At 39.5% G+C, this 72,089-nt stretch overlaps 4 protein-coding genes across 4 annotated transcripts; 3 read left to right on the top strand and 1 right to left on the bottom strand.

The window, feature by feature from the left end:
- The first annotated feature begins 29,664 nt into the window (after positions 1-29,664).
- Positions 29,665-31,035, top strand: LOC118646667. The gene has a single exon (XM_036290119.1). The coding sequence runs from the start codon at positions 29,665-29,667 to the stop codon at positions 31,033-31,035; it is 1,371 nt and encodes a 456-aa protein (XP_036146012.1).
- A 4-nt stretch (positions 31,036-31,039) lies between these two features.
- On the top strand, positions 31,040-32,877 carry LOC118646666. Its single transcript, XM_036290118.1, has 2 exons — positions 31,040-31,088; positions 31,163-32,877. Exons 1-2 carry the CDS (start codon positions 31,040-31,042, stop codon positions 32,875-32,877), a joined length of 1,764 nt encoding a protein of 587 aa, XP_036146011.1.
- A 1,107-nt stretch (positions 32,878-33,984) lies between these two features.
- Positions 33,985-34,944, top strand: LOC118646665. Its single transcript, XM_036290117.1, has one exon. The coding sequence runs from the start codon at positions 33,985-33,987 to the stop codon at positions 34,942-34,944; it is 960 nt and encodes a 319-aa protein (XP_036146010.1).
- A 16,868-nt stretch (positions 34,945-51,812) lies between these two features.
- Positions 51,813-52,367, bottom strand: LOC105828322 (vicilin-like seed storage protein At2g18540). Its single transcript, XM_012666591.1, has one exon. It carries the CDS (start codon positions 52,365-52,367, stop codon positions 51,813-51,815), a length of 555 nt encoding a protein of 184 aa, XP_012522045.1.
- Positions 52,368-72,089: the final 19,722 nt, after the last annotated feature.

Genomic DNA, 72,089 nt, shown 5'->3' with positions numbered 1-72,089 from the left:
ACACAGTCTCGATTGCACACCATCCCGATTGGACACGGACTCGATTGGACATAGATCCGATTGCACATGACCCGTTTGCACACGGACATGATTGCACACGGACCCGATTGCACACGATACGATTCCGCATCGCAGAATAATGCAAAAACAACCTAGATAGCATAAAATTTAGCATAAATTTATATATATATATTTTACGAATTTGTTTTTAAAAGTTATATAATTGTTTTTCATAAATTATTTAGAAATAATACAAAAATTATTATTAACAATATATAAAATATATTTTTAAAATGTATTAAAATAAAAAATATTTATGATATATAAACTCAAAATATTTTTTATATTTTTGGATTATAATAGCATAAATATTTATTTTTAATATTTTTATAAATATTTATCATAATTTTTTTATACTTGGCAAACTCAGACATAAAAATACGTACAAAATAATTATTATACATATTATACATATTTATTATACATATTATACATATTATACATATTATACATATCTTATACATATTTTATAGTCGCAAATTCATGTGGTGCAAAAAATGCTTTGTGCACGCACACACACACACACACACACACACACACACACACACACACACACACACACACGGAGAGGTGCAAGGGGGACTTCGCCCTCCTTACGCACCCACCCCGTCCAAGTCGCTAACCCATGTACTATCTGCAATGCGGAATCGTACCGTGTGCAAACGGGTCGGTGCGCAATCGAGTCCGTGTGCAATCGGGTCGGTGTGCAATCGGGTCGGTGCGCAATCGGGTCTGTGTGCAATCGGGTCCGTGTGCAATCGAGTCCGTGTGCAATCGGATCCGTGTCTAATCGAGTCCGTGCCCAATCGAGTCCGTGTCCAATCACGACTGTGTCCAATCGGGAAATACTACTGTGTCTAATCGCTTATGTGCGCAATCGGGACAGTCTCAACCGTATTATATTAAACATATCAATGAGTTGTAACAGTCGCTTAACGGTCTGCATCAGATCTTAGTGATGGATAAAATTCTTTTTATTGAACTTAATTTTCTTAACTTTATTTTAAACTGCGCGCCGATAAGATTCGTCAGACTTAAGACACAGTAACTAAGCTAAATTTCGATGCTCAAGAGCATCTTAAAATCCTCTCTTCTTACCTTTCCCGAAAAACTGTAAATTAGTTTATTGCGAAAAAACTGATATTTGCCTGGAAAAGAAAAAAACCGATTTTTTTCGAAAGGGTATTTCATCCCCTCAAAGTGGAAGTTAACAGAAATAAAAAATAGTTCCCTTTTAAAAACAAACTGGTCTACTTGCACATAATTTATCAGAATTTTCTGAATTTCCGGGTTCGATAACTTCCCACACGACACGTAACATTGCTGAAATATTCTAACGTTTAGAAATAGTATAGAAATATTTGCTTAACATTTTAATTGTAACTTTACATCCGAAATATTTCAGAAATGTATTTGCTTTGTGTTTTTATAAAATTGCAAATGCAATATTTCTGAAATCTTTTAGAAACATAGAAAAATTTGCTTTCATATTTAAATGTTTCTGTAATATTACAAAAGAAAAGTAGCAAATATAATCTTTCAGAAGTATATTTCTAAGACATTATGAAAATAACATATTTACATTGCCCAAATAATATGTCCTTAAAATATTAAACGCAATATTGTATTTAAAATATTTCTAATAAGTTTTTGAAAAATTGCATAAGTAATAAAAAATTAAATTACACCTAAAATAGTTACCATAAAAAAATTTTATTGTATTTAATATTTTTGCTTTTAAATAATATTTTTATAAGATGTTCTATACTTTTGTGAAAATATTACATGCGTATCTTTGGCAGATATTAGTGATTTGTTTCGAACATATAATTGCAACGCGTATTTCAACTTAAAACTTAATTTTTTATGTGTACCAATCATATAATATAATTTTAACTATTTTCATCATAAGAACAGTCTAAAACAGATATTTTTATAAATTACTCCATATTATTTTGCATACGTAAAAATCATTAAAATACTAAATTCATATTTATTGTTTAACTAGACATATTGAATCTTTCTGACATCTATTGAACTGATCTTTAACAAATATGTATCCGTAAATTTAAAGTACTCATTATGGATCATCACGAAATGTTAGTCCGCGTACGATCTTGGAGGTCAAGCAACGTCAACAGCGGCTAACAATTGGATGGGTGATCGGTTTTTCCGATTGTAAAAATTAAGCTATAATAGATGTAACTATGGTTTGGGTGGTCGCGATATGTGTAATGCACCATTGCGGTGGAAGATTTATGCAATATGTGGGTATAAGCTAGACGAGACATGTACCCGAAATGTTTTCTAAAACATTTCTGTAACATTTTACATTGTTATATTTCAGAAATATTATCGAAATATTGCAAAAATCTTTCAGCAATATTGTATTTTAAATGATCACGGACATTGAAACATTGCAGAAATGTTGCAGAAACGGGCATGAAATATTTTTGTGATATTGCTGTAGAAGTGTAATATTTCATATAAAATGTTTCAGAAATATTATATGCCGAGTGGGTTACAAGAGAACCCACTCGGCATGTAATATTTCTAAAACATTTTATATGAAATATTACACTTCTACAGCTATATCACAGAAATATTTCATGACCGTTTCTACAACATTTCTGCAATATTTCGGTAATATTTCTAAAACATATCCATGTAAAATATTACAAAAACATTTTAGAAAATATTTTGGATACATGTCTACATTATACCCACATTGCACAAATCTTCCACCACAATGGTGCATTACAAACATCACAACCTAACCACCTGAACCATACTCCAATAAAACAATTACGTGACATTAATGTGGAATCCACATGATTTACATGGGTTACGTAGATGCAGGTTTTTCCACAAGTTATCCACGTGGATGCAATGTTTTTTTGCATCGCTGAATTCTTTGATCTTCGAAATATGGTATCTATTAGATTTTTTGTGAATATATCTATTAAGAAATATTCATAGGGAATTTACATGAATATTTTGAAAAATACCGCGCGCTCGTCCGTCAGTTAGTGCATGGCGCCATCGACAGGCGGTGTAAATCTCTCGTGAGTAAGGTGCACCCGACGCGCTATATAAAGACCACTCGCGCGCAACACGATTACAACAAACAATAATTAGCTGTCCAATGTGGAAAAGGACCGCTACATAATAATTTTATGATTTACTCATTTTAATTGAATGAACAATTCACTACAAGAAAAATGAAACCTTTACTCCAGTCCAATAAAGAGATCATTTAACAAGCGAAAAGTTAATTTTTATAAGAAGTGAGATATCACTCCATTTCAAGTAGCCGTATTTTCACTATCATTTAGAGTGAAATCCCATTCTTTTGGAGTGACGTTTTACTTCAAAAATTGAGAGAGTACGTATATACGAGAATGTTTCTAAAATGCGTAAAATTTTTACGTAGCTTCTACATCGAATCTATAATCGCATCCATGTAGATTCTAGTACGGTTTTTGAGCGGATGTCCATTCGAATATTCACGATTTTACGATGCCGATCCACATAGCATTAACATGGATATCACGTACTGTTTTATTGGGGTAATAGCTTAATTTATACAAAACAAAAAAACGTTATTCATACAATTGTTAGTCGCCGTTAACGTTGCTTGACCTCAAAGATGGTACGCGGACTAACATTTCGTGATGATTTATGAATACTTTATATTTACGGATACATATTTGTTCTAGATCAATTCAATAAATGTAAGAATGATAAAACATGTATATTTAACTAATATGTTTATAAATAAATATAAATTTACAGTTTTTTACTGATTTTCACGTATGCGAAATAATATAAAGAATAATTTATAAAAATATCTGTTTTTGCTCTTTTCTCGTAATGAAGCTAGTTAAAATTATATTACATGATTAAGATAATATTTCATAAAAAATTAAGTTTTAAGTTGAAAAACGCGTTACAATTATTTTTGAAACAAATCACTAATATCTGTTGAACATACATATGTAATATTTTGACAAAAATATAGAACATCTTATAAAAATATTATTTAAAAACAAAAATATCAAGTACAATAAAATTTTCTTATGCTATTTTAAGTGTAATTTAATTTTTTATTATGTATGCAATCTTCAGAAACTTATTAAAAATATTTTAAATTTAATGTTACGTTTAATATTTTATAGAAATATTACTTGTGCATTTATAGAAATATTATTTGTGCATTGTAAATATGATGTTACTTTTATAATGTCTTAGAAATACTTCTGAAATATTATATTTGTCACTTTTCTTTTAAAATATTACGGAAACATTCGAATATGAAAGCAAATTTTTCCATGTTTCTAAATCATTTCAGAAATATTGCATTTACAATTTTATAAAAACACGAAGCAGATACATTTCTAAAATATGTTGGATGTAAAGTACAATCAAAATGTTAATGAAATATTTCTATACTATTTCCGAACGTTACAATATTTCTGCAATGTTACATCCCGTGTGGAAAGTTTTTCAAAAAGTGTTTATTCAAAACACACACACAGATTCAGATACACGCAAAATAAAAAAAAAGAGAATTTGCAAATTAATTGCTTTAGCAACGCCAAGTTTTTGAAGTAAAATATTTATTAAATTGGAATTCGACCAAACAAAGCAAATTTAAAGAATATCGTATTTAAAAATAGTGTTTCGCATTCGTGAGATTTTATCGTGAATTCTGCTTTGCAAAAAACTCGGATTGGATCATGGTCACTACTTTTCAGTGCGATATTGAGAATAGAATCATGAAATCTTGTATACCTTTGAATGCAATAACAATTAGCAGAGTAAGTGAATCTTTTTTAATGCGAGCGTTTGCATTCATTTGAATGCCTTTTATTGCAAATGAATGCGAAAAATGTTTAAAGTCAAGTGAATTCTTTTGAATGCGAGAATTAATATTTGAAATGAATTGAATCCTTATTCAAGCAGAATTCAAAAGATATTCAATTCAGAATATCTTCTAAATTCTGTTGAATTCTGCTTTTTGCAAAATGTCAATATTTTTTAATTCTTTTCAATTCGACGTTTTGTGCAAGGTTTGCGCATTTTCTTCAAACCGTTACTTTGGTAGAGAAAAAAATCTAATACTCTCATTTTGTAGTCAAATCTAAATTGTTTTGTACAAAAAAACATTTTTAAGGGCGTTTTTTGTGCGCGTTTTAATAACATGTTAAATAAAAATTTTATGATAAATTAAAGTTTTATCCTTCATTTGTAAAATATGTATAAAATATTTACATAATATTAAAAAATAAATAATATGTAAATATTTATCATAAATGTCGTATGCGAATAAATATAATTTGCCCACGTTCGAAATGGCCACACGTAAATTTGACCACGTTCGAGATGGCCACGTTCGAAATGGCTACGTTCCAAATGGCCACGTTTGGAATGGCCACGGGAAACATTGCACGGAGTTCAATTTGCCCACGTTCGAAACGGCCACGTCTGAAACGGCCACGTCCGAAATGGTCACGTTCGGAATGGCCACGTTCGGAACGGCCACGTTCGGAACGGCCACGTTCGGAACGGCCACGTTCGAAACGGCCACGTTCGGAATGGCCACGTTCGAAATAGCCACGTTTGAAACGACTACGTTCGTAATGGCCAAGTTCGAAATGGCCACGTTCGGAACGGCCACGTTTGAAATGGCCACGTATGTTTTACTTGAGCATGCGGAGCGGTCATATCCTCATGCTTCTTAGTCACAAGCGCATGCTCTGCACAAGCCATGCAAGAAATGCCTAAATATCAATTCAAAAACCCAGCGAGAAAAGATAATGAATTGAACACCAATTCGACATCGAATCGACATCGAAAAGATGATTTCGATGTTGAATCGATGTCGATTCGATATACTATTTCTCACTGGGCCCAGCGAGAAACGATAATGAATTCGATATCAATTCGACTTCGAATCAATGTACTATTTCTCACTTTAGGTATGTAAATATTTGCATACGTATTTTAACGAGCATCTTGTTTTGCGTGGAAAGTCGCAAATCCATGTGGTGCAGAGAATGTTTTGTACACATAGACCTAGTTTACACCGAGCACTTGGTACGCGTATCAAATAGTAAATAACTAGTGAATGTGTTTAATCATTGGCTGATCAGCTTACCCAGCTAGCAAAATGACGCAAACTTTGCGCGAAGTTTGCCGCAAACTCGAGCAAACCTTTGCAACAAAATTACGACAAGGTGTGTCCGCATTAAGCTTAGCTTTTGCTGGCAAGGCTTGTTGTAAATAGTATGACGCATATTTTATGCAAATAACAGGGTAAAATTTACTAGTAAAGCATAACAACAAATTTGCAGCAAGAACAAGGCAAACCTTGCTGTACACAATATGATAGCAAATTTGTGGCAAGAATAGAGCAAACCTTGCTGAACATAGCATGATAGCAAATTTGTGGCAAAAACAAGGCAAACCTTGTTATGCACAATATGATAGCAAATTTGTGGCAAGAACAGGACAAATATTTTCGAAATTTAGATCAACAAAAATGATTATTAGACTGAAATATTAGACTGATTAGTCCAATATTAAATGTGAATGGTGCAATCGTACTTGGTTCTCTGTTCTCGACGAGCCCCTTTTATTAATCCAGTAGGTAAATCTTTTTCACGAGAAATGCGCCATCTCGAGATAGATAGTAAAGTCAGAAATAAAGTTTAAAACCCGATAATGCAACCCTATTATTTACATAAAATGTGCGTCATACTATTTGCGACAAGCCTTGCCAACAAAAACTAAGCTGTTTACGGACACACCTTGTCGCAATTTTGTTGCGAAAGTATGCTCGGCAAGTTTTATTTTGTTCTTGCTACTAATTTGCCGTTATTCTGTGCTTAACAAGATTTCCTGTTTCTGCCATAAATTTATTGTCATGTCGTGTAGCAAGGTTTGCTCTGTTATTTGCTTAAATTTTGCATTTTATTGTGTCGGAACAAATCTTGTAATTTCTATACGTAATATTTATGTACAAGTCTTTCTCTGTTATTTGCAGCATCGTGTGATGAAAACTTTTGCCGTAAATTTGCTCAAAACTTTTAGAAAACAAAGCAACAGACAATTACTTGTCATAAAATTGTTGTCAAAATTGAAACAATCCTTGCTGTAAAGCTTTCACGATATGTGATTTTAACAGGCCTGGCTAGCTGGGTTAAATTCACTACTTGATACGCGTACCAAGTGCTCGGTGTAAACTAGGTCGTACACACACACGCACATTCACACGGGGGGGCAAGGGGGACCTTTGGCCCTTCTCCCGCACTCACCCCGTCCAAGTCGCTAATCCATGTGCATTGTGTTGGAAATCAAGTAAAATATACGTGACCATTTCGAACGTAGCCGTTCCGAACGTGGCCGTTCCGAACGTGGCCATTCCGAACGTTGCCATTTCGGACGTGGCCGTTTCGGACGTGGTCGTTTTGAACGTGGGCAAATTGAACCCCGTGCAATATTTCCCGTGGCCATTTCAAATCTGGCCGTTTCGAACGTGGCCATTTCGAACGTGGTCAAATTTACGCGTGGCCATTTCAAACGTGGCCATTTCGGACGCTCCCGTCGTATGCTCTGAGTAAGTTATCTAACAATATACATAACGGATGATTATGCTTTTAATTACTCCCTCTCGCAGATGTATCACTTCAGGCGGCAATAGTTCTGGGTTGTAAGGAGTGATACAACGAGCACGCCACACCGCCCTAACATCTATCCGTGGCGATGATTTCTCCATCAATGCTAATCTTTTGTCATCGTAGTTGTCTTCCTATGTATTTAAAATTTCGTTAAAAAATAAAATTTTAAAAATTTTACGTTTTTTTTACATCTATCAACTTTTGAAGTACACAATAAAAAATAGAGATAGAGTCACTGTAGCAATCAATAAAGAAATAAAAACAACTTGATATAATTACAGCCTTGGATAAAATATATTTTAATTTAATCTGATTGAAAATTAAAAAAATATTAATTAATTTGTAATTTACTTTTTTGTTACACGTGTGTTGAAAGTACGGAAGCATTCTTTTCATTTCACTTTATCATGTAAAAAGTCGTTGATTGCTCAGTTTTCTTGCACAAACAACTTATTATTGCACCATTTTTATCCTTTCAATAGATGAACATGGATCTTGCAGAAATATTTTCTACACAACTATTTCTGCACGATTACTTTTTCACACCTTTGCCCTTTGTTACCACACTCGCGTATCATCATATGCATGTCATCTCACGGCACGCATGTGGTAATAGCGGGAGCACAGGGTAGAATCCCTTTCTAGAGAAATGAAGACCTCTGATTGGTTAACTCTCTGCGCTATGCACTATGCATTATGCAAATGTCTGTGCAGTGATCCTAAGAGAAGAAATACAGACTTTTGCATAACGCGTAGTGCATGACGCATAAGAGAATCAATCAATCAGAATTGCCTATTTCCCTCCTCGAGATAGAAGTAAAGGCTTTACCCCAATAAAATAGTTACGTGACATCCATGTGGAATCTGCATGATTTACGTGGATTACGTGGATGCAAGTTTTCCACAAGTTATCTACAAGTTATCTACGTGGATGCAATGTTCTTTTTTCATCACTGCATCGAATTCTTTCATCCTTCGAAATATTTATTAGATTTTCCGTGGACATATATTCTGTTAAGAAATATTTATAGGGAATTTATATAGATATTTCAAGGAACGCCGTCCGCTCGTCCGCCAGTCAGTACATGGCGCCGTCGACAAGCGGCGTAACTCTCTCGAGAGTAAGGTGCAGCCAACGCGCTACATAAAAATCACCCACAGCACGATTAAGACAATAATTAAGCAATAATTAGCCCGATGTGGAAGAGCATCGCCACATAGACCTAGTTTACACCGAGCACTTGGTACGCGTATCAAGTACTATATCCATATCAAATTGTTTGATTTGCTTGGTATCGCTCGCAGATTACTTTAGTGCGCTTTGGTCTGATACTCCTCAATCGCGAGTATCAGACCAAGTTAATACGCATATCAAAAGATGTCAGCGCGCTATAAACGCCTAATTTGATTCAAATTGGATCAAGTGTATACTGCCGCTGCTGGCTGTTATTAGATTGAGATTAAAAGTTAGAATTTTTAGTTAGAATAGAAGTTTTTATATCAATAGTGAAAATGTCATGTAAAAAGTGATGGAACGGTGTAAACAAGGACATATCAAATGTTTAGTCCGCACTAACTTGATGCGCGTACCAACCGATTTAATTGTGTAAACTAGACCATAATACTTTTACGATTTACTCATTTTAATTGAGTAAATGATTCCCTAAAAGAAAAGAAACCTTCACTCCAGTCGAACAAAGAAATCACTTATCGAGCGAAAATTTCATTCTTATAAGAAGTGAGATGTCACTCCATTTCGAGTGATCGTATTTTCACTATCGCTTCCGACATAGAAATGAAACCTCCAATGGACGTCCTTTGGACATCCACTACAGAGTCATAAAAAATCCACAGTTCCGCATTGCATACGTCCATTGGACCTCCATTGGACGTTGTCAAGGATGTTTATTGAATGTTGTGTGGCTCGTTAGTGGGGGCCTCATGGAGCCTCGATGGATGTCTGATGGATGTTTGGTGGATCATTATATATATAAAAAAAAGCATTCTTAACAAATTTCAAAAGTGCCTTTATTCAAGAATATTTTATATTTAAAATACTCTTTTATTGGCTATAAGTATTTCTTGATTAAAAATATATTATTATATTTCTTACAAATATTTCTTTAAACTGCAACGTAGCTTTCCCTCGGGAACGCCAGGTCCGAGGGGGCTACGCTCAATTAAACGGGAATCTCTATATATGCGGTAACGAGTAACGCTCTTCCAGTTAGATGCGATAGTTTATTAGAACGGTAGTCTCAATATTTCTCAAGAGTGCTCTCGATACGGTATCTTCAGCTTGCATACGGTATCCCCCCCACTCGCTCGAGACTTGTTCTCGGAGCGAGGACGGTAACTCTTAGACGGTATCCCCCAAATATCGGGCGAGATTGCTCTCGTCACGATAGCGGTATCTTGTATACGGTATCCCCCAATATCGATCGAGGTTGCCCTCGATACGATAGCGGTAGCTTGCAAGAACGGTAACTTCCCAATACGCTAAATTGTTGGGCGCCAGGCGCGACTTCTCGCGCCACACAATAATCGACTATGATACGGTAACCAACTGGAAAGCGTTACAAGTGCCGGTAGCTCTTTCTCTCGAGACGATAGAGTGGCGTGGTTCTTTTGAGACGGAAGGCGTGGAGATGTCGGATCGAGGCAGGTCGTATAAAGATTCGGTACTCACTTATTAAACAATCAAAGAATATTTTATATTTCTTTACTGAGTGAAAACGGTAACAATGCTGCAAGGAGCTTACTCAATGCGTCTGCACACGATTAATTCATGGATTTTACTGTGATAGAGACGGGGACGAATTTTGGACACAAAAATGTGGAAAAGACAGAGTTGATAATACGCGGCGGGAGGCCGGCGAGGCTCTCCGCTCGCACAAAGACAAAATCAATAATGGCGGAAACAAGTCGCGGTAACAATGATTCTAATCCTATGACTGTCGGCTCCGGCGTAGTCCGAGAGGGACGTACTCGCGGTATCAATTCTTCGGGGCCGGTCGGTCCGAGCCCTCGTGCGGCCACAAAACTCTACTCTTTACTTCGAGTTACGTTACACAACAAATATCACTAACTGTATCGGATTCGGATCGCCGCAATCACCAGCGGAAACGGTATCCGGTATCCGGTCCCGCACGAGGGTTGACCGCCTTTTCCGAATCTTACTTAATCGATGGCTGTCGAGTGCTGGCCTTACAATAATGAACGGAGTCCTGGTCCCTGAAGTCTTCGGTAACGATTTCGGTATCTGGGGCTCGTCCTCTGCCAAGTACGCACAGTCACGGCTTGTCGAACAGTGAGGAGCCCCGGTCCCGCGCCGGCCGGCTCGAGCCGCCGCGCATGCGCGTGCTTCGATTTTCGGTCGATCCGCACGCCTCGATCCCATGCTGCGCCGCATCGCCTATCCACTTGCCTCGTGGTCCGTGCGTGACGACTTCCGCCGGGGAGAGTGTTATGGCTCTGCCATTTTCGGTTGGCCCGGCTGGCCATGCCGTGGCCGAACCGATCTGCGTGGAGGGCCGTTTACAATTTGACGGTAACTCCCCCGGTCCGCAGCCCGGTGGCGTGCCATCGGCGTGTTTCCTCTCAAGAATCCTTCCGGTTGCTATGCGGTATCATTTTTGCCACGGTATCCTCAGGGCGGCGGTATCCAGGCGGCTCAGGGCGGTAATAATCAGCCGGGCTCGGTGCACGGCTCGGCGGGGAAACTCTGCGCGGGGCACCTCTCCTACTGTCGACTGCTCGCGATACTTTTTCCCCCGATGGCTGCTCCTCCTCCGTTCGTGGTACAATAAGATTAAGCCTTCACTCGGCGCCTTAGTCCTAAATACTCTAAACAATATGACCCGGTAACGCGGAAACTAAAAAAAAGAAAGAAACAAAAGTAAAACCAAGTCGCGTCCCCCTCGGCTCGGCGAGGAGGAGCCCCAACTCGACCCCCTCGGTCGGGCTTACGCCCTTGTGACGAACGCGACCCGACGCGTCACGTCACAAAACATATTATTTTTCTTAAATAAAAGTTTTGATTTTGTCTTTTTCATGTTTATCAATCTTTTTTACAGGTATAGTTTTACTGATATAGTTCATCAGTCTTGTACTATATGTCGATGGCGAAATCTTATTTTTTTTGCGCTCCGGACAAGCCCCTTTTATTCACAAAAAACACACGCCACGTAGTGGTGGGTAGTGAAAGTTTCACAGAGCCTCGGTGGATGATTGACAGACGTTTTATGAATCATTAGTAGAGAAGGGCGATTCCACAAAACGTCCGTCAGTCGTCTATCGAGGGAGAGTTGCCGTTTAGTCTGTGTCCGTTTGTTACTGTGTTCGTTTCACTCAGCCTGCTATGTCCGTTTATTACTGTGCGCATCTGGAACTCACTCTCCATTGAGGCTCCGTGAAGCCTCTACTAATGAACCGCGAAACGCCCGTCAGTCGTCCATTGAGGCTCCGTGAAGCCTCTATTAATTATCGGCAACCTATAATGGATATCTTTTAAGATGTTTGAGAGAGATCTATCATAGAGGTAAGATGGATCATCTATCTGACTGCCACCATGGAAGTGAATATTTCATAGAAACTTAGGATATCTTTAATGGACGTTTTTATCTACTTTTCATCATGGAAGTGAACATCCAGTAGTCATGGAAATTTACTGGATCTCTAATGAACGTCCATCTGACTTCCACCATGGAAGTAAACATCCACTGGATCCATGGAAATTTAATGAATCTCTAATGGACGTCTATTTGACTTCCACCATGGACATGGATGTCCCATGGATCTATGTAGGTTTAGTGGACATCCATTGGATACCAATTTCTATGTAGGTTAGTGTGAAATTTTATTCTTTTGGAGTGACATTTTGTTCCAAGTAATTTAGAGAGTACGTATATATATTATGGGGATGTTTCTGAAATTTGTAAAATTCTACGTCGAATCTATAATCGCATCCATATAGATTCCAGTACCGTTTTTGAGCGGATGTCCACCGAAATATCCACGTAGATTTCACGATGCTGATCCACGTAGCATTAACGTGGATATCACGTTCTGTTTTATTAGGGTAATTGGATTATTTTTTTAAGCGTTATGCATTATGTGTTAGGTGAAACATTGTTGTGTTTGTCGAAAAGATGTCGAATTCTGGCTGCGTTTGGGTATACGTGTCATAATGTGTGTACATTATACACAGTGTATAATGTACACACATTATGACACGCATACCCAAACGCAGCCAGAATTCGACATCTTTTCGACATTTATTTCTCACTGAGTCAATGCTTTACCCTTTGGATGCGTTCAGATATTCACTGCCAATATTGAAAATCTATAATATAAATTTTCAATATTGGCAGTGAATATCTGAACGCATCCAAAAGGTAAAGCATTGACTCAGTGAGAAATGAAAGTCGAAAGATGTCGAATTTTGGCTGCGTTCAAAAACGTCACCCGAGTGCTCTCATTCTATCCTTGTCTCACATTCAACGAACAATGATAATATGATATCCGAGAGCACTCAGGTAATGTTTTCGAACGCAGTTCTATTCAATTGGCTTGTTCTTTTTTGTTACACTGCTGCACTAGTGCAGGATAGAGTAATTCACTCGTTGTTTTTACCACATAGTGAAAATATCCCAAAATCATCCCAAATGTCCACGTATATCCACTAACTAATAAATAGCATAAAAAGTGTTAAAATTGTTGTATACATGTCCAAGATGTCTTGTGGAGTATTCCAGGATGTCCTGATGAGGAACTTTGTAGGATGTACTCAGGATATCCCTGGGATATTCAACAAGACATCTTGAACATGTGTACGATGATCTTAGAACTTCTTATGCTATTCGAAGTTGGTGGATGTACAGTGGATATTTATGGAAGATATTACTCTTTATACAGTATTTTATATATCGCACAGTACGCTTTATCCAAAGAATGTTCTAAAAACGTCCTTAGGAATACAGGCGTCTTCTCAATGTCCTATGGACGTCTTTAGGAGATTTCTGCTGTATAAGTAACATTCTGAAATTACTTCAAGTGTTTCACCATAATTAATGAAGTCAAATATACACAAAATAGTTATAAAACGTTTACAATAACGCAACTAAATTTTCTGAAAATGTTCCAGAACATCCTGGACATATTCAGGATTATCCTGAGGATGTCTTGTGCTGTCTAAGTATATACACATAAAAACATGCTGATGCGCATGTCACAAAAGATGCTTGTAAAGATGACTGCTCAATTATATATCACATCCGCTCCCAGTAAATCGTACCTCGACTACTGATATGCTCTCTTTTGTTATTCTTTACTCTTTGGCTAAAACCAAATGGTTCCTCGTGTTATTCTTTACTCTTTGGTGCAATACGTGCGGATCGGCTTTTTTTACTTGTAAGAGTGAACGCACTCGCCTACGCGGCTCACTTTCAACTCATGTGTTCACTCTTCGCATTTATAGGAAATAACCAATCTTTCGCATTTGTTACACAATGTATTATTATAGTCTTAATATTTTAACATACTTTTTAAACAATTATTTATTAGTGATTGTTCAACAGTGACTCTATTACCCACACAGCGAAGGATATCTGCGGGATATATTGAAATTATCGCGGATATACGAAATATATCTTAATATACCGAGAAAACGTCAGTGAACCTAGCATCTCCACCACTAAAAAAAATTCGGAAATACCGCATAATTTTTTATTAATTATTTGCTAATGTAGGATCTGCAAGAGATTAAGACCTAAAGTGGGGGTGCTAAGTTTACGTGACAGTAGAACCCCCAATAATAAAAAAAAGAATGAACAAAAAAACAAGTATACCAAAATTTTCTGCTTTAAGAAACTGTAAAGAAATATCAAAAATATTGAACGGTTATCAAAGTACCGGAGTACTCTGAACCATCATATTGCAATGATATAAAAGAAAATGATTAAAAATAAAAAACTAACAATATCACGACAACTTATAAAGTACTTCCTCAATCAATCAAATACTCGTAAAATATACAATTTTAATATGTTTAACTTGCACAATACCTTTAAAAAGCCTTAAAATTCACAAAAATACGAGAGTAAACTACCTTAAAAAAATAAATTGCTGCGTCGAGTATAGTATCAAAATAATCGCCTATTTATCTGCTCTTAAGATATCCGAATTTTTTGCTTAATATTTAACGTGTGCAACTCAATTGTTCATGCGCGCACGTAAGAGTAAACTATCTTAAAAAATAAACTGCTGCCTCGAGTATGGTACCAAAATGATCAGCTATTTATCTGGTATTAAGATATCCGAGTCCTGAATTTTTTGCTCTGTTTATTATTTTAGATAGTTTACTCTTTCATGCGCGCATTAACAATTTAGTTGCAAAAGTTAAATGTTGAATTGAGCAAAAAATTCGGAACCTAGATATTTTTAAAGCAGATAAATAAATGGTCATTTTAGTACCATACTCGAGGCAGCAGTTTATATTTTTAAGGTAGTTTACTCTTGCGTGCGCGCATTAACAATTGAGTTGCACAAGTTAAATATTGAGCAAAAAATTTGGGATTTGGATATCTTATAAGCAAATAAATAAACAATTATTTTAATACCATACTCGATGCAGCAGTTTATTTTTTTAAGGTAGTTTATTCTTGCGTATGCATCAGGACTCCCACCTTAACAATTTTACACAAGTTAAATGTTGAACAAAAAATTCGAGACCTATATATCTTAAGAGCAGATAAATAAGCGATCATTTCAATACCATACTTGATACAGCAGTTAATTTTTTAAAGGGTATTTTATTTTCGTATTTTTGTGAATTTTAAGCCTTTTTAAAGGTATTGTAGTTAAATATTAAAAAATTGTATATTGATGTTTATTTCAGTAAATATGCAGTTTCTTTTTGGTACAAGAATGTATTTATTTATAAGTGATAACGCCTGTGTTCCAAAACGCAACAGCTTTTTATCTTGTGCAAGAGCTAACTAACCAGCTAGCTTGCATTGTCATTACAAATACCATGAACGTAAAAAGAATAAAAGTGACCTCTGTTAGTAACTAAAGTAGCCCTATAGTAAATAAACTTATTTAAGTAACATTCCGTACTTAAACATACATATAAAAATTAAATGTAACATTCCGTACTTAAACATACATATAAAAACTAAATGTAACAAGCATAAGTGACTCTATATAATTTTAGTTAATACTTCCACTCTTGTTTTATTGAGTTTTGGTTCGAATAAGAAACAAGGTGGTTCGATTGCTTATAAATTTGTCTTGAGTAAGAGGTTTTATAAAGAAATCTGCTAATTAATTTTCGAAAGGTACATAACAAACTTCGAGAATATTCTTATCAACTTTTTCACGAATAAAATGATACTTAACATCAATATGTTTTGTTCTTTTGTGATGTTCCGTGTTTTAACAAAGCCTATACCGCTTTGATTGTTGACGTACAGCTTAGAGTTGGTTTTGTTGCAGTTATGCCTGCCTCTTGAAGAAAATTGCGTAGCCATATCATCTCAGCAGCTGCACCCGAAGTTGCTATTTATTCAGCCTCGGTTGTTGATTTGATAACGTATTTGTGTCGATGTGTAGACCAAGTAACAGGACCGTTTGATAACAAGCTCACATAGCTAGTAGTTGACCGACGAGAATCAGAGTCTCCAGCAAAGTTGGCATCCGAATAAACAACCAGCTCTACGTCATTTGCCTTGTACATTATAACCATATCCTTAGTACCCTACAGATATTAAAAAAATTTTTTAACAGCAGCCCAATGTTTTAACCCAGGATTGTTTAGAAATCTGCTAACCTGGCTTACGGCAAACATGATGTCAGACTGCGACACTGTAGCGGCAGACATTAGGCTCCCAACTGCTTCGTGGTATGATTTACTGCTCATTTCCTTTGCCTTGTTTTCATTGGTAGGGCATTGTTCACTGTCAAGCGAAACTCCAGGCGTGCATGGAACGGAGTTTGGTTTCGAGTCATCCATGTTAAATTTTTGAAGTAGGCTACTTATGTAATCCTGTTGACTTATACAAATCTCCTTCCTTTCGTAACTTCGCTTGATCTCCAATCCACAGAAGTAACTGCCATCTCCAATGATAATTTCGAAATTGGATCTAAGCTCCGATAATATTCCTTGCAGAATGGTTGATGATTTGCTAAGCACAAGTCCATCGTCTACATGTAAAGTTAGGTAGACGTCTGAGTTATCTACACTGGCGCAAAAAAAAAACGAAACAAAATTTTTGACCGATTTTTAGGCAATCTTCAAAGTCATGCAACTTTGCGAAAAATCATCCAAATTACATATACTTTTTTTTAAATTAAAGGGTAAAGACTCTACTTTGAGAATCCCTACGCGAAAGTTTGATTTGTTAAGTGCGAACCTTTTGTATCGCATGAAAACCAAACATGTGTTTTTTAATTGAAAAAAGTAAAAGTTTGTTATCATTTTGCACAAGTTTCTCGTTAAAATCTTGCTAATATTAATTTAGATCTTTCAAGTTCATTCTTTTCTAAGCAATTTAAAAAAAAACATGTCGATACGATGTTTTTTGTTGATTGCACACGAGTTTGAAATTGTACTGTATTTTAAAGTATTTTAGCGAATAAATACGGTATTTTTTTAATATCATAAATTTTAAGTATCAATATGATATTGCACATTGATTTTATTCGTGCTGAGCTCAATCATACCGCTGTCATCAAAGTGACCCGATCTGCACCACGTGGAGAATGACGATCGGATTTTGTACATCATGTGGCTCTGAAATTCATCGGTGGAAATTTGTACTTACTGATCTGAATATAACGGATAGCTGACGCATCAATTTCACTGAAGTCAACAGAAGATCACATTCATCTATATTCATAAACGCGTACACGTAAACATACACATACACATATACATACTCATACATAAAAAATAAAAGTTTAAATTTTATTTTAAAAAATCAGCCTTTTCAGGACCACATGGTGTACAAAATCCGATCGTCATTCTCCACGTAGTGCAGATCGGGTCACTTTGATGACAACGATATGATTGAGTTCAACACGAATAAAATCAATGTGCAATATCATATTGATACTCAAAATTCATAATATTAAAAAAATATCGTATTTATTCGCTAAAATACCTTAAAATGCAGTGCAAATTTCAAACTCGCGTGCAATCAACAAAAAACATCATATCAACATGTATTTTTTTTAAATTGCTTAGAAAAGAATGAACTTTAAGGATCTAAATTAATATTAGCAAGATTTTAACGAGAAACTTGTGCAAAATGATAACAAACTTTTACTTTTTTCAATTAAAAAACACATGTTTGGTTTTCATGCGATGTTCGCACTTAACAAATCAAACTTTCGCGTAGGGATTCTCAAAGTAGAGTCTTTGCCCTTTAATTAAAAAAAAAAGTACATGTAATTTGGATAATTTTCGCAAAGTTGCATCACTTTGAAAATTGCCTAAAAATCGGTCAAAAATTTTGTTTTTTTTTTTTGCGCCAGTGTATTTTCGAGTGAAAAACACATTTATCAGCATTTAGTTGTTTATTTAAAGCCAAATGCTGTGAGAAAATGTACAAATTTCTGATTCCAACATCTTGGTAACTGTTTCAGGCCGTAAATACTCTTCCGTAGTTTAAAAACCAAATTCAAGTTCTTTAAAGTGGATCTTTTTGATTGTTCCATGAATACTTTCTCGTTTAATTGTCCATTAAGAAAGGCAGTTTTAACATCAAACTGCTTTATTTCCATGTTATTTGTTGCTGCCAGAAGAACTCTCATTGAATCGTATCGGATAAAGGGCGAAAAGGTCTTTTGATAATCAATGCCAGCCTTTTGTGAACAGACTTTGGCACATAATCGAGCTTTAAGTCAATCGACAGAACCATCTGATCTTTGTTTTACTCGATAGACCCATTTGCAGCCGACGGGTTTGCGTTTATCTGGCAGTGGCACCAACTCCTAGGTTTTATTCTTATTTAAGTAAGCCATTTCTTCGAGTGAGTGACACAGCAGGTTGAGTGAAACGGACACAATAACAAACGGACACAGTGCGAAACGGACACAGTAATAAACGGACACAGTGTGAAACGAACACAGTCGCAAACCCATGTGGTGCAGAGAATGCTTTGCAAACACACACAACGCACGCACACACACACACACACACGGGGGGCGGGGGTCAAAGGGAGCTTTACCCCCCTCCCGCACCTACCCGTTGATAGGTGTGCCCTGAAAAGTCGCAACCCATGTGATAAGTCTGTTTGTTACTGTGTCCGTTTGTTACTGTGTCCATTTGGTTTGTGTGCATTTGGTCTGTGCGCATTTGATCTGTGTCCGTTTCGCACTGTGTACGTTTCGCATTGTATCCGTTTGTTACTGTGTCCGTTTGTTACTGTGTCCGTTTGACTCAGCCTGCTGTATCCGTTTATTACTGTGCGCATCTGGGATGCTCCCGATGATTCTTCGGATGCGATTACCTTTTCAAAAAGCTGCGATTCACATATGATAGCTGAGGAAACGATGTAATTTAGATCTTGAAAACGAGCTGGTGGTTGAATTGTTCATCGATACGTAAATGATATGTATTGTTACACTTCCCGTGACACTCCCGTACTCCCGGTCTCCTCGCGCGCTCACTTCTAACTTTCTACTCACTTCTAACTTCTAACTTTGCACGCGAAAAATAACACTCTCTCGTGATAACAGTGTTGTGGCCCTTATTGGATAGAGGGACACAGGTATATCCTGTGGTATCGCCTGTCGATACTCCTCGGGTCAGGTTTCTTGAGAGATTGTAGCCGATTGTCGTATAACAATGTATATATATTTAATATCTTGATTACACTGAGTTACACTGACATGATTCGTTAATACCCGTGACAAATATAAAAGAATGAGCAACATACGTTCGTCGCTGTATAATGTGTAGCAAAGCCTCTCGTTGTCTGTACCTCGGTGTTCATATACACCGATTTTTGATGTATAACCGGGGAGGGTACTTCCCGATCACTGGCCTTTAGTCAATGTTCTTGCTTAGCCAGCAATTGCTAGCTATGCAGATTCCACCTCAAAATCAGGAGATTTTGGATGTTGTTTATTAAGCAACCGGGTGTATTGCCCGGTGCGACGCCCAGTATGTAGGTCGAGCGATGTCCGCGCGCGAGTTGTCATTTGACACCTTATATCGCTTGCGACATTTCTTGTGTGAGTGCATCACACTCACAACATCCCTTCCCCTTATTAAGAAGAAAACGAGGAGGCTGAGTTTTCGCATAGGTTTACGCATAAGTTTTCGCGAAGTGTTCAATATAATGTTTTCGCGTAGAAATTTTTTCGCGCAATATAATGTTACATAATTTGTAACCCTAAAAAGAAATCTTTTCTTTTTTACATACGTATACGCATACAACATATATTGGTATTGTTGTGTCCGCTGTGGACGAACGCTATTCATAAAATTACAATCTTGTGTTATAGGCTAAAATGCGAAGTTATATTTGTGGGCTATCACATCCCTCTCTCGCAGGGAGAAAAAAATTTTTCTTTTTTTACAAATCAATACAATGACATTGACATAAGTATGCACCTTGAAAAGTGCGCTCGCTTGTATGCGCTAAATTGACTGTCTGTAATCGCATTTACACGTATTAAAAATTTTAATTTACGTTTTTATAAATGCTTTTAGTCAAATCACGTGTACGCGAGTTATCGTTCTTCCTCTTTTTATTGTATAATTTACATTAGAATGTTTTTCGGTTACGGTATACGGTCCAGTCCACTGTGCGTCTAGTTTTTTTGATCGTCCACGTCGGAGTGTTTCATTGTATAATAGTACCTTTTCGCCGATTTTGAATTTTGTTTCCTTTGTCTTTTATAACCGCATATATTTGATGATCATTCTCGTCGTAGTCTTCAATGATCACGTGCAGCGTGCGTATTTTCATCGGCTTATCAGTAGTGTTTACTATGCTGATTGCGCACGTTAAATTTTTTGGTTTGACCATGCATCGTCCAATGTATACTCCGGGCTCTGTTTCTATAGCTTGTATCACCCCGGGTTGAATTCGATTGGTTGTAGCTCGGACGATGGTCTTATTGCGTGGTTTCAGAGATTTTTCCGTATGGCTTTAATTTGAAAGTGCCACCTGCAATTTGCAGTTCTTCTTTGCCGTAATCGCGGGCTACTTTATGTTTCTTCATAAAATCGAGGCCTAGTATCTCGTCGTATTCATCGGGAAATCATGTTTCACCACATACATGGTGTGCTTTATCTCTTGTTTACCTAATTTAATATGTGCCTGCATACTTCCAATCATATGCAATTGATGGCCAGTTAGCCCCGTTAGGGTGATTCTTTTAGAGGAAATTCTGGTTTTCCCTTTTAGCTTATTTAATCTTATTAGCGATATCGTTGCGCCAGAATCAAATAGCATGTTAATTTCTCCCGACCGCGTTTCCTGTATCGGAAGTGTAACTTGGTCGAGGTCGCAGCTCCGCTGGGCGGCTCGAGTTACCGGCGCGAGTTGATATGACCTCGCGCTCTTATCCTTCTTGTTCCTTGTCTCTCCTTCTTCGTCGCTACTCTGCTCAGAATCGGAGTTCTTTTGTCTTCGCGGTTCAATCGCTTTTCGCGTATTATTATTTTTCATACTATTATTTTGTGGTCCCTGAGGGCTCTTTGACGTGTTATTTACGGTTTTCCTGTTTAAGTACTAGCACTCGTTTTGTGTGTATATATGGCTTTACGTCCGTATCTGGCCGCGTTTCTTGCAGTGTTTGCAAATTTTTTCGACTGCGTTGACGCGTGATTTCTCCGGTTGCGGTAGCGCAAAACGATTGGTATATCGGCTGCTACGGCATTCTCGTCCGTCGTGACCAGTTTTTCCGCATTTTCCGCATTGGGAGGTCGGGTTCTGATCATTTTGAGAGGCGATTTGGGCATCTTTTCTGTATCCATTGATTCTCGCGTTTGGTCCCTTGACCTTTTCTTCTGCGCTTGCTCCTGCGATGACTTCTTGTAGCGTGTGGTATCGCTGTGCACGTACCAATAATTTTATATCTTCATTTAAGCCTATTTGATAATTATAGAGAGCTTGTTCCTTAATATTCTCCAGTATCGCTCTTTGCTGTTCCGTAGTATGGTTCTTTCCTTCTTCCATGGACTCATATAGTTCCATAGTGAGATTGTCCACTCGCCGCCCGAATTCCTGAGCGGTCTCATTGGATTTTTGCTTTAGGGAATTGAATTTGAGTTGTAGATGAGCAGTACTACGCTTGCCCAGATATTCATTCTCTAGTTCCCTTTTTAGCTGCTCAAAATTTTCTATGTCACGAGTGTGGAAGTCCATCATGGCCTTTCTTAAATTTCGTGCAAAGTATGGCTTCGAGTAGATTATTCTCGTCAGCAAAATGAATACTTTTCATGGTATATGTACTTGCGTTTAGAAATTCGCGTACTCGGTCTCTCAAAGTATCGTCGATCTCTGGGATCATATTTCGGGCCTCTTTTAACGTCAGAATTCCGCGGCCTCTTTGATGTCGCGCATTCTCTACAGGATTTTCGAACACTGTTTCACGTCTGCCGTGATGTGATGGTCGAAAATCGCAGATGCGTTGTGTTTGTAATTGCGTTTCACGTAAAGCGTCAATTTCTATATATATTCCCCTAATTTCTTGTATCAAAGCTAGGGTGGCTCGAATGTTATCATCCCGTTCACGCGCCACGATAGGTCGTGCGGTTCGTTCGGCAGAATTTTCAGTTATCTCCTGATGAAGTTGTTGTATTTCTTGTTCGGCATTGGCAATAAATCGTTGAGTTTCCGATTGTTGAGCTCCCGATGGTTGTGCTTGTTTATTGGCACTCATTGTGTATCTTTCGAAAATTTCTTCGGGGTTAAATATGTAACGAGCCGTTCCCCCGCTGCCGCTAGAACGGAGGTAAAGCCGTTACCCCTACCTTGCACGCTCCCTCCGCTCTTCTCTGTTTTCCTCACCACCGAGTGGAGGGTATATAAACCTTCCACTCGCGACGAAAGTCAGAGCTTCCCCGGTCCGCGCATTGAGCAGACCGTGCCTCCTAGTGCAATGAGTCAGGCTCCCTAGCGCGCACATTGAGCGCCATAACCTCGGAACACGAATCCTTCCCGGCACGCAGTGAGTGTCTTCCTGACCGCGTACCGAGTGGCAACTCACTAACACGTCCCGCACCTAAGCTCTCGACCGCGCATTGAGTGGTCGCACGCGTCGTCTCACCCGGGTACCCCGCACTGAGGGGAAAACCGGCACCGCGATCCGTCACCCACGCGGGGTGATTAAACGATAGCGTCGACCGATCAGCTGATGCGTCGAGCAGCTGATACCGGGCACCGCGCCGACGACCGCGCCGATTCACGCGCCGCTACGCCGACCATAGAGATATATAATATAGAGTCAACCTTCTGTGAGCGGAGCTGTCCGCATCTTCTATGGGATAGAATGATATGTAGTAAGGTGTTATCTTCGTCACTCAGCTAGTCTGGTGGCAGATTCAGAGGCGCGCTCCCCGTACCTCACGATGCCGTTTGTACCCCACGCACGCTTCGATGTACGGGGAGCGGGGAGCGCTCTCTCACCAAACTAGCTGAGTGACGAAGACAACACCTTACTACATATCGTTCTATCTCATAGATGCGGACAGCTCCACTCACAGAAGGTTGACTCTATATTATATATCTCTATGACGCCGACGGCCAGGCTGGCCACCGCGAATCACAGCACCGCTAGCGTCAGGCCTTAAGGCCACAGCGTACCACCGCACTGCAACCGCCGATACCGCACCCGCCGCCAATCGCCGCGCCGATCGACCGGCACGCACGCCGCCGTAGCCAATCAGGGCACCGCACCGATCACGCGCAAGCACACGAGCGCATTCCGCGACATAGTCGCCAGCACACGACACACGAACATCTCGCATTGCGAGACCACCCATTGTATATAGTAGCTTAAGGCATTGTACATATTAGCGTAGGAGTTGTTCTATATAATAAATCATAGTATTAAACCGAACACACCGTCTTCTCACTTATTCGAGCTCGTCGCCCGAACTCTGAATCCCGCGGCTATCCGTAGTCAATAGGAACACAGGATTCACGGTTACAAATATATCGGAGTCGTATGAGATTAATGAAAATTCACCTCATGAGGATACACGGCTCGGAGTTCGGCTAAGATACGGTCTCGTCCGTCTGATCTCGTGGTTTTGTCGAATTGCGTCAACTGCGTTGTTGTCGAATAAACTGGAATCGAGACTCGCGAATGGAAATTCTCGCTCGCGTATTACGTGCTCGGATAGCTTGTTATTGCTTTCGGGGGAATATTCTAAAGCCCTACGAACGTTATCTCGTTCCTCGCGAAGGGCTTGGGCCGCTCGCCATGCAAGATCCAATTCCAAATAATGTATGGTTCGCGCCGCCGCTTCGCTGAATAGCCACGATTTGTTTCGTATAGGCGAGTTTTTATCGTCTGACATTTGCTTTTGTTAATTTATTTGCTACTGTTATTTTTCGATAACTAAGTTACCGGGGGCCTGCGTATTTCGGGTTTTCGGGCGCGCTCGCTTATAGTTTATTTCGCTTACAAGAGTGATTTTTCGAACTTACATTATCGCAGTATATCGCTGCATACTCTAAGTCGTTTCGTCGCTTGGCTGGTGAGTCACGATGCGGTAGGTCGGTGTCTTCTCCGATTTCGCCGCTATCGCTGTTGAGCTGTCCGATTGAAGCTCTGGCTCGATGGCTGTCTTCCTTGCTGGATCTCGGGTCCGCAGATCAGCTGATCGGCTTGGCTGCGTTGTGCAGAATCTTCGGCGAGTTTCGTTCGCTCTGATCGGCTTTCGCTCTTTTCTTTCTTGGCTGTTTTCTTCTTGCTCTGAGTCCGTTAGGGAGTATTTGTCCTTCTAGGTTTTTCGACAGTGGATCCCACCGCTGCCACCAGATTTGTTGTGGCCCTTATTAGATAGAGGGACACAGATATTTGGGATCTCTTGTCGATACTCCTCGGGTCAGGTTTCTTGAGAGATTGTAGCCGATTGTCGTATAACAATGTATATATATTTAATATCTTGATTACACTGAGTTACACTGATTTGATTTGTTAATACCCGTGGCAAATATAAAAGAATGAGCGACATAGTTCGTCGCTGTATAATGTGTAGCAAAGCCCCTCGTTGTCTGTACCTCGGTGTTTATATACACTGATTTTTGGTGTATAACCGGGAAGGGTATTTCCCGGTCACTGGCCTTTGGTCAATGTTCTTGCTTAGCCAGCAATTGCTAGCTATGCAGATTCCACCCAAAATCAGGAGATTTTGGATGTTTATTAAGCAACCGGGTGCATTGCCCGGTGCGACGCCCGGTATGTAGGCCGGGCGATGTCCGCGCGCTCTGAAAACCGATATCAAAAATTAAAACGTTCCTATAGCAATCGAGCGATCGACAATATCGATCTACTGAACCAGCTGACTCGCGCAGCCGGGCATCATACCGGGCGACTCGTGCAACAGTATTATCATTTGCTTGATTATCTAGTTTATTACAATCTCTTGCATCTTCATATTCTTCCTGTAGATCATCAGGTTGCGGTTGGAGTGCTTCTCTATCGTTATTCTTTGATGTATCAGTCACTCAAAACTTATGTATTTCTTTTCAGAACTCAAATTATGTTTTACTGAATCCTCTTTGAATATTACGTCATAAGAAATCGTTATTTTTTTATTTTGTGGGTTGAATAGTTTGTAATTAGAACTATATCCACCATGATCATTCTTTCTGATTTGCGATCCCATTTTGATCGAAATTGTTTTGAAATGTGCTTGAAAGCTGTGCAACCAAATTTTCTTAAGTGTTGTAGAGATGGTATTTTGTTGAACCACTTTTCATAAGGAGTCTTGTTATCATTTGCTTTGCATAGTCGTTGATTTAGAGTATACACTGCAACGTTGACGGCTTCTTCCTACAGTTCTTGAGATAAGTCCGTATCGAGCAACATTGTTCGAGCACATTCAGCAATAGATCTATTATCTCTTTCAATCCGACCATTTTGTTCTAGCGTGTAAGGACTTGTAGTCGTGTATTATTCCGTTGGCCTTACAGTAACCTTTAAACTGCTGATTAACATACTCGGTTCCGTTATCACTTCTAATAACTTTTATCTTATTGACCTGTTTGTTTCTCTATTAATCTCTGAAATTCCAAGAATACAGCAAATACTTCGCCTTTATTTTTCAGAAAATATGTAAAGCGATACGAGCTGCAGTTATTCTTAAAAACAATGTAGTAATTTGCTCCTCCAAGTGACATTGTTGGCATTTTTCTACTTAAATTCGTATGAATAAATTCTCCTGGAGCCTTCGATCTAGAATGTAAATTTGACTTGAATGATTTGCGACTAATTTTACCATATTGACATGATTCGCAAAAAAGATTGTCGGCATCTTACAATTTTAAATCAAGAATTTAACCGTTGTCATCCATAGTTTTCAGAGTTGAAAAATTTACGTAGCCCAATCTTGCATGCTAGAGCAAAGCGGGAAGGAAGCAAGATTTGCCTGTTCTGATTCGGGAAGTTTGAAGTGCGTCTGATAACATTTGTTGTCTTGATTCCTGCTGTGACTAAGTTTAAGTTTTGCACTTCAATTTTCTCGCCAAAGATAACCTTGAATTTTTTAATAAGTTTGGTGAAATAAATGCTAATAGAGTCAAAGCAGGATAAAGTTTGTTTGTAATATTATAATTGTAATATTGTAATATTGTAATATTGTAATATTATTATGCACTGATGATGGCCGAAACCAATGCGCCGAAACGTCTGCTATAATCATAGTAGGCCGAAACCAATGCGCCGAAACGTCTGCTGTAATCATAGTAGTCTTCTTACGAAATATATATTGTGACGTGGTAGCTCAGCTGCCACGGGTAGCAGCGTTCCTCCCCCGTCACAGGCTGCGAATTCGCGCCGTACGGGGAAAATAGGCGAGAGGCGAGAGGGGATCTCCATGGGGAACCGCGACAGACCTAGCGAGCGTAGTATTAATTTCTTATATTTTTGATTTCGATACGCGGCGGCCGTCTTCCGATGGAATGCGGCGAGAGAGCGAGAGAGTAGGAGAAAGAGCGACGACGATGCGGGGAAGGAGGAAGGACACCACCGGTGCCCGGGAGAGACGAGCACACGGTCCGCACGAGAATTCGGCGTGGCCCTGGGAGAGCCACGGCCGGAGCCTAAAGCGGCGGTGCCCGCCAACACCACGACGGGACGTCCCGGAGGGCTGTGGAGGAGCCCGGATGGGACCAAACGCGTCGAGGGAGGCGTCAAGTCCTCTCACGAGGACCGGAGGTCCCCGCGTGCGCTGCCCCGGCCCGGGAAATGGCCCAGCGGGAGAAAGAAAATTTCGCGGGGGCCTGCGAGGCCCCCGGAAGGATTACGGCGCGCACGTCCCTGCGTACGCAGGACTGCGTGCCTTGCAGCAATTGGGTCGCGGCGCGGAAACAATGCGCATGACTGGACGGGGGGTCGCGGCTTCGATCCGGGATCGACCGCGATCCACCCCGCTTTTGCGTGCGAACGGTCCCGCCGTTAAGTTGCGTGTCGTGTCCCTGGTGAAGTATCGGTGTGGCTTGTGCGAGGCCTCAACCAGGGCAAAGGGACGAGCCTGGAGACGAGGGAGGACGTCGCCAGGACATTATCGGTGAGGTGGCCTGTCAAGATAAGTTAATGTGAGCGGTTGCCGGCCGGCGAGGTGTTCCCGGGCCCGTTCTGCATCCGTTTTTGTGTTGGTGCGTGACTCGCGTGGACCGCAGGGCGGTCATACGTTCGTGTCAGTAATTGGGGATATATCGGATGCAAGCGGGCGGGACGCTGAAGCGCCGAGCCACGGGGAGGACGATTGTGAGGACGCGTGGGTTCCGTCGGAGATTCCCCTCGACCGGGCACGCCGCAAAGCCCTCGCGCGAGCGAGTATCGCGTCGCGAGTAGCGGGTGGACGGGACTTCCGGTTTCGCGACGGTGTGTAGTGCGGTAGCGGCCGGCGATTATTGTGTGACCCCCGCGAGACACGCGGTCGCGTTCTCTAGTTGCCGGGAGTGTCGGCACGTTCGAACGTCCGAAATTCATGTGCGCGGAAGATTCCATCGTCTGTCCTTGTCGGCCGCGTGCCTACCGCGGGAGTTTCCCGCGTATCGTTCGCGTTTCTGTTTGGTTTGATTCGCGCCGGGGCGCCGCCTTGTCGGAACGCCGCCTGCCGCGCCCCGTGATATTATTGTTTCTGTCTGACTATTCATTTTAATAAAGTTCGTTACTTGTTACGTTCGGAGTCTATTTTTCTGGTGTGTCGTCCGCCACTTCGTGTTACCGCATTCGCCTGCTCCCTTACGATTCACCCCGCCCCTCTACCGTTAGGCAGAGCTGGTCGAGATTGTCGCGCGAGGATCGAGGACACCTTGGCGTAACGATTTTCGCAAATTGACGCGTCGTCGAGCGCGTCTGGCGCCCAACAATTTTCGTGATAACGTGTGGCCGAGATTCGAGCGCGACAAACACGGCATCGGGGGTACCGGTTACCCTATCGGTCTCGCTGCTTTTTGCTCGCGGCTTTCCCGGTCAGGAAAAGTCGTGACAATATATTATAATATTACAAGCAAACTCTATCCTGCTCTGGCTCTATTAGCATTTATTTTACCAAACTTATATTAATTTAATATTAAGAGCCTTTCTATACATATTACTATTGTCTAAACTTGAATTTTTTGTTTGTAACTGATCCCACTAAAAACAATTTTTTTTTAATTTTGGTACATATACACTGAGAGAAAAAATGCTAGATTTCAATAAATATTTCTTTGAATAGTGCTAATAACATATTTTATATAAAATCAATAATATTTATTTCAAACAAGTAATATTTTCTAAATTATAGAAAATTATTACTTGTTGTAAATAAATATTATTGATTTTCTATAAAATATGTTATTAGCACTATTCAAAGAAATATTTATTTAAATCTAGTATTTTTTTTCTCAGTGTAGAAAGTATTCTCCAGAGTACGAGGTATTGCCATTGTTCAAGAATCATTGAATATTAATTTCGCGAACCGGCTAGATGGCAGCATCCGCCGGCGCCACGGAAAAGACCATAACTAGAATCGGCGCATCGCGCACGCGCAGGCCCGACCGGCTCGGGAAGACGGGCTGTGACCGGCAGTGTGTTTTTGCTATGGCTTCCGTGTGTACATACGAGTGATCGTACATCAGGCAGCTTTTAGTGTTTCTCAGCTCGTGGACATTCTCATTCTGTGCTCTCAAGAACAATTAGTCAACTCATTAGTCGTCGCATCTGTGAACTCAAGTGCATCACCAACGCCTGCTCAAACTCACCACGTATAGCGCAGGCCGGCGCCACGTGGTTCACACGGCTCAGGGGCATCACCTTCACCAGGCCGGTGCTCGATTAGTATAATCGACCCGAGCGAGTGAATAGACAGATTATTCTCACAGTGAAATCTCGTAAGCTCAGTTTAGAATACGTGCATGGACAATCTCATTTGAACAACTTCACTTTCTGTGATCGATTAGATTCGTTCTGATCAATGTAATATAATCATTAAATATCTATTTAATTCATTTCGTGAGCATTATTGTCACAACGTCCTCTCACCCTGCTCCCATCCGCAGGGTCCCAGCGATTTTATATTGCGTGATTCGCAAACATTTGGTCCTTCGAGCCGGATGTGGCACGTGCTCTCGGAGTGAACAACGCAGTCACGCATCCTACTCGTGATCGGAAACAAGGCTCATCCACACAGTGACACTCATCGAAGCGGAATCACATCACGTCTGTCTCACGCCAGCTCATCATGTCGGAATCTCAAAAGCCGAATAAGGCTGAGCGCCCGGTGACTCCACAGCTGGACGTGCCGGAAGAGCGTTCATCGTCACGGAACGTGTCTCCAGTCAGGCTTTCCGCAGAGCTCACCCTGAAGGTGCAGACGCAGCTGGGCCGGCTCGCCGCGATTAAATCCATTGCGGAGATGCTACCGCAGTCTCACGAAGAGACATCGCTCGAGGAGTTGAATCAATTCTGGCTTCAGATTGAGGAAACTCACAAGGCCTTTAATAAAGAACATGCCTATTTTGAGGTCTCATGGCCCGCAGCACTCACCAATCACGAGTACTTCTCAAGGAACGCTCATCAACAGGAGATATTGCATTACATGGCTGCACGACGTCTCATTGGCAAGCTCCGACACTCATTGACCGCTCAACCTGCTCCTGCGGAGGCAATCTCAGCATCTAGCGACGAGCGAAGGGTGAACACACGTGTTCCAGACCTCTCACTCCCAAAGTTTTCGGGAGATTACGTAGCATGGCCTGCCTTTCGAGATCTTTTTATGAGCATCATTCTATTCAATCAACAGCTCACAGATGTTGAAAAGCTCCATTACCTTCGCACGTCGTTAGAAGGCGTAGCAGCTCGAGCTGTCTCAGGACTTCCCATGACTGGTGACTCACTCGGGCCTTCCTGGAACATACTCAAGGACAAGTTCGAGAATAAACGTCTGCTCATTCAAGCATGTCTTGATAAGCTCTTTGCCAGCTCAACACCAGTGCCTAGGAAGTCGGCAGCTCAGGACAAGCTGCTCACAGAGGTCAAGGAGGCACTCAGCACACTCGAGGCGTTGGGAGTCAAGGATGATCTGGGCGACTGCGCGGTGGTTTACCACGTCACACGGCTTCTCGATCGCGTCACGCGGGAGAAGTGGGAGAATGCGGTATGTGCCACGCGAGAGTATCCCAGGTTCGAGAAACTCGAGGAATTTCTAGCTTCCAACACGGAAACTCTCCAGAGGATCGAAGCTGCTGCATCTCAGCCGGGTCCTAGCTCATCTGCAGTGACCTCTAAGAAAACGACCGCTCATCAGACGTCTCAACGGAGTGACTCATCCACTGCGTCGGTCAACTCATACCCGTGCGATTGCTGCAATGGACAGCATTTCGTGGTCATGTGTACCAAGATCCGAGAGCTGTCGGTACAAGATCGACACAAGGTCGCAGTGGACAAGCGCCTCTGTTTTAACTGTCTAGGGCGCCATAGCGTCCGATCATGCAAAAGCCTGAGAGGATGCAAGAAGTGTACAGAGCGCCATCACACTATGTTGCACGACGCACGCCCAACAGCCTCGACCGCGCCGTCAAACAACGGCTCATCGGTGACGCCCTCGACGTGAAAAGATGGTGCAATTGTCGAACGTCACACACATGTCCGTTCATCCCGCTCAACGTTACTCGCTACCGCCTTGGCACAAGTCAGCTCATCAGTATCTCATTTGACAGCACTTCTGCTCATTGATTCAGGCTCAGAACTCACCTTCGTTACGGAGAATCTCATTCGACAGCTCAACATTCCTCGTCAATACTCAGGCATCTTCATCACTGGAATTGGAGGCAAGGAGTATACTCAGACACGAGGAGTCGTGTCGCTCACTTTACGTTCAACACATTCAGACTCGATTGCCAACGTCCAGGCTCACATTCTCAAGACAGTAACATCAATCTTACCATCCTTTGAAACGGAACCAGAAGAATGGCCGCATCTCAAACACTTGGCATTAGCCGATCCTGAATTCCTCATTCCGCGGCCGGTTGACATCCTCATTGGAGCAGACGCCTATGGGCAAATCATCAAGCCCAACATCATCAGGCATTCTCCATTTATGCCGATAGCACAACTCTCCATTTTCGGATGGCTTGTTCTTGGACCAGTTAACAAGAAGACAACATGCACATCAACGCATCATGCTACTATTCAATCCAACGAAGATGCTCTTAATGAGTTGTTGACAAAATTCTGGATCCAAGAGGAGGTGCCTGCTCATGATGTTAATCGACTCACCCCTAACGAACAGAGATGCGAGGAGCATTTTAAAATGACACACTCTCGCGATCCTTCAGGGAGATATACCGTCCGGATTCCACTTAAGTCACCAGCAGATCTTTTGGGTGATTCCTACCACGCCGCTCATCAATGTCTTAAAGGATTACGCAAGCGACTCTCAAGGGATGCGAGCTATCAACGTCTTTATCAACAGTTTATGACTGAATACGAAACACTCAATCACATGACGAAGGCATCATTTATCTCCAGTCATCGCTCACATTTTTATTTGCCGCATCATGGTGTTCTCAAGCCTGACAGTACAACAACGAAATTGCGGGTGGTTTTCAATGGCTCTAGCGCATCTACATCGGGATACTTTATCAATGATCTCATGTATACTGGAGCAAAACTGCATCTAAACATCTCAGATGTTTTACTGTGGATACGTAGACATCGTCACATTTTTGCCACAGACATCACAAAGATGTACAGACAGATCAAGATTCACGAGGATGACTGGGATTTACAACGGATACTCTGGATAGACGATCAGCTCAACGAAGTGCCATATCACCTAACAACCGTCACTTATGGAACAAAGGCCGCACCGTTCTTGGCCGTGCGAACTCTGCTGCAATTAGTAGAAGATGAAGGATATAGATTTCCACTGGCGGTGCCATCTATCAGTCACGGCAGATATGTCGATGACATCTTTGGTGGTGCAGATACAGTGCAACAATTACGAGAGGTTGCACAACAACTGAAAGACCTCTGCATGGCGGGCGGCTTTCCACTAGCAAATTGGCACGCAACTCATTCCGATCTAATCAAGACTGTCACTGACAACCAAGACCAAGGCTTACCAATCACATTCGACGATTGCGCAACCAAGATACTCGGATTAAAATGGCTCCCTCAAGAGGATGCATTTGCATTTTCAACAAGGAACTCTTGCGCTAAAAGCGGACTCACAAAACGCCTCATTTTATCTGAAGTGGCTCAGATTTTTGATCCACTTGGCTTTGCATCACCTGTAGTGATCAAGGCTAAAATTCTTTTGCAGGAGCTTTGGCTGCACAAGCTCCAATGGGATGAACCACTGCCATCCCAGCTCTCAGCCAGGTGGCTCATCATCAGAGAAGAACTCACAAGTTTGGCCAAACTCTCAATACCTCGGTGGTTCAATACATAGAGCGACTCGACGGTGGAACTTTACGGATTCTCTGATGCCTCTCAATTAGCAATGGCTGCAGTCATATACATCTCCGTCCGCAGCTCAAAAGGTGCCACGATCTCACTTGTGTGCTCCAAAACCAAGGTAGCACCTCTCAAGCGGCTCTCAATCCCTCGACTTGAACTCACAGCAGCTCTACTGCTTTCTCGACTCATGAAATACGTCAAAGCCACTCTACAAATGGACGTAGCGACCACTCACATGTGGACGAACTCTCTCGTGACACTCTCGTGGATCAGATCTCATGCATCGCGCTGGAAAGATTTTGTCAGGAATAGAGTAGCACAAATTCAAGAACTCACTCCAGACGCTCACTGGAGATACATCCCTGGAACATCTAATCCAGCAGATTGCGCTTCACGAGGCCTCACAACTGCTCAACTTCAACATCACTCATTGTGGTGGAATGGACCGCCATGGATACTCAAGCCAAACTTGTGGTCGTCACAACCAGCGCTCACCGACAAGCTGAGTGCAACTGAAGCTCGTCCAGGTGTCTCCTTATTGGCGATAACACCAAAGGCTGACTACCACTGAGATATCATCTACAGGTACTCAAATCTCAATAAATTATTGAGGATCACAGCTCTTTGTTTCAGAATCATCTCGCGATTGAGAAAAGTCCACGACTCATCGCCTGTCGTACACACCTCTCCCGCGGCTGTAGAAAGGGCGCGACTCTTCTGGATTAAAGCAACTCAAGCCACGTATTTCTCTCACGAACTCAAGATGCTTCAATCTAACTCACCGTTGGCAAAAGCGCACGCATTCAATCGATTAACTGCTTACATCGACGCTCAAGGAATCATTCGAGTCGGCGGACGACTCGCTCACGCGGCGCTCTCATTCGATGTAAAGCATCCTGCAATATTGCCTCGACACTCTTATCTATCATCGTTGATCATAGCTCATGCCCATCAACGAACGTTACATGGGGGCACACAGCTCACGCTCTCGTATATCTGACAACAATATTGGATTCTCGGCGGACGGGCTCCGGTCAAGTCACACATCCTGCGCTGTGTCAAGTGTGCTCGGCAGAGGGGGATCCGTGCTCATCAGCTGATGGGCCAACTACCTCTCTCTCGAGTTACGCCGGCACGACCGTTCACTCACACAGGGGTGGATTATGCGGGACCACTCACCGTTAAAACTTGGAGGGGAAGAGGTGCCAAAACCAGTAAAAGCTGGATCTGCGTCTTTGTGTGCTTCTCAACCTCAGCAGTACATCTGGAGGCGGTCGGTGATTACTCTTCCGAAGGATTCATTGCCGCCTACCGACGATTCGCATCGAGACGCGGCATTGCTCACACCTTGCATTCGGACTGCGGCACCAACTTCATCGGGGCGGATACAGCTCTCAAAAGGCTGTTTATCCAGAGTACTCAGGAACATCAACGAATCTCTCAACTGCTCTCCGAAGACAATACCCGGTGGGAATTCAATCCCTCAGCAGCACCTCACATGGGTGGAAAATGGGAGGCGGTAGTAAAATCAATCAAATATCATCTACGACGCACCATTGGAGAAAACGTGCTCACCTTCGAAGAACTCGCTACACTACTTACTCAGATTGAGGCAATTCTCAACTCTCGACCTCTCGAGCCATTGAGTGACGATCCAGAAGACATATCAGCGCTCACACCAGGTCATTTTCTCATCGGAAGCTCTTTTACTACTCTACCAGAACCTTCGCTCACGGACCTGGCGATCTCAAGGCTGTCACGATGGCAACTCATCCAGCAAAGAGTACAACAATTTTGGACCCAATGGTCATCTCATTATCTACAACGCCAACAAGCAATCTCAAAATGGCACCACAGGAACAATGAAGTCAAATTAGGGTCATTGGTGCTCATCACCGACGAGCGGCTACCACCATGCAAATGGCCATTAGCCCGGGTAACTGCCTTACATCCAGGAAAGGATGGACTCGTTCGGGTGGTGACGCTGAAAACTGCCACTACCACTCTAGTTCGGCCAGTGATCAAGCTCGCTGTTCTGCCAGTACCATCATCAGAGTAGGAATCATCAACAAGGTTGCTGATGGCGGGCGGAATGTTCAAGAATCATTGAATATTAATTTCGCGAACCGGCTAGATGGCAGCATCCGCCGGCGCCACGGAAAAGACCATAACTAGAATCGGCGCATCGCGCACGCGCAGGCCCGACCGGCTCGGGAAGACGGGCTGTGACCGGCAGTGTGTTTTTGCTATGGCTTCCGTGTGTACATACGAGTGATCGTACATCAGGCAGCTTTTAGTGTTTCTCAGCTCGTGGACATTCTCATTCTGTGCTCTCAAGAACAATTAGTCAACTCATTAGTCGTCGCATCTGTGAACTCAAGTGCATCACCAACGCCTGCTCAAACTCACCACGTATAGCGCAGGCCGGCGCCACGTGGTTCACACGGCTCAGGGGCATCACCTTCACCAGGCCGGTGCTCGATTAGTATAATCGACCCGAGCGAGTGAATAGACAGATTATTCTCACAGTGAAATCTCGTAAGCTCAGTTTAGAATACGTGCATGGACAATCTCATTTGAACAACTTCACTTTCTGTGATCGATTAGATTCGTTCTGATCAATGTAATATAATCATTAAATATCTATTTAATTCATTTCGTGAGCATTATTGTCACAACGTCCTCTCACCCTGCTCCCATCCGCAGGGTCCCAGCGATTTTATATTGCGTGATTCGCAAACAGCCATTTTCCATTAATAAATGACATGACTTCAATAGATCCTATGCTCGTTGCTTGAACAAATAAATTGTCACCAATTTGAATTGAGATAGCTTGAATTGATTTAAATAATGTAAACCATTCTCTGTGAAATGTCATGTGCTTTGAAGCTGGGCTGTCTGCTAACCAAACGTCTTCACAATCAGAAACTGAAATATTTTTCACCTCTGCGCTTAGAGCTTAATGTTCCTTATTAGTATCTGTGTTCCGTTTAGTTTGTAGTATTCAACATTCGGACTTGAAGCGTCTCTTTTTGTGACAATAATGGCATTCAAGATTTTTTTATTTACCTGCTTTGAGCCTTGATCAATTTTCTTGCTGGTTAAAGAGGCTTTGTTGGTGAATTTTGCCTTACTGATTTTAACCGCGGCAAGGGCTGTTGACATATCATCGGTCTCCGATAAACGCTGTTCCTCCATTAATAATCGTGCTGTTAAGTTATCGAATGTTTGCTTATTTTCAGCATAAGAATTCCATGTTATAAACGAACCATACTTTGCTGGAAGTCTATCCGCCTAAAACTTTTGCAACCTTGTCGACGTCTCCCACTGGCTCGCCGACATAAAAGATTCCACTTTGCTTATGTGCTGTGCAACTGTATCTGTGGCAGACATCTTATAATTAAAAAATTGCTGTTTAAGAGTAGTTTTATTTACCGGTGAAAGCTGCTCGTGAATTGTATTGAGTCGTGTCCACATGATCGCAGCGTTGCTACAGGCCATGACAACTTGAAGTTGGTCGAATTCTACTGCTGTTGAAATTTGAGCATGGCCTTTGCATCCTTTTTATCCCATGATGTTTGATCAGTGCTTTGCACTATGGGTCGAGCTTTTGTACCCTGGACAATATCAAGAAGTCCTTCAGCTCGAAAAATTATTTCTAACTGATACTTCCATAACTGGAAGTACTTGCCATCAAACTTCTGAATATTAAAGCTCTTTAGTTTGTCCATCTTTTCCTCAGTCTCAATAAGAATTACTAAGGACCGACGTCGATGTAACAGAAAAGGCAAATAACCTTAAACGCAGGCGTCACGTTACTTACTGCTTAATCTCACAAACAATGGCTGTTCAATCAACTGGGCCCATAACCCGATGTTTGTTTCAGTAAATATGTAGTTTCTTTTTGGTACAAGAAAGTATTGGGAGCGTCCGAAATGGCTCCGCGTAAATTTGACCACATTCGAAATGGCCACGTTCGAAACAGCCACGTTCAAAATGGCCACGTTCGAAACGGCCACGTCCGAAACGGCCACGTTCGAAACGGCCACGTTCGAAAGAACCACGTTCGAAATGGCCACATTCGAAACGGCCACGACCGAAACGGCCACGTTTGAAAGAGCCACGTTCGATATGGTCACGTTCGAAACGGCAACGTTCGGAATGGCCACGGGAAATATTGCACGGAGTTCAATTTGCCCACGTTCGAAAGGGCCACGTTCGGAACAGCCACGTTCGGAATGGCCACGTATGTTTTACTTGATTTCTAATACAATGCACGTGGGTTAGCGTCTCGGACGGGGTGAGTGCGGGAGGGGGGCCGAAAGCTCCCCTTGCACTCCCCCGCGTGCGTGCGTGCGTGCGTGTGCGCGCGCGCGCAAAACGTTCTCTGCACCACATAGGTTTGCGACTTTCTATGCAAAACAAGATGCTCGTTAAAATACATATGTAGATATTTAAATATCTACAGTGAGAAATAGTACATCGAATCAACATTGATTCAACATCGAAATCATCATTTCGATGTCGATTCGACGTTGAATTTGTGTCGAATTCATTATCGTTTTTCGCTGGGTTTTTCAATTTATATTTATGCATTTTTTGCATGGCTTGTGCTAGACAGAGCATGCGCTTGTGACTAAGAAGCATAAAGATATGATCGCTGCGCCTGCTCAAATAAAACATACGTGGCTATTTCAAACGTGACCGTTTCGAACGTGGCCGTTTCGAACGTGGCCGTTTTGAATGTGGCCATTCCGAACGTGGCCATTTCGGACGTAGCCGTTTCAAACGTGGGCAAATTGAACTCCGTACAATATTTCCCGTGATCATTCCGAACGAGGCCGTTTCGAATTTGGCCATTCCGAACGTGGCCATTTCGGACGTGGCCGTTTCAAACGTGGGCAAATTGAACTCCGTGCAATATTTCCCGTGGTCATTTTGAACGTTTTCAAATTTACGCGTGGCCATTTTGAACGTGGACAAATTATATCCACTCGAATGTATTTATTTATATGTGAACTCAGAGACTTGACGATAACACCTGTGTTCCAAAACGCAATAGCTTCCTATCTTGTACAAGAACTGACCAACCAACTAGGTTGCATCGTTATTACAAACCATGAACATAAAAGGAATAAAAGTGACCTCTGTTAGTAACTAAAGTAACACTATAGTAAATAAACCTATTTGAAGTAACATGCCGTACTTAAACATATACATACATATAAAAATTAAAAACTAAGTGTGACAAGCATAAGTGATTCTATATAATTTTAGTTAACATATATTTTATGATTAAATAATTGAGTAATTAATTGAGAAAGTACTTTAATTAATTGAGTAATTAATTGAGAAAGTACTTTAATTGAATAATTAATTGAGAAAGTACTTTATAAGTTGTCGTGGTATTGTTAGCTTTTTATTTTTAACCATTTTCTTTTATATCATTGTGGTATGATGGTTCTGAGTACTCCGATACTTTGATAACCGTTCAATATTTTTGATACTTGTTTACAGTTTCTTAAAGCAGAAAATGAGCTGAATATTCTGGTATATTTATTTTTTTTATGCTTTTTTTATTAGTGGGGGTGCTACCGTGACGTGAACTTAGCACCCCTACTTTTTTGGTCTTAATCTCCTGCGAACGGATAGGAGCCAAAAATTTGGGACTAGGGCAAAAAATTAGCAGATAGTTAATAAAAAATTATGCGGTATTTCCGAACTTTTATTAGTGATAGGTGTGCTATGTCTATTCACTGACGTGATTAGAAATAGAATATACTAATGTCCGCACTTAAGAAAACGTAGAGATATCATATACCACAAGAGATCTGTAGGATATACTAAGATTTTTGCGAATATATGACAGATATCTCAATATCTTTAGAATAAAATTAGTTTATATACTAATAAAGAGTAGTAGGATATACTACAGACCGCACATAAGGGAACGTAGTAGGGAATTGAGATGTAGCTTTGGAAGTAGTTAACAGTACTGCTTATAATGACAGATAAAAAATAATAGAAAATTTTGGTCATTATTTCCAATGGTGATTTTGAATCATATATTTCGTATCGCACTTATGAAATTTTACGTAGTCGAATTTTATGTTATTATATCCATTACATTTCTCAACTAATTTTTTGCGTCTTATATATTTTATAACTGCATTTAATAATAATGAAAGTTGTTTTTCTATATGAATTTAATAAGAATATGTTATGATAAAACAAAGGTTCTTATCATAAATGACATTTATTATTAATATGAATAAAATCATGTATTAGATCGTTCAAGTCAAATTGGGACTTTTGAGTTTACAAAATAAAAGAACAAATATCAAGGAGTAAAAACTGCGTTTATCCTTCAACACACTCTCCTGCTATACCCACACATTCATCCCAGCGCCCAACTAATGCATGGAAACTCCAGTCATAGAAAGATTCGCCATCATTTTAGGAGAGCCCGCTTTACTTTGTCATCAGGAACTCCTTTAGGGATCCAAACAGGTGAAAACAAAGTGGAAGCTGCATTTGTTTTTTGATATACTTAGACACAGTGAGAAATAACTATGCCGAGGGCACCCAGTCCGACGGGTTGAGTGCGGGAGAAGGACCGAAGTCCCCTCCCCCGTGTGTGTGTGTATTCGCGCGCGCGTGCGTGCATGTGTCGGTTTCTTTTCGTGTCCAACTGAACAGTGTGCAAGTGAACGGAGTGCAACTGAGCGATGTGCAACTAAACAGTGTGCAAATGAACGGTGTCCATTTGAACCGTGTCGAAGTGAGTGCCACCCGTTTGTCATTGCGTCTGAGCTGTTCTGGGACAGGCTACTTCATTTCGTCATTGGTGCTGAATGATGACCTCCGAGGAACTCCTCTCCGAGTGATTTCCATCATTGGATCCCTAAAGAAGTTCTTCGCAGGTCCCCATTTCAGCACTGATGATGAAGGGAAACGGGCTGTCCTAAAATGGTTCAGACGTGATGGCTGATCTTTCTATGCCGGGGCTTACCAGGCGTTGTTTGGGCGCTGAGATGGATGTGTGGGTGTAGCAGGGGAGTGTGTCAAAGAATAAATGCAAGTTTCCGCTTCTTGATATTTATTTTCTTATTTTGTAAACTCAAAAGTACTGGTTTGGCTTGTACCACCCACATATGTATGTGACTCTATGGTATACGTATTTTATCTACGTAAATATGTAATTCTATGATATTTTACCTAAGTGTGTATGAAATTCTATCTAAACTTATCTACATGTGTCTGCTATCTTCAGTGATATCCTATCTGCTTATGTATGAACGTCTATCATATTCTATTTACATGGGCATATAATTCAATGGCTACATTCAGCAGATTCAACAGTTGAGCAACATTACTAGATTTTCCGTTGAATAATGCCATTGATTTGTTGGCTCTATAAGTCAGAACCAATCATGTCCGATTGCTACTTAGCTGCTGAGTCTGCTGAATGCGGCCAATGATGGTGTAACGAGCCGTTCCTCCGCTACCGTTAAGGTACACAGATACCAGGCCGTTACCCTCCTACCTCGTGTAGTCCCCTCCGCTTATCTCGTTTCCCCGCACGTCTCCGCTCCCCTTGTCACCAAACGGGGGCTATAAAAGCCCTCCGCTGGTGATAAAAGAGCAGATCTCCCCGGTTTAGCGGAATGAGCCGACCAATCCTCTCAGTGAACTGAGCTGAGACTCCAGAGCATGAATTGAGTGTCGAACATAACCTCAACCCGGCTTCCTTGCCAGCGCGCACTGAGCGCTTCCTCGCGCCACGCACTGACAAGGGAACCTCGCGAACTCGAAAATTCAGATTTTAATGAAACTTGGCATAAATGTAGAGGGGGTGAATACATGAATTTGGAAATTTTTAGTTGGTGCCCAAAAACGGTTTGAAGAAATAAAACCACCCTTCAAAGTTGAGATGATTTTTGCGGTTTTTCGATATATCTCGTAAATTAAACAAAATATAAAAAAATGTTTCATACGAAAGTTTTACAGTATAAATAACTTTATTTAACTATGCTATTTATTAAAAAAAAATTTTTTTTATAAAAAAATTTTTTTTTAATAAATAGCATAGTTAAATAAAGATATTTATACTGTAAAACTTTTGTATGAAACATTTTTTTTTTTCGAAAAATAAATAGCGCAGTTAAGTGGAGGCATTTATGCTGTAAAACTTTTGTATGAAACATTTTTTAATATTTTGTTTAGTTTACGAGATATATCGAAAAACCGCAAAAATGTCTCAACTTTGAAGGGTGGTTTCATCCCTTCAAACCGTTTTTGGGCACTACTAAAAATTTTTAAATTCATGTATTCATCCCCTCTACATTTATGCCAAGTTTTATTAAAATCTGAATTTACGGATCCGCGAGGTTTCCTTGTGAGTGGCAGATCACCGCCCCGCTCGTCACCCGGATCTCGGTACGTGCACTGAGCGACCGATCCTGACACCGTACACGAGGACCCCGTATTGAGGGGAAACCGACGCCGCGGAGGATTATCCACGCCGGATGATTCCTGACACAACAGCTGATCGTCGTGACAGCTGATTGCGTGGCTACCGAGCCGAGCTCCGCGCCGCACCGCGCACCGCCGCGACCAACTAGAGCGCCGCGTCCGACCGACTCAGTCAATGAGAGCGCCGCGCCGCACCGCGCAACCGCGACCGTAGTACCGCAGCCAATCCGGCTACCGCCGCGACCGACACGAGCGCCGCCTAGCACCGCACAGCCGTAGCTGTACCGCCACGAGCGCCGCGAACACCGAGACCGGCCGCTACCGCCAATCAGCGTACCGATCGACCGACGCACGGACCGCGCGCCCGCCGGTCAAAAAAAAATTTTTTTTAAATCTTGGTCCGGCCAATTAAGCAATTCTGACCTTAAATTTGGATTCAGCGGGTCAAAATACATATAAATAGACTATTCTGGTCCGCCGGACCAACATTTAAAAAAAAATTATTTTTAGGTTAGGAAAAAATGAGCCAATTCGGAAATTCTGATCTTGGATTCGGATTCAGCGGGTCAAAATACATAAGGATTGACTAGTCTGGTTCGCCGGACCAACATTAAAAAAAAAATTTTTTTGAGGTTAGCAAATGCGAGCTAACTTTGCAATTCTGACCTTGGATTCGGATTCAGCGGGTCGAAACATATAAGGATTGACTAGTTTAGTCCGCCGGACCAACCACTTTTTTTTGTGTGCCTGTGTATTTTATCTGAGTGTGTATAAAATTTTATCTAAACTTAGCTACGTGTTTATTCAGTTTAGTAGTATTCTATCTGCGTGTATATGTACTTCTATCATATTCTATCTACGTGAGTATATAACTCAATGATATTTTATGTGCGTATGTAATTGTATTTACAAGTGTATGCGACTCTATGATATTTTATCTACGTGTATATGTGACTCTATGGTATTCTATCATAATTCTATGTAAACTTATCTACGTGTGTAGCTCAATGATATCCTATCTAGGTGTGTATGCACTTCTGTCATATTTTATCGGGAGCGTCTCAGATGCGCACAGTAATAAACGAATACAGCAGGCTGAGTGAAACGGACACAGACCAAATGGACATAGTAATAAACGGACACAGTGCGAAACGAACACAGTAAAAAACGGACACAGTAATAAACGGATACAGTAATAAACGGACACAGACCAAATGCGCACACTGCACATGCGCACGGACCAAATGCAATCCATGTACATTGCAAGCAGAGTAAAGTCCATATAGGTTAGCGACTTGGACGGGAGGGCGGGCCGAAGGCCCCCCTTGCACCCCCCGTGTGTGTGTATGTGTGTGTGTGTGTGTGTGTGTGCATACAAAGCATTCACTGCATCACATGGGTTTGCGACTTTCTGTGTGTGCATTTGGTCTGTGTCCGTGCGTATGTGCAGTGTGCGCATTTGGTCTGTGTCCGTTTGTTACTGTATCCGTTTATTACTGTGTCCGTTTATTACTGTGTCCGTTTGTTATTGTGTCCGTTTGTTACTGTGTCCGTTTGTTACTGTGTCCGTTTGTTACTGTGTCCGTTTGGTCTGTGTCCGTTTGTTACTGTGTCCGTTTGGTCTGTGTCCGTTTGTTACTGTGTCCGTTTCACTCAGCCTGCTGTGTCCGTTTATTACTGTGCGTATCTGGGACTCACTCGGTCCCTATGGTGTATTTTATCTACGTATATATGCGACTCTATGATATTCTATAGTATATAATCTAGTATATAATTCTAAGTATATAATCTATCTAACAAGGGAACGGACAGAAATGCCCTTCACCGATTTTATTGAGCTTTAGATATGTTGTAAAACAAAAAAATGTTGTACCCATATTTTTTTATCCGAGTATCTCGACGTTTAGGGGTTGAAACCACCCCTCGAAAATAACACATTTTTTCGTTTTTGGCGAATATCTTTGAAAATATAAGGTTTATGAAAAATGTTCTATACAAAAGTTTTATGGCATTTTATACTCTTACAATAGTTTATTTATATTTTTCAAAAATTTCAAACTTTTTAATTTACCTTATCTCAACCTTTTTTTTCAACATTTTGAAAATTTTGTAAGGACAAAAATTAAAGAGCATTAAAAGCCAAATTCATCTATATATTGTAACGTGCGCGCCGCGGAAATGAAAGACACTTTTGAACTTAAAAACCAAACAGTTTTATTAATACGTCCGATAAGGCTCGAGACCGAGATTCCACTCGTTGTTGACAAACGTTGCCAAGAGCGTGACAATTGACAACGCTTTCGGTAAAATCAATGTATTGATCGGCTTCGGAACATCTGAGTCGCAGTCGCGGAGTATACCAGGCGACGCTCGTAACAATATAATAATATATGAGTTCCATCATTCTCAATTATTGGCAAAACAAGATGATAATTTCATGCTATAGGCGCCGCGCTACAAGTTGCATTATTTCTTTGGTTACATTCAATAACTGCCTCTCCTGCGTACATTTTTATATTAGAACATAAGAACAGATTAATCTTAATTACATAATACCCAACACAATATTACATGATATAAAGCATAAATGTATATATATAACAAAAACATATATATACATATGTGCGTACGTACATTTTCATTGTTAGAAATGCGAATATAGATTAATATAAAGCAAAATATTTTTTAAATATTTAAAACTGCAAATACAATATAACAAAATATATAATATCAAGAGAAAAATATAAAATATAAGCTCCAATAACTATTTGTATAATTATATTATTTACACTATATGCGCATAGCACGCTCTGATAATAAAGATAATATAGAAAGGGCTTCCGGATACATGCCGCGTCCTGGTACAGTGTTGCGCTGACGTTTCGTAACACTGTACCAAGACGCGGCATGTATCTGGAAGCCCTTTCTATTGAAAGCAACGTCAACGGCCGTCTATTAGACGCGTATAATAGACCTTCTGCGTAACTGTATTATAGAAGTATAATAGATCTACCTCTACACGGAGATAATTTTTTTCTTAGAATTTATCCTCAAAATCAGTGGTAATCGTAAGACAACACGGACTTCGAAGAATTTTTTACTATACTTTTAATAAAATTTTATCAAATTTTTAGTAAAATGTGATAAAATTTTACTAAAATTTAATCAAAACATTTTACATTGCAGAACAGTTTAGTTAGATTTTACTAAATTTTTACTAAATTTCACTAACAAGAGAACCTCGCGAACCCGAAAATTCTGATTTTAATGAAACTTGGCATAAATGTAGAGGGGGTGAATATATGAATTTAGAAATTAAAAGTTGGTGCTTATAAACGGTTTAAAGGGTTGAAACCACCCTTCAAAAATTTTGAGTTTTTGCCTTTTCTGGATATATCTCGTAAACTAAAATATTAAAAAATGTTTCATACAAAAGTTTTACAGTATATATACCTCTATTTAACTATGTTATTTATTTAAAAAAGAAATCTTTTTTTCAAAAACAAATTTTTTTTTCTTTGAAAAAAAATTTTTTTTTGAAAAAAATAAATATGATAGTTGAATAGAGGTATTCATGCCGTAAAACTTTTGTATGAAACATTTTTTAATATTTTGTTTAGTTTACGAGATATATCGAGAAAATGCAAAAATGTGTCAACTTTGAAGCGTGCTTTCACCCCTTCAAGCCATTTTTGAACCAAAATAAAACATTTCTAAATTAATGTATTTACCCCCTCTACATTTATGCCAAGTTTCATTAAAATCAGAAAATTTTCTGTTTGGTCTTATAAACGGTTTGAAGGAGTGAAACTACCCTTCAAAGGTTGAGATATTTTTACCTTTTCTCCATATATCTCGTAAACTAAACAAAATATAAAAAAAATGTTTTATGCAAAAGTTTTACAGCATAAATACATCCATTTAAATACGCTGTTTATTTTTCGAAAAAAAAAAATTTTTTTTTTAATTAAGATAAATTTTCAATAAAATTGACTTTTATGTATATAGCATTTATAAAGTAATTATACTATCTTATACTACGTTTTATTTATATCATCTATGTGTATATTATATATTGTGACGTGACAGCCGCAGGCTGCTGTCCGTCACAAGGCCCTGAGGGCCCTTACGCAATAACATCACGCGGGCCCTGCGTCCTCCCGCTCGGGAGCGGACGCAAAAGCGTATTCTCTTGTACTTTTGTGTGTGTGACGTCCCACGTGCTGTCCATCTAATTAATTGTTAAGATTTTTGCGAGCGTTATACCGCGGGTGCGGCGGAGATCGGTGGCTCTGAAGATCTCGTTATAGTTTTCGGACGTCTCGTCTCAACGGAAAATCTTCCCGGAGATTGCAGAGGAACGGACAACGAGGGAGTCAAAGAAGACCCTTTCTAAGCGGGGGTCCGCAGGTAATGCCGCCCTTATCTTGCCTACCGTTTGTGCCATGTAAGAATTCCGATACTGCCGCTGAATCACGCTTTCAGGACCCAGCGACGGCGCGCGATGCCGATATTCCGACGGGGCGACTGCAGACCCGATACCGCGGGAAGTCCGGCGAAAGAATCACGACAACTCAAGATCCGCCGACGCCCCGTCGAGGAGGAAATAACGCCCTGATGGCGGAGGATACGCCGGGCGAGGAGAGAAGAGTCGGCCGCGTAAAGAAGCGCCAGGATTCCCGTGCCCGGGGCCCATAATTATCGACTGCCGTGCGTGGATCGATCAGCCGGCGACAGCGTGGGCACCGCGCTCTGCGCGAAAATCGATTTTCGCGAAATCAGCCAATAAGGGCCTGGAGCGCCGGAGGCAGGGTGGGGCGCGCCGCCGAGCGGCTCCCGCGAGATCCAGGATTCCTCACTCGTGCTGCGGACTTAGAAACTAAAACTGTGCGTGCGTTTCGAGATCCCGAGCCGAGCTGTAAGAGAGGACGCAGGGACTGAAGTCATCCCGACCCGGAGGAGGCCAGCAGGAGAGAGGCAAAGTGGTGAGACGAGCGTCACACGAATTGTAAAGCCACCGATTTCGCGGGTTGGGCGAGCCGCGAGGAAGTCGCGTAACTATCACAATATCTTTCGACGTGTTTATTGGAATCACGAGCTCGCGGATCCAGCGGAGCATCGTTGTCTCGCCCGATCGCGCCCGTCCGCGTGATTTCGCTCCGTGCTGTACATTTCATAATAGTTTCGCGTTGCGTGTGCGTCCCGATCCACAGCCGAGTCAATCGTCGTTTCGTCCGGTCGTCGTGTCGCGGGTTATTCCCGCGCTGTATCTTGTCGCGCCTTGGAAAATTTAGTCGTTACTATTGTATAATTTGGTCAATCGCACTGTTATTGCGAGCCCTTCGGTGAGTGCACTCTGATAATTATCGACGCGATCGTCTCGAACCGCCTGACTGGCGAGTAAATAATAATTATCGCGCTTATCATTCGCGAGAATCGTTAGAGCGCGGGAGAACACGAGTCCGTCGCGCGTCGCGCGGGCTCGGAGTTGCGATCCGTCCCGTTCGCCCTTGACGAGGTCGTCCTCCTGGCGAGAGTTGGCGTCCACCAACGACGCCGGGTCAAGCGTAGACAAGTCGGAGAGTTCCCGCGTACGCATCATAACCCGCTCGTTCAATATACCGTTCTCGCAATATTCGATACCCAGCGGTCGTCAGCTGGTAACGCGCGCGAGCCATCACCGCTCCGCAGAGTCGCCCACCACTGTAATTCTTACGGTCAAATACAATTGTTAATTTCTCTGTTACATTTGTGTCGTGTAAGTAATTCTCTCGCCTTCCCGATTCCATCCGCCCGCACCGAATCTCCCCCCTCTGCCATTTGAGGGCTGAGCAGCTGGATATCGGAGCCGCTAACGCCCCGGTCGCCTAGCGTGCGCCCGTCTTTCCCGCGATTCAAGTATCGTAACATTCGTTTGCGATTTGGTGCACACAGAGTGGTACGCTTAACGTACCTGGCGCCCCCTTAGTATCACATCGGGAAACCTCGCGAAGATAGTCGCCCCGACACCCGGGCGGCTCAGGGCCGCGACCAGGGACGGAGGCGAAGTTGGCTGTCGCTCGCGAGCGACGGTTACAATATGTTATATATTATCTACGTTATAATACTATACATTTATATTATCTGCATCCTTGTATGTATTAGTTTTTATCTAACAGTTGCGCAATATTAGTAGTCACGTTGCTTTCACACAGTGTTCATTCTCTCTACGTCACATATTTCACATTCAAGTTTTATATTCGTCATGTCACAGTATGTATCATATATGAAATCACGTATTAATAAAAGTTTGGTATCTTTATTAATGGTGTTACGCGTCATTTTCACATCAGTGTCAAGTCTAACGTGTGTTTGATCAGTACATCAGTATCACATCTAACATGTGCTTGATTTTTCTTGTTAGATTGTTTTTAATTAAGCGAAGCATAATGTTACACATAAATGTTGCGAATGTTCTTAATATGTTAATTATTTTATTTCAAATTACACATATTCCATCAACGCCTATAAATGAAAGAGAAATACAATTACGTGATGTGATAAAGGATATTATAACAAATGCAGTGAATGACTTATCATTTGATGTACACACTCATTTTGCTTTAAAATTTCAAAATTATTTGGAAGTGGATTTACCTGGCATAGAATATGTACCAGATAAAGTGGAAGAATTTTTAGAAAATGATAATGTTGATTATGAACCTGATAATGAATATAATTGTGAACCAGAAGACGAAATTTTAAATAGTAGCTATAAAAGGAAAGCCGTCGAATATTGGAGAAGTGATAAAAGGCCGACACTCTCTTTTAGGAGTGCAACGTCGCTTCAAAAAGGTGAAGTCCCTACCACAATTATCATTTTAAAAAAATTCTTCCTCATCATTTGTTACACATTCTGTGTCAGGTAAATCCACTTCCCAATAATTTTAAAATTCTAAAGCAGTATCAGTGTGTACATCAAATGATAAGTCATATTCACTGTTATAATATCATTTGTTATAATATCCTCTATCACATCACGTAATTGTATTTCTCTTTCATTTATAGGTGGAATATGTATAATTTGAAATAAAATAATTAACATATTAAGAACATTCGCAACATTTACGTGTAACATTATGCTTCGCTCAATTAAATAATCTAACAGAAAAATCAAGCACACGTTAGATGTGATACTGATGTACTGATCAAGCACACGTTAGACTTGATACAGATGTGAAAATGACGCGTAACATCATTAATAAAGATATCAAACTTTAATACGTGATTTCCATTTCATATATGATATATACCGTGATATGACGAATATAAAACTTGAATGTGAAATATGTGACGTAGACAGAATGAATTGTGTGAAAGCAACGTGACTACTCTAATATTGCGCAACTGTTAGATGAAAACTAATACATATAGGGATGCAGATAATATAAATGTATATTATAACATACATAAAATATAACATACATAATATACACATAGATGATATAAATAGAACGTAGTATAAGATAGTATAATTATTTTATAAATGCTATATACATAAAAGTCAATTTTATTGAAAATTTATTTTAATTAAAAAAAAATTTTTTTTTTTAAATAAACAGCGTAGTTAAATGAAGGTATTTAGGCTGTAAAACTTTTGTATAAAACATTTTTTTATATTTTGTTTAGTTTACGAGATATAGCGAAAAAAAATAAAAATATTTCAACCTTTAAAGGGTAATTTCACTCCTTCAAACCGTTTATAAGCCCAATCGAAAAATTTTCTAATTTTAATGAAACTTGGCATAAATGTAGAGGGAGTAGATATATTAATTTAGAAATGTTTTATTTTGGTTCAAAAACGGTTTGAAGGGGTGAAACCACACTTCAAAGTTGAGACATTTTTGCATTTTCTCGATATATCTCTTAAATTAAACAAAATATAAAAAAATGTTTCATACAAAAGTTCTACGGCATAAATACCTCTATTTAACTATGCTATTTATTTTTTTCAAAAAAAAATTTTTTTTAAAGAAAAAAAATTTGTTTTTGAAAAAAAATTTTTTTGAAAAAAATAAATAGCATAGTTAAATAGAGGTATTTATACTGTAAAACTTTTGTATAAAACATTTTTTAATACTTTGTTTAGTTTACGAGATATATCGAGAAAAGACAAAAACTCAACATTTTTGAAGGGTGGTTTCAACCCTTTAAACCGTTTATAAGCACCAACTTTTAATTTCTAAATTCATGTATTTACTTCTTCTACATTTATGCCAAGTTTCATTAAAATCAGAATTTTCGGTTTCGCGAGGTTCCCTTGTAAGAGCACAGTAAAATTCTTTGAAGTCCGTGTTGTTCCATAATTACCAAGATTTTTAAGGTAAATTCTAAGAGAAAATTCCCAGCAACATAGAACATTGCAAGCTTCCGACCGCAAAAAAAGGTTAGGGGTCACTACAAGAGAACACGCGCAAATATTTTTACGAGCCTACATATCATACAGATATATCTTATATATAGGCTCGTGAAAATTCTCGCCGACGCACAACGAGAACGCCTGGACGAACGCACTCCCGACCGCAGAAAGGTTGGGCAGTCACGACAAGAGAACAGGCAGACGACCGATCATGTCGTACGCTGGATCGAAATTCGATCAAGAATTAAGATGCCGGCCGCTCGAGCTAGCGGGAACATGTGTCTGATTTGTAATACAAATATCATTATGTTCACGATTGAGCTCGATCACATACACAGATCTCGACGCACAACGATCGCGGAAAAAGAATAATCAGACACGATAAAAGAACGCAAGCGGTAAGCGATCGGTCACACTTAATGATAAAAATTCAGCGCCAAGACGCCGGAAAACGAAAAGACGAGAGTCCCACGCGCGACACGGATTAGTATGCAAAGACGTCGAGCGTCAAACGTGCGCGCAGCACTTTTGCACAAAATTAAATACATAATTAATAGGTGTAATCTTTTACATGGAAGTTATTTATTTTTTAATTAATTTTAATTAATATTAATAGAATTAATTTATTTTTAATAATTAAATAAAATTAATAAGTGAGTCCCAGATGCGCACAGTAACAAACGGACACCACCAATCAAATCCTATAAATTCATTCTAACCCTAACCAACCCAGCAATCTAATTAGTGGTGTCTGTTTGTTACTGTGCGCATCTGGGACGCTCCCAAATTAATTAGAAAATAAATTATTCCCATGCAGAGTAATGAAAATTCAAGTTAAAAATAATGCATTTTGCTTATTAATTTCTAAAAAGTAGTTATTTCTTTATTAATTAATTATTTCAAAAAGTAATCCAAAATGGAAAAAATCAGATTAATTATTTAGAACGTAATGCGTAATGAAAAAAAACGCGTTGATTATTTAAAAAGTAATGCGTAACCCAGACAGCACACAATATTTATGATAAATATTTATAAATATTTATTTCTATTTATTTTTTAAAAATATTATAAATATTTTATACATATTTTATATGAGTGAGTCGCTCAGATGCGCACAGATCGAAACGAACACCACCAATAAAATTCTATAAATTCATCCTAACTCTAACTCAGCAATCTGATGATGGTGTCCGTTTCGATCTGTGCACATCTGCGACACTCCCTTTTATAAACATGAAGAAAAAATCTTTATTCAACATATTATTAAAATATGGACTAAATATTTTATACAATATTTATGGTAAATAAAAAATAAAGATTTGTAGTAATATTTTGTAAATATTTATAAATATTTTATAAATATTTTTATATATATCTTTATTCCGGACTCCCCTTAGGGTTGCCGGGGTGTTTTACAGGAGCTACCAAACCCTTTACACGAACCGCCTTTCTACCACACTCCAAGAACACATATATACATCTATGTACGGAAAAAATACATATACATTTAATATTTAGCCATCTCTTAAAAAAAAATTTTCTCTTTTCCTCGTAACCGGTCTGGCCATTTGCGACCATTACAATCTGCTCCTCCTTCCCCTCCTTGCGCCTCTACCGCTTGTAACTTTCCCCACTCCATTTCCCCTTTTCTCTCTTCCTCCTTGTCTTCTTCCATTCTTCCATTATTCTTCCTTCCCTTTTTTTTCCCCTTCATCCCATGACCATTTTACCCGGTCTACCCATAATTTCCTATTAGTCAGTCGCACTTGTTTCCCCTTTGCCTGTTCCACCATCCTCCATCTTGCTCTCTTCTTCTCCATCGACAAATCCTCGTCTACTCCTATCCCCCACTCTCCCCGTATCTCCATATTCCTCCTCAATATCTCCTTCTTGTCCTCTACCTCCTCCAATTCCATGATCAGAACCTGTCTTCCGTCTTCGCCTCTTCTCTCCTCTATTTATCTTATTCCAACTATCTTGCCCAATGTATTCTCCATGATGATCATCTCCACTAAGTCTCTTCTCTCTTCTGCGTCCTTACCATCCACTCCTCTCTATATTATCCTCTTCTCTCTTCTTCTTTTCCCCTCTTTTTCTCTCCTCTCTCGCATCCTTGCCTCTCTTTCCTTGTATCTCCTCGCTCTTTCCTCTCTTTCCTCTAGCCTTCTCCTGGCTTTTTCTTTTGTCACTCTCCACTCTTTGCTCGTCTTTTCTTTTTTCCTGCTTCTCCGTTCTTTCCCCGCTTCTTTCTCCAATCTCCACCACTCTTTTCCTCCGTCCTTCCCTTTTATCTCCTCTTGCCTTCCTCCTGTCTTCTTCCTATGACTCCTACTATCCTCTTCAGTCTCCTCGCTTTCTCCTCTTTTATCTGCCTTCTCTATCTCTCTCTTCTTCTCCTCCTTCACCTCTTCGTTCTCCTCCTCCACTTCTCTCTTTTTCTCTTTCTGTTCTTTACCACTCACTTCTCTGCTCTTCCCTCCACTGCTTCTTCCCTTCTCCGCTTCCCCCTTCCTTTCCATACTTTTCGCTGCTGCCTTCTTCTCTCCCGTCGTCTCCCTCTTCCTTTGCTTCCTCTCCCTATGTGCTCCCTCCTCCTTCCTCCTGATCATCTTCCCTTGTCCTCCATAATCTTCTCGTTTTTCCTTCTTATCTTCTCCCTTGCCGTCCGTTCCTCCTGCTGCAATCCTTCCCTCCTCCTCTCCTCTTCCCTCTCTACCTCCTGTCTCCTCCTGCTTGTCCTCGTCGATCCTTTCCTCGCGCCTTCCACACTTCCTCTCCTAACCTTTTCCACTCTCCCTCCACCGCCACCATTTCCTCTTGCATCTCCCTTTCAACACCTCAACTAGCTCCTCCAAGCTCCTCTTCATCAACCTCATCTCTCCCAATATCTCCTCCATGTCTTCTATTTTCTTTTCCTTGCTCTTCTCTTCTTGCTCAATGTCTAACCTGTTTACCGCTTCGTACTTTATGCAGGTTTATCTTTATATCTCACTTCTCACCACCTCGACATGTGCTCCACCACCTCTCCTATTGATCCGCTCTGCCCTCGATCTCTCGAACTTCCGATAATCGTCCATCGATTCTCTCTATCACCCTTCTCTGCTATCACCGCCATCTACCGTCCTTCTGTGCCGCTTCCTACCACTTTGACCTGCATTTTACCACCTCTCCTATTGATGCGTTCTGCCCTCGATGTCTCGATACCTCGGTCCATCGTTCCAGGTGCGTTCGAAAGTAGCACTAGTGCCGTCTACCGTCCTCCTGCGTCACACGTCACCACGTCCTTCCACCAATCTCTGCTCCCCTCCGGCCCAGTGCTACCACTCTCTTCTCCACGTAACCGCTGTCACTCCACTCTTCGCTTACTGAATACAGCTCCTATGTCTTTTTGCTCCGGCGCTCTCTCTCTCTGTCCTCTTTTTCCACGTTCTGCAACCTTCACTTTTCTTTCTCTTATATCTTCTCTTCACTTTGCTCCACTTACATCCTTCCATTTTCACATCGTCTTTTCCACATCCTTTTTTTAATCCTCCACCTATCAATCTTCTCACTCTTTACACCCGCGTGAACTTGACCCCTCACTCCGGAGCACACAAAAACCCTACCATACCAACCAACGCCATCTTTTTTTTTTATAAATATTTTTATAATATTTATGACAAATCTTTACGATCTGTCATCTAAGACCACAGAAATACACTGGCGCAAAAAAAAACGAAACAAAATTTTTGATCGATTTTTAGGTAATCTTTAAAGTGATGCAACTTTGCGAAAAATCATCCAAATTACATGTACTTTTTTTTTAATTAAAGGGCAAAGACTCTACTTTGAGAATCCCTACGCGAAAGTTTGATTTCTTAAGTGCGAACCTTTTGTATCGCATGAAAACCAAACATGTGTTTTTTAATTGAAAAAAATAAAAGTTTGTTACCATTTTGCACAAGTTTCTCGTTAAAATCTTGCTAATATTAATTCAGATTCTTAAAGTTCATTCTTTTCTGAGCAATTTAAAAAAAAACATGTCGATACGATGTTTTTTGTTGATTGCACACGAGTTTGAAATTTGCACTGCATTTTAAGGTATTTTAGCAAGTAAATACGGTATTTTTTTAATATCATGAATTTTGAGTATCAATATGATATTGCACATTGATTTTATTCATGTTGAACTCAATCATACCGCTGTCATCAAAGTGACCCGATCTGCACCACGTGGAGAATGACGATCGGATTTTGTACACCATGTGGCTCTGAAATTCATCGGTGGAAATTTGTACTTACTGATCTGAATATAATGGATAACTGATGCACCAATTTTACTGAAGTCAACAGAAGATCACATTCATCTATACTCATAAACCCACACATACACGAAACATACATATACACATATTCATACATAAAAAGTAAAAGTTCAAATTTTATTTTAAAAAATCAGCCTTTTCAGGGCCACATGATGTACAAAATCCGATCGTCATTTTCCACGTGGTGCAGATCGGGTCACTTTGATGACGGCGCACAGTGGGCTCAAATCGATTCTAGCCGGCTAAAAATAAAAAAAATGGAATTAAAAATTATTATCAAATATGTTTTTCATGTTTCATAATAATCGAAAGTACACGAAAATGAAAGTTTTAATGAAATATGCCATTGTTTAAGAAAGATATTTACAATAAAACTCAATTGATTATATAGCATTGCTTAAGCAACTCCAATAAGTAATCCAAACAGATAGCGATTATTCAAAGTTATTATTAATGTAATCAATGAAAGTTTTTTTTCTATAATCTATCAACTAATAAGCCTCTGGAAAATCTCTTATATCATTATTAAATCAATCCAGATTTTTTCAGTCTTTGAGATTCTGCAACCACTTTATAAAATTTCAAACGGATTATATATTGAGTTGTATAAAAAAACTTCCATCGACTTCCACGATGAGGCTTTTTCTACGTAGAGTGTATATCTATAAGAACTGATATATAAAAGGAGAACACGCGCTTTTCAGCGCTTTTTAATGTATAGCACATTTTGTGTTCCAATGCGCGGCGCGCGGCTCCTTATTACGAGCAGCGACGCGACGCCATACGGCAGACGTTTTTCGAGTCAAAATTTAAAATTTACTATGAACCTTGTCCATGGTCATTTGAGCCTCTGATAATGTTTCTTAGTCTGCAAAATCTTGAATTCCTATTTTCGTTCTTACAATTCTTACTTTTTTATCCCTTTTGAATTTCCAAATCTTAATCGAAATTTTTGGCAATTAAAATATTAATACTCGATCCATATATCGAAAAAAAATTCTATTAATTCAAACTAATAAATTATTTTTTCAATTTTACTTGTTCATTGTACTGCATTTCTATAATTTTTATGTTTTTATTGAATAATACACGAGAACAGCTGCAATCCAGGCTCTATCCATTCTATCCATTCTATCTATAACTCAGATTAATCTTTCATTATCACATTTACTCAATTTGCATTTAATGCATATCTCGATTTTTCGTCCGCCACCAACGCGCGCAAACGCGAATAACGTCCATTAACTCATTAATAGAGGGCGCGCGGTGATGTGCTTACTCGTGAGAAGATTTAGAACAATAAGGGGATATAATACGAGACCGCGGTCATTGAAATGAGATTCCCTTGTTGGCCTAATTGTACGCTGAGCATACCTTAGCCAAAAAGAACACTTATTTGTTTCTCAATTTACCTTTCTTTTGCAATATGTAAATTTTCTTTACTATATTATATAATATTTCTTAGAGTAGTTAATTTGTTTTTTGTTCACGCATTTATTCGCAGTTTTCATTTGATAATTTTATTAATAGTTTTTAAAATATATTAATCAACTAATTTAGATTATAAATATCAAAACATGGTTTCTCTCACGCGACTTGAACTGTATAAGGTAATGGAGGATGTTCAACCGTCTTCTCGGTTCGAATTTTTAAAAGGCTTTATTTTAAATAAATTAGGTCTTTCGGAATGTTTGCCTTCTATTGAAAAAGATCTGAATGATTCTATTCACCTCTTTCTCAATAAGTTTACGCAGAAAAAATTAAAATTACAAAAAAGTTTGGATAAATTCATCAAAAAATCAAGATTATGGCTAGACAAGAAATTCATCATTCCAAATTCATTACTTTCTTCTCGTAAAAATAAAATGAATGTTACAGAATCTGCTTGTTCCGGTAAACGCGGGCGTCCGAAAGTTCCATTTGAAGATGCAAGCGAAAGAACAAAAAGACGACATTGTTCGGAATTGTTATCGTTTTATTCCGTCGAACAAGTCGCATCGACTGCAACTAGGACTTTACGTAAGGAGGGTAAAAGACAAGTTGCTCATTTCGTCAATAATATTATATCGTCTGGCTCCATTCCAAAACAATCTGAGAAACCTGAGAAACGTCAATATTCAGAAGATCAAGCGTTATCATTAATCATAGGAGGAAAACTTACGAAATCCCAATATAATTTAATCTGTTTGGGAGCAAAGGAGATGGGAAGTGATTTGTATCCTAGTTATAAACGGATACTTGAGGCAAAGAAGCAATGCTATCTTGACGGAATTACAGTTACTGACGATCCTGCAGAAGTTTCCCTGCAGGCTCTTTTAAATCATACGGCTTCTCGTTTGCTTCAAACATGTGAGACCGTTTTGATTTCATTGGGTACATCAGTACAAAAACTTGAATTAATTGTAATGTGGGGTTTTGACGGTTCATCTGGACAATCCCAGTATAAGCAAAACGCTTCTTCCGGTTTGAAATCTTTAGATCACAATCTTTTTGCGACATGGCTCGTTCCATTGTAGCTCAGATATACTTTTCCAAATGGAAACATGGCCATATTGTGGAGCAATCTTCGTCCAGGTTCAGTGAGATACTGCAGGCCTTTACGTTTTCAGTTTCTGAAAGAAACTGCAACCGTTATTAGAACTGAAGAATACGTGACTTTACAGATTACTAAATTGTTACCATTGAAGTTGGAACAATCATTCGAAATTATGGTGAATTTCAAAATGGTATTAACCATGGCTGACGGAAAAGTATGGAACGCGTTGAAGGACACCTCCAGCATGATGTGTTACATATGTAAGGCAACCTCTAAAGACCTAAAACAGTTAGACCTATCGAATCGTTGCATAGATGAATCTGCTTTGTCATTTGGTATCTCTCCACTCCATTGCTAAATAAGATGTTTCGAGTATCTGATTCATATTGCGTACAAAATCCCACTGAAAAAATGGCGCATTACAGGCATCGATAAAATAGAATTTGAGAAACAAAAAAAATGCATTCAAGATCAGCCCCGACAACGATTGGGATTAATTGTAGATATGCCAAAGCAAGGAAGTGGAAACACGAATGACGGCAACAGTGCCCGTAGATTCTTCGAGAATCCGGTAGTGTCCAGTCAAATTACTGGAGTTGATGAAGATCTTGTCGTTAGATTTTCTACATTATTGAAAGCCATTTCTTCTGGTTTTGAAATTGATCCCATTAAATTTGGAAAATATTGTAAAGAAACTGCAGATCTATATAGGAAGGTTTATAATTGGTATCCAATGCCTCCAACTGTACATAAATTATTGGATCATGGTGAGATGATTGTATCGTCAGCCATTCTCCCACTTGGGCAGTTATCTGAAGAAGCTCAAGAGGCAAGAAACAAAGATTGTCGATACTTCAGAGAGCACCATACTAGAAAACGTTCGCGGGTAGCAACAAATGAGGATTTATTTAAAAGATTACTTGCTTTGTTTGATCCTTATATTACATCTCTCAGACGAATGCTTCCCCCAAAAAGTAGCACTATTTCTGCAGACTTTTTTTTTAGTTTTAAATCTCCTGAAACAACCTGATATCATTAATCAGGAAGATGAGTCTGATGACGATAATAACGATGACGATGATTAAAATTACACTAACTTAATAAAAGAAAACTGCAAAAATCATAATAATAATATTAAGCAAAATATATAACAATTAAATAAGATATAGAAAGTAAAAAAAAATAAAAAACAACAAAAGCAAAAAACAATAAACAAAAAAATAACAAAAATGAACAAAATCACAAAAAAAGTGGGGCTACATTTCTTTCAACGTCCTCGTCGTTGGTCCTGGGTAATGCTAATGAGAAGAAAAATTGTTGTAAATAATATTATACTTTATTATTATTCATATGATATGTTTTGATATTCGATTTATAATCTGCGATCTCGAAAATCCCTATATACCGAGTTTCGGCTAAATTTGAAACTTTTCAAATATATGTTCGCCATATTGGATCTATCATTTTGTTTTTTGTAATTTTGACTTTTGATTCATAGTCAGCAATCTCGAAAACTTTAGTATACCAATTTTCATTCAAATTAAAAAAATGTCTTCATATTTTTTTTATTTTTGGCCGGCTAGAATCGATTTGAGCCCACTGTGCGCCGATAGCTGATGCGAGTGGCGCAAAGCTGAAGCCGCCGGTCAACTTTTAAATTATAAGCATCCAATTATAAAACCGTGACGTCGAAAAACATCTCCTTCAAATATATGAAAATCTTTCAAATGAAGAGCTCTTGACTAGATGCTTAGGCGGGCATACACAAAATTCTAACGAATCTTTTAATTCAATGGTGTGGCGCATCGCTCCGAAAAATTTAAATTCGGGCTTCAAAATCGTACAAATCGCCGCCTACATAGCTGCAGGCATCTTCAACAAAGGCTATACTGCTGTCTTGTTGATGATGCAGTTATTAGAAATCAACATTGGCCAACAGTGCAAAACATTCGCGGACAATTATGATGCGCAGCGAATTACGAGGCAGGAGCGGCGCCGAAGCAGTCCGAGTAAAAAGGCTCGAATGGCTCGGAGACTTCAGCAAATGGAGAATAATTAATTTTTCGAGGAAGCTAAAGATTTATTATATGGCCCTGGTATAGCTGATTAGCATAGAATAGCGGTAAGTTACTAATAAATGATATTTTTTTGTACCGCAAACTTTAAACCCGTTTTCCTCGAAATGTCATTTTCATACTTTTTCCAAATTTGCGGGAAAGATAGCAAAAAAACTAATTAATAAATCGAGTTTTTCCAAAATGTTTTAGTTAAAGTATTATCTACTATCCTAAATGAACCTAAAACATTTGTAAAAATATTAATTTAAACAATTGTTCATAAAAACTTCATAAAAACAGAGAAACTTTTTACCCGAAATCGTTACTTTTTTGTTTAAAGTGCTGCGAAATTTATAATTTTACATTATTTATTTGTTTTTTAGGTTCATCGACGATAAAAATATATGAAAATTAAAAATCCTTTTGTATTTTTATTTCAGATAAAAATTGCGAGCTCCACATTTCCCGCAAATTTGGGCGTACATTGAAAAAGCACTGTCGTTACGGATCTATGACGTTATTTTGCAACAAGTTACTACTCAAATTTTTTTTGTATTACTTAAATATGTAGTAAAATATCGTAAAAGTTTTGGAAAAATTAATTGCACTCCTGTTTATTTAAAAAATCTGTAAAACTCCCTCTTTTTTAAGCATTATAAACCAGAATCCCCCCTTAATTATCATAAAATTTAATTGAGAAGCTGTTTGAAAAGAGGAAGCATCTCTGCTTCTCGTCGTATCGAATCTCGCGGGTAGCGGAGGGCGACTTCGGCGCGTTGGAGCGTCACTGCCTTGGCGGCTCGCCTGTTTCGACTACTGCTACGATTTCGCTCGCTCTACGAGCTTAGCAACGAGTTGTTTTCCCTTCCTGTCTCCTCTTCTTTTGGATCAAGAGACGCTTCGGATCGCCACGAGATTCCTTGGAGGCCTGAACAACCATCCTTACCATCCCTGTACGAGTTCCTTGGAGGTCCGATCATCCCCATCCTTACCACTCCTGTGCGAGATCAAACCTGAACCCTTCGCAACTAAGTCAAAGTTTCCTGACCGGAGCGCCTGCCAGTCGACAGAGCATCGTCCTGAATCCTTCGATCCTGCAGTCTAAATCTCTTAAAAGACGCGCCTAACAATCTAACGAAGTCCTTCAATGCCCATCAAACTCATTCCGTAACCCGGAGCGGCCAGTACGCCGGTAAACTCAATCATATTCAGAAACTGACGAAACTCGCAGTAAATTACAAAAGTCAGCGAATCTGGGATTATTCCCGTCCTCGGCACTAACTGTGTTACTCTCGCCAAAGGGATGGATTCGCTGAACTTTCGAATATTATAATTTGCGCTAATCTACAGCTACTCTCGTGTTACATTACATTATAGATATTGTTGCGTCCGCAAATCGGGGCGATTTCTCGTCCGAAGCATTATCTTGCTGTCTCGCTTCGAAAAGATTTGTTGGACAATCAAGCTCGATAACTTTTCATTATTAAACGGCAGATTTTTAATTATTAAATTTTCAGCGAGATCTGAGAGGCGAGTCATCGCAAACAAGTTTTGTTTTTAAATGTATAATTTTATATCAGACTGGATTAATTTTAATTAATAAAGTTGTTAACTTACGAATTTTAAACGCCGTTATTATTAAGTTAATATTTTCGTTTTTAAATGTTAATTCGAATATAAAGTAAATAAATTCTTGTTATTTTAAGTTAACGTTATAATTCATTATATCGGAGCCTCGTTGTTGATCGCTAGCCGAAATATTCGTTATTACTATTCGCATAGAATTGAACATTTTTTGGTCCTTCGAGCCGGATACGGCGGGCGGTTTGCAGGATGAGGCTCAGCCACATTGGTTGATTGGAGCAGCAGCTCATTCTTAAAGAACTAATTATGAAATCAGTTGATGGTTTAACAAAAGTCGGATACTCTCGCATAACGCCACATCGTGTAAAAACGCGCCTCTCAGATCTTAAAGAAAATTGGGAAAAAATTCTCAATAATTAACGAAGCCATTGGGCTAGCAATAATACAATTAAGTCCGCAAGACAAATTAAGTTTAAAACGACACACATATTTTACAAACAATATTTTTTCTGTAACGCACGAATATTATCTCGAGGCCGTTGAGAAAATGATGTCTTTTCTCGACTCAGAAACGGAAAGCATGAATGATACGCCAACACAATCGATTTCTTAAAATTCAAATACATCGAATTTTGATCATCCTACCCGACTATGTAGACTTGACAGTCCAAAATTCAATGGATCATTAGACGATTGGTTATCTTTTAAAGACTTATTTACCTCACTCGTCATAACTAACTCGACATTATCACCAGTAGAGAAACTCCAATATTTAAAAATGAGTCTAACCGGATCGGCTGCCAATTCATTAAAAAATACAAAGATTACTTCTGAAAACTTTGAAAAAACTTGGGACGCGTTATTTGAATTCTATGAAAATAAACGTATTCTCGTACATTCGACTCTTCACTCATTATTTACACTTAAACCTATGACGAAAGAATCAGCTCACGAGCTTGAGCAATTGTATAATAACCTCACGGAACTCTATAGGTCTTTCGAGACATTGAACCGACCTGTTGAGGCATGGGATGACATCCTTGTATTTATTTCAGTACAACGATTAGATTCAAATTTGGTAAAAGCGTGGGAACAACATTTAGGTTCATCCACGGAGCCTCCTACTTGAAATCAATTTAAAGAATTTTTAATCTCTCAATTGCGTTTCCTTCAAGCGTATGAAAAGTCTCGTATTGCAAAACTACTTCCGTTATCACAACAAAAGCCCGCTAAATCGCACTTTTAAGGAAAATCTAAGGACGTCGCGTCAAGTAAATTTATCTCTTGTTCACTATGTTCAGCTAATCACTATCTTGCAGCTTGTCCGCAATACACTTCAAAATCAATCCAACAACAAATAGCACTCATCAATAAAAATAAGCTTTGTTACAATTGCCTCGGAGCTCACAAGGCATCAAATTGCCGTAACACAAAGAGATGTTTAAAATGCGGACATAAACATCATACTACCATACATCAATGGAAAAAATAACAATTCAAACACCGCTCCTTCGACATCAGAAAATTCGGCTCCATCAACGTCAACTATCGAAACGCAAATATTACATTCTGCTATCGAGTATTCACCAAAGATTTCATGTATTTTATTAGGCACTGCTCAAGTTCTGATTATTTCAGCTAAAGGAGAAACCATAAAGGCACGAGCTTTGATCGACCAAGGCTCAAAAATTTCTCTGATCTCAGAGCGAATTGTACAAATGTTTCATCTTCCTAGAGTTCATACCTCCATCTCATTAATCGGAATAGGAGCTCAAAAATCCAACAAAACCAAGGGATTAATTAATGTCACATTAAAATCCTTGGTCGACGCCAATGCTAAATGTTCTCTTTCAGCTCACATCCTACCAAAGTTAACAGCATCTCTTCCATCAATGAAAACTCAGAAGAGAAAATGGTCAGATTTAGCAGGACTTTCGTTAGCCGATGATAACTATTCGAATCCAGGACCAATTGATTTGATACTAGGCGCTGATGTATACCCTCAGATCATCGAAGACGGAATTAAAAAGGGAGATGCCAATTCACCTATCGCTCAACGCACAATATTTGGTTGGATCATTTCTGGCCCATCTGGCGACAACACATCATCATCTCTCATTCAAGGTTATCATGTCTCAGCAGACCGGGAACTCCATGATCTCAACAATTCTGGAAGCTCGACGAACTTCCATCCGCCACTGGGTCATCGTTATCGACCGAAGAGCAAGAATGCGAACGAAATTTTAAGTTTACTCATACTCTTAACCAGCAAGGAAGGTACGTCGTTCGTCTTCCATTTAAGCAACCTGCGGAAAAATTAGGAGACTCTCGTTACAAGGCCTTACAAGTTATGACTAACTTATCAAAAAAATTTACTTCTGATCCTGCTTATGCGCTTTTTTACAACAAATTCTTAGAAGAATATGAACGCTTGCAACACATGAAACGCGTTCCGGAAACGCAAGCGGAGCCTCAACTTTCGTACTACCTTCCTCACCACGGTGTTATACGAGAAAGCAGCATCACTACAAAATTACGAGTGGTGTTTAATGGATCGAGCCGCACGAGCACCGGAGTATCGCTCAATGATATACTGCATACCGGAGCAAAACTATAAATTGACGTTTTCGAAATCCTTATTTGGTTGCGGCAATTTCGGTACGTCTTTTCTTCAGATATAGAGAAGATGTATCGACAAATCAACGTATCTGAAGAAGACTGGGATTTTCAAAGAATTCTTTGGAATAATCAAACAAACGAAATTGTTTCCTACCAATTAACAACTGTTATGTATGGATTAGCCTGTGCACCGTTTTTAGCTCTTCGAACATTAGCTCAATTAGTCGAAGACGAAGGCACAAAATTCCCGCTTGCAGTTCCATCTATGATACGAGGACGTTATGTAGACGATATTTTCGGAGGTGCCGACACGATCGCCGAGGCAAAGGAAATCGTACAGCAACTAAATCAATTATGCATGGCGGGTGGCTTTCCCCTTCGAAAATGGATGAGCAATCATACATCGGTTATCGACTCTATACCACCTGAACACAGAATTGATTTTTTAATCATTGAATTTGAAGACGCCACGATGATCCATGTATTAGAACTCTGCTGGAATCCAGTAAAAGATAATTTTCAATTTTCAGCTACTGTAACAACTCCAAAGATCATCACCAAACGCACCGTTCTTTCAACCATAGCAAAAATTTTTGATCTTCTTGGACTTTTTGCCCCAATTACCATTACAGCAAAAATTTTTATTCAAGAATTATGTCATATATATCAATAAAACTAAGCTGGGATGATACATTGCCTTCGCTTCCGTTAAAGAAATGGACCGCATTCTTAGAAAACCTGAAAGAGATTCCAAAATTAAATTTTCCACGATGGATCGGACTTCAATCTAGTAACATTATCGAGCTACACGGATTTTGCGACGCTTCACAACGTGCCATGTGCGCTGCTGTTTATTTACGCATAACCACTCAAGACGGAAACATCACTACCCAATTACTTTGCTCAAAGACAAAGGTCGCACCTTTAAAAAGACTAACCATACTCCGACTTGAACTCTCTGCCGCAGTACTACTAACCAAACTTATTTCCAGCACTCTTTGCATTTTAGAATTCAACCGCGTTCCATTATTCATGTGGATGGACTCAGCTATTACCTACACTTGGCTCAATAATCATCCTTCCAGGTGGAAAGATTTCGTTCACAACCGCGTTTGTTTCATTCTCGAAACAATACCTCAAGCAATTTGAAAATTTATCGCTGGAACCGAAAACCCGGCTGATTGTGCTACCAGAGGATTAACGCCGTCACAATTACTCGAATATTCTCCTTGGTGGTCAGGACCACGATGGTTTGCTCAAAAACCTTCAACATGGCCACAGGTATCACAACTACCTTCTCACAAAGGTAACCTTGAAGAAAGACCAACGCAAGTCTTCGCTACTAATATAAAATCAAATAATCTCTGGGATCTAATATACCGATACTCTAACCTGACCCATCTCTTACGCATCACAGCTTTGTGCATGCGAGCCATCGTTCGTTTTAAAAGGACTCAAAATTCATCATTAAATAATCCCATTACAACACAAAAGATTGAAATCGCACGGATTTATTGGGTCAAATCAATACAAAAGTTTGCATTTCCTCAAGAAATAAAAATTTTCGTCAACGGCAACCCCCTGCCACGCTCCAGCCCTCTTCTACGAATTGTTCCTTACATAGATGCTTCTGGATTGCTTCGTGTTGGAGGTCGTCTCGAATTTTCTCGTTTACCTGAAAACGCAAAACATCCGTTGGTTCTTCCGCGAAAATCACCGTTAAGTTTACTAATCATTGATGACGCCCACCGACGTACCCTGCATGGAGGCACGCAATTAACATTATCTCATATTTGAAACAATTACTGGATTATTGGAGGACGAGCACCAATCAGATCCTTCATATTGAAATGTGTACGATGCGCAAGACATCGCCAACAACGAGCGCAACAAATCATGGGACAGCTTCCTCCCGAACGACTTACTCCATCTCGTCCGTTTCTTCTCACTCTGGAGTTGACTATGCTGAGCCATTCCTCTTAAAAAACTGGAGAGGAAGGAATTCCCGCACTTACAAGCCTTATATTGCTCTATTCGTGTGCCACGCTACATCAACTGTTCATCTCGAACTCGTAACTGACTGTACCACCGACGCTTTTATTGCCGCATTCAAGCGGTTTACATCAAGAAGAGGAATATGTTCTACTTTAATGAGTGACTGTGGCACAAACCTCAAGGGAGTCAGTTCGGAACTTGAAACTTTATTTTCTAGCTACATTGCTCGCAAATGACGGCACTCAGTGGCGATTCAATCCTCCTTCTGCGCCACATTTCGGTGGAAAATGGGAGGCAGGTGTCAAATCTGTCAAGCACCATTTAAAAAGAGTAGTAGGCAATCACTTGTTGACATACGAAGAGATGAATACATTTCTTACTCAAACGGAAGCAGTCCTCAATTCAAGACCTCTCTGTGCACTCACCAACGATCCAGACGATTTTAATGCCCTTACTCCTGGGCACATTCTTATTGGAGATGCACTAACTACCATACCTGAGCCATCGCTTGAACTTGTCAAACTTTCTCATCTGTCTCGATGGCAACTCACTCGCCAGATGTTAGATAGTTTTTGGTCTCACTGGTCTCGAGAGTATTTACAACGTCACCTCGCTATTTATAAATGGAATCAAAATTCTCCCCCCCTTTAAGAAGGGACTCTTGTGCTAGTCGTGGACGAACGATATCCGCCATCAAAGTGGCCTCTCTCGGCCGTGTAACCAAAACTTATCCAGGAAAGGACGGACGAGTCCGAGTTGTGACTATCCGAACTCAAACTGCAATTTAAAAACGACCGATAGTAAAACTCCTCTCCCTATTTCAGCCTAACCTCTGCAATTTACTTTCGTTAACAGTGGTTAACGAAGGCGGGCGGAATGTTTGAAAAGAGGAAGCATCTCTGCTCCTCGTCATATCGAATCTCGCGGGTAGCGGAGAGCGACTTTGGCGCGTTGGAGCGTCACTGCCTTCGCGGCTCGCCTGTTTCGACTACTGCTACGATTTCGCTCGCTCTACGAGCTTAGCAACGAGTTGTTTTCCCTTCCTGTCTCCTCTCCTTTTGGATCAAGAGACGCTTCGGATCGCCACGAGATTCCTTGGAGGCCTGAACAACCATTCTTACCATCCCTGTACGAGTTCCTTGGAGACCCGATCACCCCCTCCCCATCCTTACCATTCCTGTGCGAGATCAAACCTGAATCCTTTGATCCTGCAGTCTAAATCTCCTAAAAGACGCGCCTAACAACCTAACGAAGTCCTTCAATGCCTATCAAACTCATTCCGTAACCCGGAGCGGCCAGTACGCTGGTAAACTCAGTCATATTCGGAAACTGATGAAACTCGCAGTAAATTACAAAAGTCAGCGGATCCGGGGTTATTCTCGTCCTTGGCACTAACTGTTTTACTCTCGCCAAAGGGACGGATTCGCTGAACTCTCGAATATTATAATTTGCGCTAATCTACAGCTACTCTCGTGTTACATTACATTATAGATATCGTTGCGTCCGCAAATCAGGGCGATTTCTCGTCCGAAGCATTATCTCGCTGTCTCGCTTGGGAAAGATTTGTTGGACAATAAAGCTCGATAACTTTTCATTATTAAACGGCAGATTTTCAATTATTAAATTTTCAGCGAGATCTGAGAGGCGAGTCCATCGCAAACAAGTTTTGTTTTTAAATGTATAATTTTACCCTTACGGAAAAAACACTAAAAATAACACTTAAAAAAATACTCAAGTTGAGTATAATTTGGGACAAGGGGTAAACACTCAATTCAGTGTAAACACTCAACTTGAGTGTTCGCTCTTTAATTTACTTTTAATTAGAATGTTATTACTCTCAACTTGAATGTTTGCCATCTAATTGAGTGTTAATTTCAATGTTAATCCTAAATTTAAGAATAACACTGAAATTAACACTCAATTAGATGGCAAACATCCAAGTTGAAAGTAATACTAAAATTAATACTCAAAGCCAGCTGAACACTCTATAGTTAAATGTTTATTTTAGATATTCGGTTTATGTCCATTGCTACCAATGCAGATTAATTTTAATCTCGGTTGAACTTGCTTTTCTTGTTTTTGTTTTTATTTAACATTTTCTAATCCAATGTTTGAGAGTGCACACTCAATATTAAGTGTATACCTTCAATCGATGGATGTTGAGTGTATATTTCCAACGTTTCAGTGTTCACACTTTATGTTGGAAGTATACACTCATTTATTGAGTGTCATATCCAAATGTTGAGAGTATACTTTCAAATATTCAGTATTTAAATCCAAACTTTGGTATGAACACTCAATCATTGGGTGTACACACTGAATGTTCGAGTATAAACACTCAATCTTTAGTGTAAATACTCTAACTACTAAGATTTGAGCGTATATTTGAGAGTATATTTGACCTAAATTTGAGAGTAAACTCCCAAAATCGAGTATTAACACTCAATTTTGAGTGTAAACTCTCAAAATTAGAGTGTTTTTTCCGTAAGGGTATATCAGACTAAATTAATTTTAATTAATAAAGTTGTTAACTTACGAATTTTAAACGCCGTTATTATTAAGTTAATATTTTCGTTTTTAAATGTTAATTCGAATATAAAGTAAATAAATTCTTGTTATTTACGTTTATTTTAAGTAGTTACTTAATAATAGTAATTACTTTTATTTAAGTTAACGTTATAATTCATTATATCGGAGCCTCGTTGTTGATCGCTAGTCGAAATATTCGTTGTTACTATTCGCATAGAATTGAACAGAAGCACATATCAAAATCGTTTAAAACTCTGACAACATAGATGTGATTGTGTGTGTCTTGTCGCCGCCATTTAGTGATTGTGTTGTGTCGCCATATTATTTTGTCTTACAACTCGATAATACTACGAATTCTACCCAACGATATAACCTCGTAATACAAGCTGCTATTTTAGCAGTTTATATTACATAACCCAAAAGGGCAGTTGAAAGGACAGGTTAATAATTGCCGCCCAGTGACGTCAGAAAAAAAACGTACGAAATAACAGTAAGTAATTTAATCATTCAATTTGATTTATTATTCTAAACAAATGAAAAAAAAACTAAAATCGAGAAATTCTTTTGAAAAAAGTCTTCAATTTATCTATGCATGAATTTTTTCTTTTTAGTTTATTACGAAAATTTTTATTAATTAAATATAATATTTTTAGAGCCCTCGAAACAGAATTTCATGAAAATAAAAAAAATTTGTCGTTGAATTTATATATTTTTATTCTCATTTATTAATTCGTTTATTAATTCATTTTTTATGTGTTTATTTATCTCTATTTTATTTTTTTTCAAAAAAATGGCTTATTTATATAAAATAGTTTTGTTCGAGGATGACAAGACAGAAACGTTCAATGTTGATATACCCAACAAACTGGATATTCAGTTCAGAAGAATTAAATAGTAAAGCTTGTCGTTTTCCTGTGGGTCCATTCAAGCAGTCACAAATTTCTAATTTGCATAAGAAGATTAAAAACTGCCAACCTGCTGAGAATTCATGGCCGATACATAGAATAAAAATACATAGGAGAACACGTAAGTTTTTTCAGAATTATTACTAAATTTTGAGTTTTTCCATTAATTACTAATGTGCCTGGGTGTAAGTACTTATAAAGAAGCATGTGCAGCAGTTGAAAAACTAGAATATGATCGATACGCATTCTCCACCGATAGAGAAACTTCAGTCGAGAGAATAGTTATTGAGAAAAATAAAATTAATAAATTTGAGAGAGTACAGCAGAAGTCAATCACTGATGCGTTGAATGAGGCTAGAGTTGAGTTGAATAATGATTTAAATATTGACTGTAGCCAAGAAGGTGAGTCACAATATAAATTTCTCCTATACAGTTTGCTAAACTATAAATATAAATACCATTTCGAGTGATCAATTGAAAAATAGTTTTTAAAATGTTTTGTTTAAACGATACAGATTTACAAAAATCAAGAATAAGTAGAACCTCTCAGTCACCATCTTATTCGAGCGATTATTCTGAATCTAAGGAAGGGGACAAGGAATTCTCGGAGTCAGACTCAGTGGCGTTGTCGTTACACGAAGCTCCAGATTTATTATTCAAGCAAAATAAAGAAAAATCTTTATCAATTACTCAGTCTCAGTTATTATCGTCATTAGATGATTCTGCTATGGAAAGGGCATAGCGGAATAAGCAGATGAAATCTGCCCTCGCACTAATCGAGCTCAAATTGATATCATTAGTTGGCACCCTTGAGATGTAAAACTTCCCCCAAAATTAGTTACAAAATTGCATTTTTTGGGGAGTTATGGAGGGGGAAAGAAAAATTTAAAAAGTGGTTTTTTTCGAAAATAGTTGGACCGATTTTAATGAAAAAAATATATGTTGTAAACATCGTTTAGACAAGTTTAAGAAAAGTTTAAATAATTTTTGTGATAAAAAAAACCAGAAAAAAAAATTTTTGAATTTATTGTGAATTTTTTAGGGGGTGATAGTTCTGAGATACCACTTTTATATTTTCACAAAAACATCTCTAGATTTTCTTCTTTAACACATATTTTTTTCAAATCAATCGAAGTGGTAAAACATAGTTAAAAATAATAATTTACACCGCGCCGCTGTGCCACGCCGCGCCGGCTGGGCGACCGCGCCGCGGCGCACGGTGATTGTTGTCATGTTGAACTTACACACTAGTTGCAGTGTTGCAATGTTTAGTTGCCAAGAAAAATTATGATATAATAATATAAAATATAATAGTACATATAATATTTCCAGGACGTTTGCAGTTAGCCTATAAAATTTATCGTTTCTGCAGTTTATCACGAGAAGTTTGCAGTACGTTTTTAAATTCCATATGTTCGGGGTGCTTTTAATGTGAATTCTCTTGCCTCTCACATTATCTATCATCGGGATGCTTTTTTAAAATGAGTTCCCTCGCCTCTCACATTATCTATTATCGAGGTGCTTTTTTAAAGTGAGTTCCCTCATTTCTCACATTATGTATCATCGGGGTGCTTTTTTAATGTGAGTCCCCTCGCCTCTCACATTATCTTTTTGGCGGGTGGACTCACATTAAAAAAGCACCCCAATGATAGATAATGTGAGAGGCGAGGAGACTAACATTAAAAAAGCACCTCGATAACAGATAATGTGAGAAGCAAGGGAACTCACTTTAAAAAAGCACCCCGATGGTAAATAATGTGAGAAGCGAAGGGACTTACTTTAAAAAAGCACCCCGATGATAGATAATGTGAGAGGCGAAGGAACTCACATTAAAAAAGCACCTCGATGCTAGATAATGTGAGGTGAAGGGACTCACTTTAAAAAAGCACACCGATGATAAATAATGTGAGAGGCGAGGGAACTCACATTAAAAAAGCACACCGATGATAAATAATGTGAGAGGCAAGGAGACTTACATTAAAAAAGCACTCCAATAATAAATAATGTGAAAGGCAAGGGGACTCACATTAAAAGCACCCCAAACATATGGAATTTAAAAACGTACTGCAAACTCCTCGTGATAAACTGCAGAAACGATAAATTTTATAGGCTAACTGCAGACGTCCTGGAAATATTATGTGTACTATTATATTTTATATTATTATATCATAATTTTTCTTGGCAACTAAACATTGCAACACTGCAACTAGTATGTAAGTTCAACATGACAACAATCGCCGTGCGCCGCGGCGCGCGGTGTGGCACGGCTGCGCGGTGTGAATTATTGTTTTTAACTATGTTCCACCACTCCGATTGATTTGAAAAAAATATGTGTTAAAGAAGAAAATTTAGAAATGTTTTTGTGAAAATATAAAAGTGACATCTCAGAACTATCACTCCCCAAAAAATTTACAAAAAAATTCAAAAAATTTTTTTTCTGATTTTTTTATTACAAAAATTATTTAAAATTTTCTTAAACTTGTCTAAACGATGTTTACAACATATATTTTTTTTCATTAAAATCGGTCCAACCATTTTTGAAAAAAATTACTTTTTTAATTTTTCTTTCCCTCTCCATAACTTCCCAAAAAATGCAATTTTGTAGCTAATTTTTGGGGAAGTTTTACATCTCAAGGGTGCCAACTAATGATATCAATTTGAGCTCGATTAGTGCGGGGGCAGATTTCACCTGCTTATTCAGCTATGCCCTTTCAGATGGAAAAAAGATGAGAAGTAAAAGTCATTCATTTCAAACAAGAAATTTGGATTTGATTGGCTCAAAAAAACTATTATTAGTGTATCACCTGTCAATGAGTGACTCGAAAATGTTTAAGAAAAATAGACCGAATAAATCAAGGAAAAAAATTTCTAAAAAACTATCAAAATTTCCCTCTTCTACAGCATCCACTGGAAAAGAGACAATTTTGGTACAAAAGCAAAATTCTGTTTGTGAATTTGAATTACCATCACAATCAAAAAAAAGATTCCGTTCAAGTCCTAATTCTTCATTGTCAGAACTTGATATTGATAAGACGTACACAGGAACACCAAAGATTACTAAATCTCCATTGAAAGAAAAAAAAATCAAAAAGAGCTCGTCTAGTTTTACTTTCATCAACCTTCACCACTGGCTCCAAAGATCAAAATACTTCTTTCACATCTCAGCAAAATATATCCAGCTTCGAATCTTCTCAACGTAAAAAATTAGAAGAAAAATCCAGACGTTCATGTTCGGCAGAAGCTAGTTTGAACGATAAAATTGTGACTTTGGGTAAAAAATAAAATTAATTGTTCAAGTGCAAATTTGTCACTATATTTAAAAAGAATATATATATATATATACCCACACAGCACGGGGAGCTCTCGGGGAGCTCCCGAGGAGCTCACAAAATTTTTCATAAGCTTCATTTAAGCTTCCAAAAAATTCGTAGCTGCTATGTCCGCTTTTGAGAGCTCCTTGAGAGCTTCATTTGAGCTCGCAGAGAGTTTATAAATCATGTTTTAAGAGCTCCCTGCGAGCTTCAAAATAATTCTTGGGAAATTTCTATATAAGCTTCCCGGGAGCTCTTATGTCCGCTTTTGGGAGCTCCCTGAGAGCTTAGATGAAGCTATCAGGGAGCTTATATAAAAGCCTCACGGGAGGTATTTTGAAGCTCGCAGGGAATTCTTAAAACATTATTTCTGAACTCCCTGTTAGCTTAAATAAAGCTCTCAGGGAGCTCTCAAAAACGGACATAGGAGCTGCTGTAAAAAGTTTTATTTTTATAATTTCCCCCTTTTGCTCTCTCTGAGTTGCAAAGGC

This window comes from Monomorium pharaonis, chromosome 7 (assembly GCF_013373865.1).
Source record: "Monomorium pharaonis isolate MP-MQ-018 chromosome 7, ASM1337386v2, whole genome shotgun sequence".
NCBI lineage: Eukaryota > Metazoa > Arthropoda > Insecta > Hymenoptera > Formicidae > Monomorium > Monomorium pharaonis.
This window is presented reverse-complemented; position numbering and strand designations above follow the sequence as displayed.

What these genes read in the sequence shown, in the direction of transcription:
- LOC118646666 (XM_036290118.1), top strand. Translation starts at nt 31,040, where the DNA reads ATGGTGCAATTGTCGAACGTCACACACATGTCCGTTCATCCCGCTCAA. An exon ending in GTCCGTTCATCCCGCTCAAC is followed by an intron (nt 31,089 to 31,162) that starts GTTACTCGCTAC and finishes TCATTGATTCAG; the next exon opens with GCTCAGAACTCACCTTCGTT.
- LOC105828322 (XM_012666591.1), bottom strand. Translation starts at nt 52,367, where the DNA reads ATGATCAGGAGGAAGGAGGAGGGAGCACATAGGGAGAGGAAGCAAAGG.
- LOC118646665 (XM_036290117.1), top strand. Translation starts at nt 33,985, where the DNA reads ATGGGCCAACTACCTCTCTCTCGAGTTACGCCGGCACGACCGTTCACT.
- LOC118646667 (XM_036290119.1), top strand. Translation starts at nt 29,665, where the DNA reads ATGTCGGAATCTCAAAAGCCGAATAAGGCTGAGCGCCCGGTGACTCCA.